The following is a 72,089-nucleotide window of genomic DNA, read 5'->3' as shown; positions in this document are numbered from 1 at the left end:
TTGGCCGAGTTGTAGAAGTGGATGCCAACTCGAATCTCAACACTGTTCGCATCCGCCAACTTGAAGAAGCTATGGATAGGACAAGGAGGACCAACGAGGCTCTGCAGCAACAGCTAGCTGCATCCCGAGCTGAAGTTAGGGAACTCCGAGCATGTCAAAGGACTCATGAACGACATCTTCAGGAAGTTGTGCGTCAACTAGCTGATCTTAGGGTTCGCCCAACGAGTGTCCGTCGCCCGTAGAAGATGTCTAACCATATCACTCTTTTGTTTAAAGACTAGCTTTTCCTTTCTATGCTCAATAGAGCACTTGTCTGTAAACATTCCTAACTTTGAAAGTACTCTAACTAGGCCTCTAAACTGCCAACATTATCCTTTTGGTTTGATGTAAGACCTACTGTTAGGTCACTTTTCCCGAACTTGTATTACATCATTTATACCAGTAACTGGCAGTTAATTACCCTATTGCTATGAATCTCTCTCTCTGATTGTTGGACTATGATGATTTAGTCCATGAAACACTCTTATCATGCTTGCAATAGACTCTTACTATTGTCATCATCACTATTAACTTTTAGTAAAAGATGCCTCCACGCAAGCGTCCAAACAGAGGCAGACCAGCAACTCAAACCCCTCCTCCACCACCTCCTCCTCCGCAGTTCGATCCAGTGCTGTTTCAAACGGTTGTGACTGCAGCTGTGACAGCAGCCATGGCTCAAATGAACTCTGGTGATGTGAGCGGTGGCCACTCTAGATTTGGTGAAGTCCATCAAAGAGTGCAGGGATGTACTTATAAGGACTTCATGAACTGCAAACCCACTTTCTTCGATGGGACCAGAGGAATTCTAGCATTGTCTCAGTGGTTCGAAAGAACAGAGGCTGTCTTTGAAATGTGATCATGTCCCGAGGAGAGCAAAATAAAATTCGCTACTGCCACCCTCACTAATAGGGCTCTGACATGGTGGAACAGCCACGTCAGTGCACTCTCTTTAGTAACAGCCAACGCCATGGGCTAGGACACATTGAAAGACCTCATGAGAAGGGAGTACTGCCCTAGGGGCGAAATTCAGAAACTTGAGGAGGAACTCTGGAACCTCAAGATGAAAGGGACCGACATAACAGCTTACACAACCAGGTTCTGCGACTTGGCGTCCATGTGTCCCAACATGATCCCTTCGGAGAGCAAGAAGATCGAGCGATACATTTGGGGTTTAACGCCCCCGTATCGAGGAAACGATCTAGCCTCACGCCCTACGACCTTTAACAACGCCAAGGAATTGGCCCAAAGTTTAAGCAATCATGAGGTTTCTTCCACTCTCGCAACAGCAACTACAACTGCCACTGCATCACCCAAATCAACTGACAAAAAGAGGAAGCATTGGGATAAGAAGAAGGGCAAGAAAACTCAAACCCCCTCCAAAGATTAAATTGTGTCTGTCCATGCTGCCACCACTCCTGCTACTTCTGCACCAGCAAAAGCTTATGTTGGGAACATGCCCAAGTGTCCCAAGTGCCCCTTCCACCACAACGGCCCCTGTCGTGAATTGCAATGCACCAACTGTGGCCGGAAGGGCCATACTGTCCCGTTTTGCAGAGCCCCACACAAACCTATCTCGCAAGTCCCCAGTTCGGGAGTGACCCAGACCTGTTATGGCTGCGGTGAAGCGGGCCATTTCAAGAAAAACTGTCCAAAGGCTGGGAATGCTGGAGGAACAGGAAGACTACTCGCTATTGGCCACAACGAAGCAGTAGCGGATCCCACAGTAGTCACGGGTACGTTTCTTCTCAACAACTCTTATGTTTGTGTCCTATTCGATAGTGGTGCAGAAAGAAGCCTCATAAACCAAAACTTTAAACACTTACTTAAACAATCCATGCAACCACTAAAAGAAACATTCGCCGTAGAAATGGCTAACGAGAAGACCGAAAGTTCTAACGAAATCTACATAGGTTGTACCCTCACATTAGACGATCATTCATTCCCAATCGACCTTATACCAGTCTCGATCAAGAGTTTCGATGTCATTGTTGGCATGGACTGGTTGAGTCTTCATCGTGCCGATATCCTATGCTTCAACAAATCCATTCGCCTAAATCCGCCGAATCATGAAACTCTGTTGATCTATGGAGACAAACCCGGTACGAGCCTTCGTATCATCTCAAGTATTCAAGCCCAGAAATACTTGCGTAAAGAATATCGCACCTTCCTTGCACACGTCGTTGACACTAGCCAGAAAGCGAGAGATCCAAAAGACATCCCCGTTGTATGCGACTTCCCTGACGTCTTCCCAGAGGACCTTCCAAGTTTACCTCCCAAACGTCAGGTTGAGTTCAGAATCGACCTAGTCCCAGAAGCTACCCCCGTAGCTAAGTCGCCCTATCGTTTAGCGCCTGCAGAGATGCAGGAACTGTCCGATCAACTTAACGAACTACTCAGCAAGGGCTTTATAAGACCAAGCTTCTCAACCTGGGGAGCTTCGGTCTTGTTCGTGAAGAAGAAGGACGGATCGTTCCGTATGTGCATCGATTATAGGGAACTCAACAAACTCACGGTCAAGAATCACTACCCTCTTCCTCGTATAGACGACCTATTTGATCAACTTCAAGGGTCGAGTTACTTTTCCAAGATTGATCTTAGGTCCGGGTACCACCAGTTACGGGTGCTTGAGGAGGATGTTCCGAAGACAGCCTTCCGAACTCGTTACGGACACTACGAGTTCGTAGTGATGCCCTTTGGACTGACTAACACGCCTGTAGTGTTCATGGACTTGATGAATAGGGTGTGTCGTCCATACTTAGATCATTTCGTTATCGTCTTTATCGATGATATACTCGTCTACTCCCGGAGCGAGGAAGAACACAGGAATCATCTACGACGAGTCCTAGAAACCCTGCGATCGGAGAAGTTATACGTGAAGTTCTCTAAGTGCGAATTTTGGATCCGAAGAGTTGAATTCTTAGAACACATGGTTAGTGAAGAAGGAATCCACGTGGATCCAACCAAGATTAAAGCTATTGAGAACTGGTCAGCACCGAAGACGCCTACAGAAATTCGTCAATTTCTAGGCCTCGCTGGCTACTACCGCAGATTCATTCAGAACTTCTCCTAGATTGCGAAACCTCTTACCACATTAACACAGAAAGGCGTAACATTCGATTGGGGAGAGAAGCAGGAGAAGGCATTCCAGACCCTGAAGCGAGCTCTATGCACCGCACCGGTATTATCCCTTCCCAAAGGGACATAAGATTTCGTGGTATACTGCGATGCATAGAACCAAGGGCTCGGATGTGTATTGATGCAATGAGGTAAGGTCATCGCCTATGCCTCAAGACAACTAAAGACACATGAGGTAAACTACACCACTCACGACCTCGAGTTGAGCGGTCGTATTCGCTCTAAAGATCTGGAGACACTACTTGTATGGGACGAAGAGCATGATATACACTGATCATAAAAGCCTCCAGCACATACTGAACCAGAAAGAGCTCAACATAAGACAGCGACGATGGGTCGAACTACTCAACGATTACGACTATGAAATCCGTTATCACCCGGGGAAAGCCAATGTAGTAGCAGACGCCCTAAGTAGAAAAGAGTATTCCGGCCAAAGAGTCAAGTCATTAACAATAACTATCCATTCGCACCTATCCGCACAGATTAAAGAGGCTCAGCTCGAAGCCATAAAGCCTGAGAATGTGGCGGGAGAATCCCTACGAGGAATGGATAAGAACTTGGAGGTCAAGGGTGACGGAGCCTATTATTTCATGGACCGAATCTGGACCCCGCGCCATGGAGGTTTCAGAAACTTGGTCATGAAGGAAGCACATAACACTCGATATTCCGTTCACCCAGGTTCAATTAAGATGTATCTGGATCTCAAAAAGCTATAATGGTGGCCTAACATGAAAGCAGAGATTGCTACCTTCATGAGTAAGTGCCTTACTTGCGCAAAGGTCAAGGTCGAATACCAGAAACCATCAGGTCTTCTCCAACAACCAGAGATACCAGAGTGGAAGTGGGAGCGGATCACCATGGATTTCATAACCAAGCTACCCAAGACAACGGGTGTGTTGGATACCATTTGGGTCATCGTTGACAGATTGACCAAGTCCGCGCACTTCCTACCCATCAAGGAAACAGACAAGATGGAGAAACTCACAAGAACATACATTAAGGAAATAGTACGGCTGCATGGCGTCCCCATATCTATTATCTCGGGTAGAGATAGTAGGTTTACTTAGAGATTTTGGCAATCACTACAAAAAGCATTAGGGACGAGGCTGGATATGAATACAACCTATCATCTACAGACTGACGGACAAAGTGAGAGGACGATCCAAACTTTAGAAGATATGTTGCGAGCCTGTGTGATTGACTTTGGTAAGTCGTGGGATACACACTTACCCCTTGTTGAGTTCTCCTACAACAATAGTTATCACACGAGCATCAAGGCAGCTCCATTTGAAACCCTCTACGGCCGGAAGTGCAGATCCCCTCTGTGCTGGGATGAGGTGGGTGACACTCAGTTAGCTAAAGGACGAGTTCCTGACAGCGCTCTCACGGGTCTGGAGATCATCAGAGAAACGACCGAGAAGATTGTACAAATTCGTGAACGATTAAAAGTCGCTAGGGATCGACAGAAAAGCTACGCAGACAAACGAAGAAAACCTTTGGAATTCCAGGTGGGAGACCGAGTCCTATTAAAAGTTTCACCCTGGAAGGGCACGATACACTTCGGAAAAGCATGGAAAGCTGAATCCAAGGTACATAGGTCCTTTTGAGATTCTCGCTAGAATCGGCCCTGTAGCTTATAAACTCAACCTACCCCACGAGCTAAGTAACATACACCCAACCTTCCATGTCTCAAACTTGAATAAATGCATGTCCGACGAGACTCTCGTCATTCCACTCGACGAGATCGAAGTCAACAAGAGCCTCAACTTCATGGAAGAGCCTGCGGATATTATGGACCGAGAAGTAAAACGAACGAAACAAAGCCGCATCCCAATTGTGAAGGTCCGATGGAACGCCAAACGAGGACCGGAGTTCACTTGGGAGCGTGAGGATCAAATGAAGCTTAAATATCCCCATCTCTTTGCTTAGTAGTACTGTAATAGCTTAACTGTTTAAATTCTAAATTTCGGGACGAAATTCCCTTAACGGGGGGATGATGTGACAACCCAAAGTTTATTCCGTTATATTAACCCGTTTCCGCTAACGGAATATGTCATTTTATAAAAGTTCCATTAATTTGGGGTCGTCAAATAAATAAATGTTTAGTTATTTATTTATATTTTTGTGGTTATTGTCGTAAAAAATAAATAAAAACTCGTAATTTACTCTTCCATTTAATTGGAAAAAGTTATTTTTATTACGACCATTTAACCCGGGTAAAAAGTTTAAACCTCGTTAAGCTTTAGTATCGGGCACACATATACCGAGTGCAACACCCAAGCCTTATATAAAGGAGGGTGAACACATCATGGAACTCTTTTACCACTCTAGACCCATCTCTTATTTTTTGATATATTTTTGGTGTCTATTGAAACTTTACAGAACACGCTTGTAACTAAATTCACGCTGTAAATGAAATGCTTGTTGTCTCTTGTTTTTACTATTATGCAATTGTTATGATACTGTACATGACGTCCTCCACCCCGGAATGTATTCTGCCGTTATCGGTTTTGGGGTGTGACAGAGTTTTGGTTATGAGAGGTTCAGTTCCTTGGACACCTCGTTAACCAAGAAGGGATTTTGGTCGATCTGGCCAAAATCAAGGCGGTTATGTAGTGGGAGGTTCCAAAATCTCCCTCGGATATCAGGAGCTTTTTGGGATTGGCAGGGTACTACCGGAGATTCATACATGATTTCTCCAAGATTTTAGTACCCCTTACTTGTCTGACGAGAAAGGGGGTAGATTTCCGGTGGGGCATCAGTAGCAAAGGGAATTTGAGACCTTCAGACAACAAATTTGCGAGACTCCAGTTTTGACTCTCTCGGAGGGAGTTGAGGATTTTGTAGTGTTCTGTGATGCATCCATCACAGGACTGAGAGCGGTTCTCATGCAAAGAGGACGGGTAATAGCCTATGCATCGCAACAGCTGACGCATGAGACAAGATACCCTACATATGATCTAGAGTTAGGAGCGGTATTGTTCACTCTCAAGATTTGGAAACACTACCTCTATGGGATCCGCTGTACCATTTACATGGACCACAAGAGCCTGAGACACATCATGCATAAGCCGAACCTGAACATGAGACAGTGCAGGTGGCTAAATGTAGTCAAGGACTACAATTATGAGATCCTTTACCACCTAGGTAAAGAGAATGTGGTTGCGGACGCTCTGAGCCGCAAGTCAGTTGGGTTTTCTACCCCAATGGCACGTATGAGGATATCGGTGGATTCGCCGCTTGTGAGCTTGATCAGGGAAGCTCAGGCAGAGGGTATACGTCAGGAGAACTGGAGATTTGAGAAGATTATGGGTGAGAACACCCGGTTTGTGCAGGATAGATGGAGATTATTGACCCGTTGCAGTCGGTTCTGGGTTCCAATGTCTGGTGGGGTCAGATAAATTATTCTGGAGGAGGCTCATAAGTCTCGCTTCTCTATTCACCCCGGGGGCTACCAAGATGTAATGAGACTTGCGATTGAGTTACTGGTGGCCATGCATGAAGTGAGAAATCGCTTGGTACGTGGAGAGGTGCCTGACCTGAAGGATGGTCAAGGCCAAGCACCAAAGGCCGCATGGCAAGCTATAGCCTCTCAAGGTTCCCATATGGAAATGGGAGCAGATAACGATGGATTTTATCACCAAACTGTTGATGACGGAGAAGGGCTTCGATGCTATTTGGATCATCGTGGATTGACTGACCAAGAGCGCTCACTTTCTAGCGATACGGGAGAGTTAATCGGCTGAGAAGTTGGCCGACTTGTATATCCACGAGATCGTTGCTTTTCATGGGGTGCCGATCTCTATTGTATCAGACCGCGACTTTTAGTTCACCTCCCATTTCTGGCAAAAGTTCCATGAGGAACTGGGCACTCGACTGCATTTCAGTACAACCTACCATCCACAAACAGATGGCCAGAGTGAGCAGACCATACAGACTCTCAAGGATATGCTGAGAGCTTGTGTCGTTGACTTCGGTGGGAGTTGGGACTCCTACCTACCTCTTGCAAAATTCTCCTACAACAACATCTTTCATTCCAATATTGGTGCCCCACCATATGAGTTGTTGTATGGACGGAGATGTCACACCCCAGTCGGGGTTAGATCGGTCACAGGGTGATGGGACGGACATAGGTAGTTCTGCAGACTACCGAGAGGATTCAGCAGATCGAACAGCGGCTGCAGACCGCACATAGTCGACAGAAGGGCTACACCGACCAGTGCCGATCTGAGATGGAGTTTCAGGTCGGTGACATAGTACTTATGAAGGTCTCACACTGGAAGGTTGTAATTCGCTTCATGAAGAGGGGGAAATTGGGTCCCCGATACATCGGGCCGTTCAGGATCATAGCCATGGTTGGCAAGGTGGCGTATAGACTAGAGCTACCAGAGGAGCTTAGTCAGATCCACAACACATTCCAAGTGCCATAGTTGCGAAAGTGCATATCAAATGAGGAGTCAGTGGTGTCATTGGATGACATACAGGTCGACGAGCGCCTGAATTACATAGTGAGCCAGTGGCCGTTCTGGAGAGGAAAGTGAAGGTTCTACGAAACAAGGAAGTACCTTTGGTAAAGGTACAATGGGAGCACCGGAGGGGATCATAGTGGACTTGGGAGCCGGAGGCTGAGATACGGGAGCATTACATGGAGTTGTTCACCGCAGAGGACTTTGAGGACGGAGTCTAGTTCAAGTGGGGGAGAATTGTAACCCCCGACTCTCAGGTATAAACTTTACAGCCTTATATTCATTTTGAAAGGTCTACTCGACGAGTTGGATGCCCTTACTCGTCGAGTAGGAACGAACTTGGTCGTGTGTATTAAGTGACCAACTCGACGAGTTGGAGCTGGAGGATGAAACCCTAATTTCCAGGGTTTTGCACCCTATTTTAAGGTTCATTAGCCTCCCTTACAGCCCCCCTTGAGCTCAGAAACCCTAAATCGTATTTACTCTCCATATTTGTATGTTATTAAGTTTTTAAGGTGGACTTTGGTGAGAAGTGTTGGGTTTTGAGCAATCTAACACTTCCTAAGTGTGCATGCAACCCTAATAAACCTTGGATCTATGTTTTCTTCTAAAATACATGCAAATAATAATTTCCAAGGTTTCTTCCTAACTAGCATAGTATAAGGATTATGAATCATAAAACTACTAGTAGAAATACATACCTTTTGATGATGGTTGATTGTTTGGAGTTTGAGAGCCTAGCACCAATAATGTGAATGCCTCAAATGGAATCACAAATCACCACAAACACTTGGAAAACTTTGAGAGAGTGTATACACACATAGAAAATCGGCCACACACACAAAACCACACTAGTGGATATTTCATGCAACATAAGCATGCTTATATAGTGTACATGGTTAGGGTGAAACCCTAATAACCCATGTCTTTTCCTTTCCAAGGATCCATGGGTTAAAAGCTCCATGGATCATCCATGGACTTTCATATTAGCTTAGCCCATTAACAAATGAGTATTAGCCCACACTATATAAAATATAATAGCCCATAATTTAACCAGTCTTCTTTTTAATCTCTAAATTAATTCATAATTAATTTAAGACTAAAACTAATTAAATAACATGACTTCATATTAATATATTATAACTTATAATATATTAATAAATCGTAAGTATACAATTCTCATAAAATTATCCATAAATCGTTTGGGTGAAGTGCAACCCAAATGGACCATGCCGGGCTGGGTCAAGTATGTAGCAAATAAGTTATGGACTTAGACACCTTATCCAACAGACTCCCACTTGGATAAGTCTAATAACTATATTTGCGTATGTTACTTCAGGAACCAACCAGCAATCGTAGCTCTCGAAAACTCTGTTGAACTATGAAGCGCCATTTTAGATAAGTGATCATATAATCCTCTGTTCTCATGATATCATCCGGACAAATACATGGAACAATGTCGTACTTATTGTCCAGCAGTTTGTTTCCCGATTTCCGATTTGTTTGACAAAGAACTTAATCGAACACATCAATTTAGTTCTGACCGGCCGGTACATAGGTCACAACAAAATCATCGAGGGGCCCAGATATCGCTTCTATTTCTAGAAGGAACAGATAAACTTCGACTCATATGCTTGTTCTACTACTTGTTGAATTGTACACAAAGGCACGTTTTATAACATCAAGTTACTGATGCGTTTACGTGCAATCAATGTACAACCAACTCATAGGTAACAACTCATATCTCTAGGTTTGAAGATTTATATGATATTACCATCTCACGATCACTCGAGATAAATTCCATGAAGTGATACTAGTGAGCGTGGGTTTATTCCAATACTCATAACTTATGAGCACTCATGAATGTTGTAGCAACCATTGCTATGACTAAACCCATTTAGCCATCTACAAACTCGATTCATGACAGTCTTGATTCATACCTACTTCCAACATATGAACGACTGTGGAGTGTTTAAATAACTTAGTAATTCGAAAGAATAACCTAGCTATTTTGGAAGTCAAAACATGCAAAGTGAAACACAATAATAATCGAATCCAATATGGTCTCAGAACCCTTTTGAATATAAATAGAACTACCTTTTATTTATCACCATATTGATCACACATTATTCATTGTATAATGTTTCAAACAATCAACTTAAGACTTGAATAAAAACAACAGTCGTCCCATGCTCCTAGCATGTACACTTTGTTTTTCTAAACAATAGTTATACCATACTCCAAGTATGCACACTATGTTTGTCTATGAACCTTACATTATGATGTAGATCAATTGAACATGATTCCATTGATACTCATTTCACAATCCCAAATCCTTGTTGTAAATGTAAGAATCCCCGATTCCTATCATTTACCAAAAAATCTGTTAGATTTTAAACTTTTATGCAATGTTCCTCTTGTAATGATTATTCACAAAGTCACCAAAACCTTGTCACCAGTCATTACAGAGTATTCCAAATAAGGTCAACTTCTATGGAACGGAAGTCTCATATTCAAAGTACATTGCTTTGAACATCCTTCTTGCATTAAGGTTTTCTAATCTTACATAGATTGAATAACTTCCACCTATGAAGACATTTCCATAGTCCCATTTTGACTATCACTTCCGAACAAGAGTTACTTCTTTTCAGAATATGTCAATATGGTCCTTTCCGGCAACTTACATCATACTTCCAACTGTCCCTGAGCAACCAATCTTTGGTGAACCTCAGATTTGTCCTCGATAATTGCTTAATCACTTTAGTCATATCCAGTTCTAGACTTTTCCCTTCTCAATGCCTTAATCATTTGAAAATTTTAGAAAGAATGAATATTATAGCACATGCAATCGATCCTATATCTGAAGCATATGGGACACGATTCATGATGTTTGACATAAAGACATGATACTAGACAAGTCTTTTGCTACAATATTTTTTATTTGCCATGTTTTCAAAATTTAACTATGAAGAGGGATGTCGTAATCATAATCAAATTTTGAAAACGCAATATATATATATATATATATATATATATATATATATATATATATATATATATATATATATATATATATATATATATATAGAATTTCTTCAAGTTGAACCATTCCAACATAAAATTCATATATATATTCTTGACTAAAGATGATTAAAATCTCAATCTAAGCTTTAGAATGAAAATGAAGTATAATTTCCTCTCCCTTAATTATAGCAAAACAACTTTTCAACACCTGCAACTTCATGAATTGAAACTTTGTTTTCTATAATTAACATTGCTAACTTGCAACACTAAACGTAATAATCATGCTCCCACTAACATGATGATTATCAGCATAACACTTATGCTCCCACTAGCTCTGACATATTTCCAGAAATTTGTTGGACTTCTGAAATTTAGATTCATACACCCTTTCTTAGATAGCTCACATGTGTGTCTAAACAATTTTCAGGACTATGAAAAGGGATGCCATAATCATAGTCTTAATTGTTTTAGACATTTGCCATTTCTCACAAGTCCATGTTAGTGTGCCGGTTAACCACACGCGCTCCACTAACGACTTTTTGAAAATGAAAATAACACAATTGATATCTACGTAAAATCTACTTAGTGAAAGCGTTTCCTCACCATCATTTTCATGAATCGGAGAGAAACCTTATGACACTTAGATTTTATAGTGTATGAGTTCCTATCCATGTGAATTTGTCAAAACCATAATCACAAGATAAGGTTAGTGACAAATTCAGCCTTACAAGGATTAAACTTGTTCAGTCTTAGTTTCTTGTCACCTTGGTAGCACAAGGCCCACCAATGCTTCCAAGTTGAACTCTGATAACTCACATGCAAATTCAACTTATTTGAAGTAGGTACAGAAATAAGAATTATGTCAACACGATAGGTTGCAAACCTTAAGTCGTGTGCTAGTGATAAATTACAGGTTTTACTCTTGATTAAATCTTGAAACTCTTTCAGGATCTTTAAGGCTCCCACTGTCCCCTTGACATATAAGTTTCCCCAGTCAAGAACCATTCCTTGACAAAACAAATATTCAAGGGACAATGTGGATTCTTATCAAGACTAACACTTCACACAATTGGTCTTAGTTGGTCTTTGTCTCATCCAAGACATCACAACTTACCAATCTCAAATGTACAAGGGTAGAAACATTCTACACTACATTTGATAAGTGTTTTAAACCTTACTTTATGTCACTCAATGTTACAATCTTGGAGTATGACTCTAAGAATTGTTTTGGAACGAAGTATGACTCATCTTCTCGATCTTAACCAATCCAACAATTCATGACCTCTCTTCTTAGCTATAACAATGCACTAAGACGTCCTTAGAGTATGAATTTGTGATATGGTTTCATAATCATTAAGATGATCATGAAATACGATACTAAAGTACTCTCCCATCCTTTCAGATTTGAGAAACTTTTATCTTTCTGCCTAATTTGATTCTTCTCATTTGTTTTGTCATACATTGTAACCTTTCCAATGTTACAGAATTATACTTAACCTTATAAGTATAATCATATTTACTAATCTTTAGTAAATCATGACAAATCAATCTTTGTGGTGGACCTTGACCAGGGCACACCCAGTGTACCTAATTCCTTAGTCCTTCAAATGACTCACATATACATGTGATCAAAGAATTAGTCTTAATTTTCAAAGATGAAAATTCTCATTCATCATACAATACAACTTGTATGATTCCAAGTTTCTATCCAATTGAAACTTGGGTGATGAAAAACTTTCTTCATTTGGTAAATTCAGACACTACCACAAATGAAAGAATCAAATCCACTTTCCAATATTGCTATTACTGGAAACATATAAGCAACAATTTTCCACAGATGCCATTGTAAGGATATTTTAAAATAAATAAAATTAAAACCCTTTTTTTCTTTTATTTTAAAACTTTGCGGAAAAACTTATCCTTACAATCCACATGAAAACCTTGTTGTTATCTATTCATAAGCAATATATTATAACTCTTAAGCAACAGCTCAAAATTCTGATTGCCGAACCATGCGATCGAAACCCACCTTTGCAATCAGAATCAACATATACTTACTTTAAGCTTCCTATCTTTTCTTTGATTCTTAAAAACATCAGCATGTGACCCATTCACATTATGTAATAAGAATCTCCAAATAGGAACTTAATAGAGTTAGACAGTGGACTTTACCCGAAGTAGAGTCAAACCTCTTGACTTGATCAACCTTATGACCTTTCAGGTGAATAGGGCGGTTTCGCAATCAGTGTCCCTTCCTTTGGCAACAAAACACATGGACCCTTTGGTAATGGCACATGAGACTATCGCAGACTTAGCCTTTCTCTTTACCATTTGGTCAACCGAGTTGACTATGGCCGATCCCTTTCCATTGGGAAGAGAAATCTTTTTCTAGATATCCAATGCTACCATTGTCAATGTCCATTTAAGACTTGGGAAGTTGTTCTTTTAATCAAATTTGCTTTACTGGTGTTCCAAATCATTGCTGATTCCACAACACCAAGAAAATAGATAACATCATTAAGGGTCATGTCATAGTCTGCCTCATAGTAGTCCCAAAGAGACTCACTATGTTACTAAGAAAGTGATTGAACATCCAACTTTCACGAGACTTTGACACCCAACTCTCCCGGCTTGTCAATATGTGACTTTATCTCCAAGATGTGAGCACACATAGACTATGCTTGCCAATAGGGATTGAATGACTTTAAACTTTTCAAGAACTTGTGGGTGAGGGAGAATAATTGGAGGAGGTGGAGGAAGTGAAGCATGATGTTGAGGGACACCATCTTCAAGAGATTTGGGAAGATCATAGTTGTTTGAACCAGACATCTATAATGGGAGAAAATCAAGTTAGTTGATTCAAAGTCCTTAATATAACACCCAATATGAAATATTAAGGCTAGGACCCAACACAATATTTTATAATTTGGAAGAGGGATGCCGTAATCCAAGCTATAAAATATTTGAAGGTAGGCGAATGACGATTCACCAATTTCCACCATGAAAAACGAAATAATTTATTAGGTTTTAATTGGATTTGAAATTCCTAGATCTTTTGAGATTCATTGAACTTTTCAATGATCTTGAGTGTGCCCTCTCAAATTTTGTGACTGGGATGCTGAGGATCACAAAACAAGGTGTGAATAACCATACCAATTCACTTGGTACCCTTAATATTATCACCTAATCAATGTGTCGGTTAACCACACACGCTCCATTGATCTATGACAAACATTAAGTCACCCTTCGTGATCCTTACTAGTCCAAGTTAGTGTGCCGGTTAACCACACACGCTCCACCAACGACTTGGTAAGGTAGAAAGTGTGAATTCCATGGGCTAGCACCAAATTCACATTTTTCCTAAAGTAACTAAGATTGGGAATTAAATAAAACATTTAGTTACTTTATAATAATCATTATACTTTTAATGGGAATTTAAAGTCATTGTCCTACCCGTTCGGCTAACGACCCTCCACCAGTCAAGCAAGCGGTGGGTGAGAGTGGACACCCATTAAGTTGCCATTTTATAGGCAACAACCTTATACCCACCTTATAGACCGGCTTCGTGAATGAGGCCTACTAACGGTAGAACGACTTATTCTTATACATATATATAATAATTAACCATTAATGTTATAAATAGTATAAGGGTTGAATTTTAACTATTAAAACTCTAAGGGTTGGAATTAAAGTTTATTAAAGTGTGTGAAACTTTACAAATTCCAAAACTTGAGGGCAAGTTTTGTAACTATCCAAAACTTTTCATTTCATAACTTATGAATTAAAGGTTCATAAAAATGAAGACTCTTCATTTTCATGTAACTTATGTGTTTAAATGTGTGTTAAAGAAAAGTGACCTTTGGATATCCATAACTTGAGTACAAATTATGGACTCCATTAAAACACATAAATGATCAAGAATTAATTCTAAACAATTCAGCAAATAATTCCTATCATCTTCTAAATTCATAAGAACATGAACATGATCATCAAAATTTCAAGAATTATATGAACACATAAAAAACATGGAATTTTGATATATGCTATTGTAAATGGATTAGAACAACCATTACACCAACTAAAACAAGTTTTAAAACACCAAAACAGTTTAGGGTAATGTTTCTAGTCCATTTCCAGCAGCAAAAGTCGAAATTCTTCATTCTGATCATTCTACTCGCCGAGTGCACGAACCTACTCGCCGAGTAGGATGAATTTTGCCTTGAACTCGGCGAGTCCCCCCATGGACTCGGCGAGTCCATCAGCCAGACAGCAACAATTTCAACTTTTTTCACTATTTTGCATCAAGTATTCAAGAAAACAAGCCTAGGCTCTGATACCACTGTTGGGTTTTGAGCAATCTAACACTTCCTAAGTGTGCATGCAACCCTAATAAACCTTGGATCTATGTTTTCTTCTAAAATACATGCAAATAATAATTTCCAAGGTTTCTTCCTAACTAGCATAGTATAAGGATTATGAATCATAAAACTACTAGTAGAAATACATACCTTTTGATGATGGTTGATTGTTTGGAGTTTGAGAGCCTAGCACCAATAATGTGAATGCCTCAAATGGAATCACAAATCACCACAAACACTTGGAAAACTTTGAGAGAGTGTATACACACATAGAAAATCGGCCACACACACAAAACCACACTAGTGGCTATTTCATGCAACATAAGCATGCTTATATAGTGTACATGGTTAGGGTGAAACCCTAATAACCCATGTCTTTTCCTTTCCAAGGATCCATGGGTTAAAAGCTCCATGGATCATCCATGGAATTTCATATTAGCTTATCCCATTAACAAATGAGTATTAGCCCACACTATATAAAATATAATAGCCCATAATTTAATCAGTCTTCTTTTTAATCTCTAAATTAATTCATAATTAATTTAAGACTAAAACTAATTAAATAACATGACTTCATATTAATATATTATAACTTATAATATATTAATAAATCGTAAGTATACAATTCTCATAAAATTATCCATAAATCGTTTGGGTGAAGTGCAACCCAAATGGACCATGCCGGGCCGGGTCAAGTATGTACCAAATAAGTTATGGACTTAGACACCTTATCCAACAAGAAGACCTTGAAGCCCAAGGAGCTTAGAGCAAGGAGAAATTGTGGATCCGAATTCTACTCCATCTTAGCATCACTTTGAAGGTAACAAATCGTTACCTTGGCTCTCCCTTAGCTAGATCTCTTCATGCACGGGTTTAGAACCCTTTCTAGTGTATTGTTGTAGTATTTCTGGAGTTGGGGAAAGATTTGAGGTTGTAACTTCAGATATGGACTCCTTTAGCCCCTTATTGTCACAAAGTTGTAGTCTTTGTAAAGCTGTGGCCTTCCCCTTGCCTTAAACTTCTTCTTTAGCCTAGTTTTGACTCTTAAGACCTTGCATGCACATAAAGTTTGCAACTTTATGTGGTAACTAGGCCCTAGGAGGCGAGATCTATCAATTAGATCTTTGGAGTAGCTTAAAATCATCTGGACAAGAAATGGACTGCATGAACTCGACGAGTCGGATAAGCCAAATCAACGAGTTGGGAAGGGTTTTCATGTTCTTTAGTTTCTACATGGACTCGGCGAGTTAGTAAGAGGACTCTACGAGTCAGTTAGGGTTTCACAACTTCTCGAGTTCTAGAAGGACTCGACGAGTCAATGAGCTGCACTCGACGAGTTGGGTTAACATGGATTGTTGACCTTGATCGTTAACTTTGACTATGACCAAGGCTTGACCAAGTTTGAATTATGGGGGACATTTTGGTTGATTTGGGAATTTATGGAAAAGGATTATCGGTGGGTGTATGTGTTGAACTTGGAGTTGCATTTGATGGATTTTGACTTTATCACTTCAAGCTACTTGTGAGGTGATTTGTCCTCACTATACTAACATGGTTGAAGGAACCAATGTTGTCCCTTTACAAATTTGTATTCGGGTTATTGCATGATATGCTTATTGATTTACATCGTGGTAGTTAGGATGGTAATATGCTTAGTGACCTGGTTAGGTCGGTATCCTTGTATATAGGATGATGCTATGTTAGTGACCAGTTAGGCCTGTATCCTAGTTACAGGATGTTGCTATGATTAGTGATATGTTAGATCGGTTTGACTGTTATATATGCTAGAGTATGATATTTATGTGCACATGTTTGTTTGATTGGGGGTTGGGTTGAGGCAGTCCTTCTTTATGTTGAAGGCCAACATACCTAGGGCGGTTCGGATAACCTGAAGGCCCTGCAAAGGGGTTCAGTCAATCCAAAGGCCCGAAGAGCGGTCTGGATAGGTTGTAGGCCCTGCGAGGTGGTCCAGACATGCCAAAGGCTCAGAGAGCGGTCCAGGTAGGCTGAAGGTCTACAAGGCGGTCAAGTCAGGCTGAAGACTTATTATGCATGTTGTTTGCTTATATGTTATTGATATGTTTCATGGCGTTGGTATTTTGGGGGTAACTCACTAAGCCTTCGAGCTTCCATTTATCGATTATTGTTTCAGGTACTTCTGATGATCACGGGAAGGCGAAGGCGTGATCGTACAACTCCTCATATTTCATTATTTTATGATTTGATTATGGGATACTCTAATATTATACTATTTTGAAAACAAGTTTTGTAATAATCACATGTTTTGAAATGTTTTAAAAAGTTTAAATTTGGCATGATTTTTATGGATGTTACAGGTTGAAGTTAAGCTTCCTTGCTTAAAAATGTAGGATTTTGAGGGGAAAAAATGAGATATATAAAAAGAGAGAGAGAAATTGCAAAAGTTGAAAGAATTTTGGAGCTATCAAAGTATAAAGATCAAAAGATCAAAAATTTTGAAGAATCAAAAATTGAAGATACCAAAAATCAAACAAGAAAGTGTTAAATTCAAAGAAGTTGAAAAGCAAATATCAAAGAATAGATGAATTCCAAGAGCTCCATTGTGGTATCAAAGTTGTAATTTCTTTCTAGATTACATGTATGCTTGGGAAGCTTAACCAAAAATACCTTCAGGTTAAGAAAGATTTCCGAGGATGGATTCAGAGGGTTGCAAGAAATGAGTGTCATATAAACTAAAGGGTGAATGTTCATAAGGATTGTGAGTATTGAGGGTTGGAAAGTTTTTTGGAATTATAGATACAAATACATACATTGCAGTCTTGGCATAATTGTTGGGTTTAAAATGGATTGTTTATTCAATATTGGTAAATTAAAAATCAGTTTTCTTGGGGAAAGGCGAAGGTTAAGTGTGAGGTATTTTGATATGTGTATATCTCTATATATTTTTATATATCATATCTTAATATTTTAACCTTAATTATTGCTATTTAGAACTAAAATGTATTTATAATGCTTAAATTTATATTTTACAGGTATAATTGTTACTAGAGTGGAAAGGAAGCAAGAAGACTGGAATTAGAGTTGGATTTCAAAAAGCGGAAAAGATGCTGAAGAGGCCCATTAAGCCCAGCGTAATGGTTGTACGCCCAACATACTCTGAAATTGTCGAGTACGCCTAGCGTAGTGAGTCGTACACCTAGCGTACTAGGCTAGGTGTCCGGATCCAAATCGCGGTTATTTTCTTAGTACTCTCCGCATAAAATGACTTACGCCTACCTTGCGTAAGTCGATTCCAAAACCTATAAGTTGCGATTTTCGGCCAAATTAAGGGGACAACTCGATTTTTATTGATCCTTGGTTGATAAGTAACCTTCCTTCTGCCGATTTGAGAGTCTAGAAGGCGGCCAGAAGCCGTTAAGCTGACAAGAGCGAAGATCTGAAGGATTGGGGAGCGGATTCATGCCAAAGATCATGTAGTTTGTTGTTCTTACCAAGACTAGCATTCCACTATGATTCCATTATGTGCTACTTTCTGATTTGGGTGTTAAAATGTTTTACTTTGTGTTTATGATTGAATGAATCTTTGAGTTTATGGTTTAATTGCTATTTGGATTGTTTATTTTTATTTAATTTATTTGTCAAGTTTGATTGAAAGATCAATATGTATTAAAGATTGTTACTTTATTCCTTATTGCTGAATTAATAGACTTGAGATGAGCATTTTGACTGTGTTAATTTGAATCATAGTTGTCAATGACCATTGATGATTATGACTAGAGCTGGACTAAAACCTAGGGTTAGGAAATAAAGTGATAAACTTTAATGTGTGTGCATGAGTAGATGACCATTCTATGCATGATTTAACTCCTATGACCATTAGGGTTAAATAAGATCAAATCTTGCTTAATACAAACTAAATATTGATTTGCATGATTGTTTGTTCGCTTGATCAATGAATTAATAGTTGTGTTGAAATCAAATGATTAGTAGTCATGACAATGATGCTAGTCATATTAGGAATCGATGAATAATGAATAAATATCCATTGTATCGCTAGTCATATTAGGAATCGATGAATAATGAATAAATATCCATTGTATCAAATGATTAGTAGCCATGACAATGATGCTAGTCATATTAGGAATCGATGAATAATGAATAAATATCCATTGAGATGTAATTTATCTAAATCAAAGTACTTAAAGAGATTTGTCTTCGGTCGGTTTATGGAGATTTGCAGTTTAATAGGATATTTGAGATTTAATTTAATAAAACCCTTATTGATTGCTTTTGTGTGATTTGTGTAACCTATAATCAAGAATTCGAAATTAATTCACCATCGTTCCCTTGCGCTCAACACCTGGTTCTACCACAACTATATTATTGCACGATTAGGTACACTGTCTAGTGTATTTATTAGTCTGGTTAAGATAAAATCTATTTTATAAATTTAGAACTTAAGTAATTAAAAAATATATAAAAACACACATCATGCTACATCTCATCTTTAATCTATTTCTCACTTATCTTTAATCCATTTCTCACTTGTATTATGTTATATTTAAGTGACTTGTCCTCTCGGGTAAACTTTTAATATTTCCGATACATATGTCCATGCTTTTATGAACTATATTATCATGGGATACATAGCTAAAAGTAGCAAATTATAACTCATCTTCCTTGCTTGGTCATATTCTGGTTTAGACAACATACTTTTATTTTCTTAGCTATAATGAAAATTATAACTCATCTTCCTTGCTTTCATGTTGCCCAACATTCATAATTAAAATCATACACCTCTAAGCCATCAATAATTATATTAAAAAGTAGCAAATTTCACAGTATGAATAAAATGTCGTTGCGAATACCCAGTTGACATATAAAAGAACGAGTTGACGTAGGTACAGAAAACGGGGTTATGACTCCGTCTTCATGTTATAAAAGACGAAACGGAGACCGTATGAGAACATCTCCTCATTCTCTTCATCAAAACCGCAGAGAGAGATAAATAGAGAGAGAGAGAGAGAGAGAGAGAGAGAGGGGGGGAGGGAGGGAGGGCCCTATCTTTCATCACAGGTTCTTTGCTTGATCTTCGTCACAATTCTTAACTATATTAACACGAAGACAACTCAAAACAGCAACAGATTCAAATATTACAATCCACTTCACCTGAGAATTGAAGTCCTGTTGTTGAATTTCTTGTAGAAGCTGAATTCCGCGGAAATATTTGACATTCAGATCAAAGGTATGCATCTGTTGATCCTTTTGGTAGTTTTCATCTCTTTCGATCTGTACTTCTGTATTTGATTCTTCGTTTTGTCCATTTTCACGGTAAGTTTTGCTTTTTCATCACTCTGTATATGATCCTGGTTTGATTAGTTACTCGACTATTTTAGACTAGTTGTCTAGTATTCTGCTTTCATTTGAATTGTTTAGTGTTAACAGTACGTCAGCTTAATTCATCAACAGATTCCAGCAATCCTGTTGTTTATGAATTTCGCTAGACTAAAGAGCTGAAAGAATTTGAATGTACTAGGAGAAATCTAAGAGATTTTCTCGGAGATTTTACTTTTTCGTTTTTGAGTTTTGATAAAGTGGTGGAATTCATTGCATCTAACAGAATTGCGTACACAATAGCGTGAATACACTTCTGAGTTTCAAGAGGAGAAGTCGCAAACACAGTGGCTTCATCTAACTGCGCTGCTTCTACTGGATCTGGCCAGCTAATTTGAATCCGTAAAGTCTGACTCTGGTTTCCCGCGATCTAAGCGAAGAACGGGATGTCAGTTATATAAAATTGCCACGACTAAATCGATCGGAATCTGAGAAGCAAAATCTCCAAATTAATCTTCCTTGAGACGCGGAGATGGAGTTTTCTCAACCCCGACCCTGTGGAGCCCAAGGTACCATCATATAACATCTCTCATACACAAACGTACAGCTCAAGTGGTTTTCTGTGGTTGCGCGTGGAGCGGCGCGTGTGTTTGTATTGAGAAAAATTAACACCAGCTTTGTGTAACGTTGATTTTGCAGGTGCTAAGCCCACGCATGACTTTCTTTCACTTTATTCACCTCCCCAGCAAGATCCTACCCCCAGCATTCCCGGTATATTTGCACCCTCTTCCATTCCAATTACTTTAATCAATCATCATCATCATAAAGATGAGTCAATTACATATGGATGTGAGTGAAACATCATATCAATTGAAATGCGATTGATATGTTTTACCTCATCGACACGATCACACAACCAAAATTTCATATTTCTGTGACTTGATTGATGTGCATACACTTTTTGATTTGCGTGCGAATCAATTATCAAGATAACATTTAATCGAATGACATGAAATCTGATTATCCAAACAAACCCACGAATTAGGTGGTACCCGTGAACCCGATACTGGGTCCGGGGACATAGACACAGTCACAAGGTTCTGGTAGGCCATTGATCATTTGGATTTTAGCCTCACTGACACAAATTTATAATGTCGCTGATATCGATTGGGATTTCTTGTCAAAACTATTAAATTATTTGATCTTAATTTTTATTCAGGTGGTTTCCTTAAGACTCACGACTTCTTTCAACCATTGGATCAACAAGTTGAGAAAGAAGGAAATAAGTTTGACCATATTCTTCCTGGGGGAATAGCGACATACAGCATTAGTCAAATATCATCGTCATCTTATTCATACATGAATATGAATCAAATTCAAAGCCAAAAGGTAGTTCCAAAGGCTGAAGGGGTTGAGATATCGGGTGCACAATGTCAATCAAGTAGTATCAATAATAACAATGATGAAAACTCAAACTGCAGTTCTTACACAGGGAGTGGTTTCACGTTTTGGGAAGAATCTAATGTAAACAAGGGTAAATCGGGAAAGATTGGAATGCCTTGGATGACGTCACATTCTAAAGCTGTTAACACTGGTGAAAAGCCCAACAGCCCACGCTCAAAGCACTCTGCTACAGAACAGCGTAGAAGGAGTAAAATCAATGACAGGCATGTTTCTCTAACCCTAATTTTCACTTCAGGATTTTTTTTTTTTTTTTTGGTGAGATTGATTTATAGAGTTTTGTAAAACTTGTGCAGATTTTCGATGTTGAGAGGAATCATCCCTCATGCTGATCAAAAGAGAGATAAGGCGTCATTTTTGTTAGAGGTATAGTAAAGGCAGGGGGGGTTTTGAAATGTAAGGGTAAAATGGTCAATTTTATTGAATACGTGATATATTTGTAGGTTATTGAATACATTCAGTTTCTACAAGAGAAGGTGAACAAGTATGAGGATTCATACCAAGGAAGGAACAACAAACCTCCATTGGTAAATTCATACTTCCACATTTTCTAAGATATAAAAATAGGATCAAACAAATCAATAAAAAGTATATTGGGATTTCTTGTATTTAACATTTTTCAATTTATTTGTTTTTTTTTTCTAAAAGAACAACATACCAACTGATGAACCACAACTTCCAAACGGCATAATAAGCGTTTCAACCATGTACTCTCAAGGGTGAGAATCTTTACCATTTTTTCTCATTTATTATGATATTTTTTTTATGGAGTGAAAATAAGTTTTGAATTTAATTTAAAAAAAAAAAAAAACAGAATATCTAGTGCTCTAACACAAGCGTTAAAGAGTTCGGGTGTAGATTTGTCAAAGGCCAACATCTCTGTGGAGCTTGATCTTGGAAAGAGATCAAGCACCAATCTGAAGGTACTGTTTAGGTTATGTGTTGTCTGGATAAATTAATTTTTTCTATAAATAATCGATTATACAAATGGAAAAATTATATATATATATATATATATATATATATATATATATATATATATATATATATATATATATATATATATATATATATAACGTGGTAGGACTTAATGAAAATATTTATGTTTCATGATAACAAAAGGAGAATGAGAGCCCTTCCATTGAGGAGAGTGGTGAAGGGTTGAAGAGGTTGAAGAGGAGGAGACAGTAAAAGTTGGTATAACAAATTCAATTATTTTGATCATTTGTTAAGGGGTCCTTTTTTAACATATTGAGGATCATTTATGCATTATTTTGTCTTCAAAGTATATTGTACATGTGCTTTTTCTTTCCTTTTTTTTAATTTTGTCTTGATAGAACTGTATTATTAAGATGATTGGGAGATGAAGAAAATAATAGACTTATAATTTTTAGTGGAAGTAGGGTCCAGAATTTGGATGGTTTTAACGTTTATATTCATAAAACTCTAATAACTTTATAGAAATAAAATTTGCGTTAAAAGAATTTGTACTTTTAATGTTGCTTAGTTTTGAATAGGTTGCATTAACCGAACCTAGTCTTCGAAATCCTTAACCGTTATAATCGAGCCTTCATAACCAATTACAAGGAAAAGCCATTTTTATGAAAAATAAAATTTAATTAAGATTAATAATTTAAAATACAAAAAATTTGATAACAAAGGAACCCCTATAAAAATGAGATATTTAACGTGTTGGGTTTCAAAAGTGTATAACCAGTCGAACCTAATTGGGCCAATGATCGGAGCCTAATAGGCTCCACGAGTCCACGTTAGGCTTGGACTCAAATCGATTAACAAGTATGTACGTTATTTTGGGTCCGACTTCTTGATAATCCATAAACATAAAAATGAGAGTAAATTACTGAAATGGTTCCTATGGTTTGGTCAAAATTACATGTTTGGTCCCTAACTTTTTTTTACACTCGGATCGTCCCTGTGGTTTGATTTTATTGCGTTTTTCATCTCTTACATACATAAAGTTACGGATCAAACGTGTAATTTTGACCAAACCATAGGGACGAAAAACATAATAAAATCCAACCACAGGGATGATCCGAATACAAAAAACAAAAAAAAAAGTTATAAGTTACTCTATAACAGAAAATGAAATAGATTCATTCAAAACCTCATTCTTTGACTTCAACAAACACCTTCCACAAGAAAAATTATGACAAAGTGAAGATTCCACCCACCACGGAAGCAATTTGCTAGGGAGAAAATGCAAAATTATAGCTTGATATATAAAAATTGGAAATTTCATTCATATTTTTATAAATTTTAAATATTACTTTTATATCCTTATAAAATTATAAACTACATATATGTCCTTATATTACCTTTCCCGACTTAAAAATTAGTATTGAACCAATTTAATTAGGATTTAATGTAAGATAATAAGGATAAAATAGCCTTGGAAATTCTGAGAATTGTGATTTCACTATCAAATCAAAGTATTGGGTGGTAATCCCTAATCTTTGATTGGATAAGACTCAGAAGAGAAAAGAACAGAGAATGAGTATATGAATTTTCGTAAGTACCAGAAAAAACTGACAAAATCGGTTAAATACCTTCTTTGTCTGAAAACTGTCAAAACTGTCATAAAACAGTTTGGCAACAGTCAACAAACTGTCATAAATTCGGGTTTTCTATAAGAATTAATATCAAGTCAAAAACGGATCAAATATTCTAAATTTGGATTTCTGATGCATTTTCAATACAACAATATAACCCAAATAAAAAAATTCCGCGCTGACCTGGCAGCTCGATCCCAGCCAGGGGCTCTGCCCCTTGGACCCCGCTCCCAGGGGCGCTGCCCCCGGACCCCCGTTTGTTCAGGGGTTTCGCCCCTAAATGACAGTCTATTTTTAATCTTGAATAAACTTAAACAAGTGTGCACTCCACACCTTCCTTACTTGTTTAATATTTATCAAGATCACTTTTGGTCAACAAAAGTAATCCCATTACACTTAAATCACATTAGTGAAACAAATCGCCAACATTTAACCATTGAAAAGCTTCAAAACATTTTTTCTACTCTTCAGAAGTAGTTTTTCTCCATTAATTAGATCATATTTTCACATATCATTTTTTACTTCAACTAATGGGTCGCCAAGATCTTCATATATGCAATCACTTTTTATGATTATCTTCTACATAATTTATGTCATGGATTAAGGAGCCAATGTACAAAAAGTGAAAAATATTTCCCCTCCCACAACTTAAGAAAGGCACGACCTATAAACATACACACTAAAAGATGACGAATTACATGTTCTAACGTCTTGCTAGCCTTTTAATATATTTTGCGGTTCAATAAAAAAAAGTAAAAGGCGAGGAAGGTTGCCCGTCATTGGTTCAATTCCAGTTCTTCCAACATATTCCAAATTTTACACATGCATATAACCCACACCCCTTGCCCTTTCTTTCGAAAAAAATCCCCCTTTCACTCGGATCATCATCACCATACACCAAATTAATCAAGCAATGTCATAGTTCAATTCCAATTCTTCAAACATATTCCAAATTTCCAAAACGTTCCCTTTTCTTTTATGATATTTATTAGCAATCAAAGTTTAGATCCCACCTAAAAAGCCACATTAAAAACCCTCGCTCAACTATACCAAAAGTGTAAGGTTTGTTGGTAATAAATTTTTCGAGGGTATGAAATTTTGAATTTTATAAGTTTTTTAATATTAAATTAATTTATTCCTTATATATATATATATATATATATATATATATATATATATATATATATATATATATATGTGTGTGTGTGTGTGTGTGTGTGTGTGTAATTTTAAACTTTGTAAAGATATAGAAGTAATATTCAAAATTTATAAGGATATAAATGAAATTCTCCTAAAATAGGGAAAGAAATTAAGATCGAACTAATAATCAATTTTTTTATGTAATTATGAAAACCCTGATGTGCTAAAGATAGTTTATAAGTAAACTCATTTAAAATACAAACTTAGTTTTATATTTATAAAATCTAACAAACCAAACTGAGTATCAACAACACAATGAACCTGATAAAATATTACATAGTTTGATAAGTAAGGGTGTTGAATATATGGAGAATAGAAGTGTACTAATACATCAGTATCATCTTAGTAATCAATCTTGAAGAAAACATATAAAAGGAAATAAGTGTCACTCAAATAGATAGCAAATAAACAAGCAAACAAACATAACAATCATGACTAACTACATAGATAACATAATCTGAAGGTACTCATATTTGTATTTAATCACTCATCATTCTAATGATGATTTCATTTAAAAAGATATTGATGTGTTGTTCACTGATTCTCATTGATTAGATCAGATGGTCAAGTCATTAATCATATGATACTAAGTTGTCTATCAACAATGATAGATCCCCTAGACGCAGTCCATTATTTTGTACCATGAAAAACTCAATGAATATGATCAGTCTCAGGGTTAGTGGAAACTGGTGTGTCCTATACATTACTAAACTGTTTTTTTTGTTTAAAAAAAAAAACACGTAATATAGATTTTGATTTGTTCGTTTTCGTTATTTTGTTTCATTTAAAATTTAAAAGTACTAATAACTATAAGTTACATTAAAGATTTATACATTATTAAACTGTTTTTTTTGTTTGTTTTCTTCATATTTACCAGACTTGAGAGATGTTTGTTTTCTCTATAGCCAGAAAAATTAGATGTATGTAGATATTATGAATGTAGAATTTAAATAACAAAAGGTTGTTAACTTATAAATAATTTGATATAGCATAATGATATAAATTCAATTATATTTTGTCATATTATCATTAATAACTTTATATAATAATGAAGTAAGTATGTTATTAGTTTAACAAAATAATTTAGATACGGAAATTAAACCGGAACAAATTTTTAAAATAAAAATCGAAGAAAAAAGTACAAGGAGCAAAACATCATAAAAATGCATTGTTTACCTTACATCTAGTTTATTTTTCAAGATTTTTAAGTTGTCATGTTTAAAAAATCAAAAAATAATTTATTTGTGTTTCAACGAGCTTATCAAGCTTTTTTTAATTCTTTTAAATATATCATTTATTAATTATAAAAAAATGTAATTTTTTTACATGCTTTTATATGTCATTTTATATATTTCATCAAATTTATTGGCTAATTTACAAAACATTATATTTTATCAAATAGTAGCTAACTTTTTACGGTGGCGGAACCAGGAATTTTCATATGGGGTACAAAAATTGTCAATATATATTATATGTAGTTATCCAATATCGAACATTAAAAAACATGTTATAATCTCTTTAGTTGGGGGTATAATTAAATCAAAAATGTTTATAAATAATATTTTTATATATATAAAATAACTTTTTACAGTATCCTCACCGTCTCATCTAGCTCCGCCACTGACTTTTTATTTATCAATTTATCTTTCAGATAACAACTATCTTTCTAAATAACAACTATCTTTCCAGTTAATCGGCATAGCTTTAATTTGCAAACTCAGCATATTCATTACGTCTTTGTCTAATTTAAGTTAATTGGTTAAAAAACATTAATAGTCGCTTCAAAAATTAAATACATTTGAAAATATATACATGTTTTCAAGTGTAATTGTATTTTTCATTTCTTTTAATATCAAAATTTTATTCGCAATGATGTCATTTTCCGTCTAAAAAGTCGGTTGAAAAGTCAACTTTTGAAATATTCTCACAGCTTTTATTGTTTTTAAACATTTTTGGAATATGCCATTGATTCTTTAAGGATTATTTAGAAATCAAACTTTTACTTCATTATTTTCAAAGATGTAATTCAAATTCAACATGATTTAATTATTCTAACACGAACTTTCAACAAGATGGGGAAAAAATATCCAAATATCATGTGGATATTATTGTGGAGGGAGAACCCTTCCAATCCATTCAACCCATGCAACATTAGATATTTATTAGTTTTATCTCTATTATTTATTTTTCTCTTTTTCAATCCATGACATATGGAAATAGCATCTTTCCTAACACATTTAACTCACTCAGATAAAAACGTACAAAACAACATAAGTTAGTCTTAAAGCACATGATACACACACAAAAAGAGAGAGAGAGAGAGAGAGAGAGAGAGAGAGAGAGAGACCGTTGAATGAAGCAAATGAGCGGTACCACTCTTGGATGGGGATTACAGGCAACCCAATCCAGCTCTTCCCTAGCCACTCCAACGAGCTTTAAGGACATATTATAAAAGGATGTTCACCTTATTTTCTCAATTATTTTAGCTGATTTCATAGGCGGATTTACTAGGGATTTTGGGGTGTCTCGGGATGCCCCTCAAAAAAAATTTAAGTAGTGTAAAAATTTTCGAAAAATTCATTTCATGTAGCGGTTATACTTTGGAGAAAAAAAGAAATTGGTCTACCCTAAAAAAAATTCAGGTTATTTCTAAATTGTCCAAAATACAAACTAACTCAAAATGGTGAAAAAATTCAGGTTATTACTACATGGTCCAAAAAATTGAAGACTCATTTGCGTAATAGAATAGATGATGATTTTATGAAGGATGTTTTGATTTGTAATGTATAAAAGGAAGTACTAAAGGATGGTAAAACCGATAATGTAATTACTTACTTTCGTAAAATGAAAAAGCGAAGATGTAAACTTTAAAACGTAACTTTGTTATGGAAGTTGAACTTTATGTCTAATGAAACAGTGTTTTTTTTATTGTATATTACACAATTTTTTTCGGGATACCCCTATACTTTGACCGTGGCTCCGTCACCGACTAATTTGATATTTTTTCAAAGAACTTTTTTAAATAATCATTTGTAGCTTCGTTGCTTAAAGGGTGAGTATACCATATTTTTCATATGTCATATCAATTCTACATCATTCTTTTTTCTTTTCCCATATTATCTTTTTTCTCTTTCCAAATTTCCCAATTGCATGGAAATGGTCTTTCCTTTTTTCACTCTTTTGATACAAGTAAAAAAAACAAAATATAAGATGAAAATAAAAAGAGTTGTGGGAAACTATGGGGAAGGGAAGCTGCACGCGAGTGGTACTACCGTACCACCCGCGGCAGTGTTCCTGTTGGTACCACGCTTCCTACAACCACCTTTTCGATAGCACTCCATTTAAATCGTATCCTCTTAGAGTTACAAAATCATTTATTTGCAGTCTCCTATTTAAAGTGTTATCTTTATTATAAATCGACAAGAATTTTGCAACTCACATATCAAGTTCTCTTTTAATATGTATTTCAAAACTTTGTCCATTCTCGGGATGTATAATTTATTCAAAAGATTGACACAAAAGAAATAAGTTCTTATCATTTTTATGTAATTTACATACCTATCACAATTTCAGAACAACATGCAATAATTTTGAAAATCCTATTTTTCTTGATTTTTTAAGCTTTTGAATGTTAATTTTGTGTGTAAATGTTCTATAGTATGTAATAATTAACTAGAAATGTTACATAGTAGTTATACACGCTAAAAACCTATTTTGAAACTCCATAGAAAAATTCGGAACTATTATGAACAGTTTTGAAAGTTTGCATTTTCTTTATTTTTTAAGGTTTTTAGTTTGAGTTTCGTGTATATATGTTATACTTAATAAACGGGTAAACATAGTATAGTGGTCCTGAGTTATTTATATACATTGAGAACAAATTTCAATGTTCCATGAACTCGCACAACAATTTCAAAACTTTGTATTTTCTCTAGGTTTTTGTTTTTGAGTTTTAGATTTGTGTATTGGTGCTTAATAATTTGCTAAAGTTGGTATATAGTGGTTTGGATTTATGTATACACACTGTCAATTTTAAAACTCTTGTCATTACTTAGAACAATTTCAAAACTCACATAAACAAATTCAGAACTGTTATATAGTATTGTAGTTTTGATTATATAAATTAGAAAAAATCTACATTTGTTTTCGAAATTCATGAAACAACTTTGAAACTTGGGTTTTTTCCCCCTTGGTTTTATTGTTTTTTGATTGTTGTATTCGTTAACAATTGTAAGTTGTTGCATCTCCATTGTCCTCTAACCAATATAACAATACTCAAGAAATGATGAATAAGTAGATATCCCTCAAGAATCTTTTTATAAATCCAATTCAATTATGTACAATTCGTTAGAAAGATCTAGGAACCGATAAAAAAAAAGTGTCTAATACTAATCTTTTGCTAGAGTTTCTATCAACCCAGGAAGTAGATATTTATAACTAAATCTTTGGATAGAGTGGTAGATGTTTAGGAAATATGTTTGAAATTTATGTTATATGTAATTTCTTTTTGATAATTAAATTTATGAGTTATTTAATGTCAATCAAACATATCGTATGATTGAATGTAAATATCAATCCCATTGATATAAATTAATTCATAATGATTATACTTAAAACAGATTAACATAATCTAAATGCCCCTACATAAGTTTGGTAATTGTGTTGGATTCTTGTTTGAGGGGTGGCCGGGTGGGCTTTTGTTTAATAATAATAGATATTATCATTATAATTATAAATTAATAATAACTAACAACAATAGTTCTTAATACCACATCACCAATTAAAATGCTAGATAATTCGTTTTTATTTTCTAATGCCACATGAGAAAAAGTGAAAAATAAACCTGCCTAACACACCTAGTGGGGATGATTTTTCTTTATTAAAATACAAAATTTTTATGGTTAAATAACAAAAGAAATTCTATAAGTAGTTACAACTTCATAAAAAAGATCTTTTAACAAATACTCATACACCAATAAAAGTCAAGTCAATTTGATTTTGTACACGCATCTCTATGTGGATGTTTTCCCCTTCTACCCCAGATAAAATAATGCCCACATCATTATTAAGAATGTGTCAACATATCATTAACAATTCTAAAGAACATACACAACAATTATTAAAGGTATTTTTAAAAGCTTAGAATAAAAGCCACTTTCTTGCATTATTCAAACATGTCACACGATGCAATTCACACCCCAATTGACATCTTTATTTATTCCAAAAAAAAAAATCTCTTGGTATATAATGCCTCCACCAGTTAATACACAAATCTACTAGTCAACAAATAAAAAAAATTATCCCACAAATTATACATACAAAAATGAATGAATTAAGCTAAAATAAATTTATATCTGAAATATTTTTCTTGTAAATGAACGAGTTGTAACCAATATAACCCCGGAATGCCAGGGTGATAACTATACATGAATCATAGTTATTGACAAAAATATTTAAAAAAAAAAAAAAGAGTAAGAGATTCATAAATCACCGCCTCTTAAATCAGGTTGTTGCAGGACCGGACTAGACTGTATTGAATAGGACAGGACAGAACAGGACAAGACTGGTACACATTAATGAAAATTGTTGGATGCATGAATCATTGGATTATATTGACAGGTTCATTTTGTGATGAGGGATGAAAGCATTCCTCTGGATTTGCATAAAAGTAATCTTCTTCTTTGGGTTTGTCTGGAATCACCAATCTTTTTGTGGGGTTACCCATGCGATTTGCATGAGCATCTTTCACAGCATTTGAGAATTCATCCCAGTTTAATAATTTACTTGTGTATTTGTCTATTAATTCAACAAGTAATCTTCTATCCAATAATATCGTCTTCTTGAAACCCAAATATCTGTAAAAGAAAAAACATTCAAGATTCTTGAATTTTGCTTTTGACTAATTTTTGGCTGAACCCATAAAGTTTCAAGAAAAAAAATTTTGAATTTTTATCAAATTTTATCAAATACCTCCGATGACCTTCAACGACTTTGGCCATATTTCCATCAAAAGTAGGGACAAAAATGTCACTTTCCAGTGATACAAGATAATCCAATGCTGCCATTTGAGACGAGTGGTTCTGAAAAAACCCAAGCTCATCTGCTCCCAAAAGAGTCTCTTTTCTCACCTGTCATTTGTAATATACATTAACCTAAAAAAAAAAAATAAAGAAAGAAAGAAAGAGAATCTTGAAATTGATTTTGTTATTTTATAATTTATATACTACAGTAAATTAATTACTAACCAGATTTGGATAGGTGGCTTTAAGACTAGCCATTCTTCTTTCTCCACCATATATTTCACCAGCAGCAATGTAAATCTGGATGTCATTATTTACCCCAAGTGCCCTTAATGCAAGAGCAGTTTCTTCAGGAGTTAAAGGGCATAACCCGTCTTTTCGTTTTAATTCAGAGTTTATAATCTTTTCTTTCCACCAAGGGTAAGCATACCTGCCAAAGAAAGTTATAAGAAAAAGATAACAGATGAGTGGTGATGGTCAAAGTCAAAAAGTCAAACCTCATTCGTGTCAACTCTTCCACTTCTTCATCATTGCATCCTTGAGTACAACCAGAAAATGCTAACATGTCCATTTCATATCTGAGGTGGAGGACTAAAAAAGGTCCTTTTTGTTTTAAAAGATTCACAACTCGTTTACCCAGTTCTTCAATTTGACTAGTGAATCTCAAAGCACTGAAATTTACTCGACATCTCAGCTTTTGAAGGTCAAAGGGTTGACCACTATTGGCAAGGCGAGCATCGGTTCTATTCAAATGCAAAACTTTGAATCTTTGAATCAAAGGAAGAATCTATACATATAAACACAACAAATTTTCTTGTAAACTTTGTGAATCGACATATATTATAATTTATAAATTTATAAATAAAATTATACCTGGTTGTGGTAGTATGAAATATCAGACCAACTAATGGGAGGCATGGTATGTATGAGTCCTAATTCCACTCTCTTTTTAAGCCTAATTGGAAGCTCTTTAAGTATCCGAACTTCATCTCTCAAAGATGTTATGAAATGATCAACATCAAAAATGTCCTCAAACTCACTGCCATTTATTTAGTAATAACAACAATAAGTCAACTAGTCAACTGTCAAGATTGTTTATGCAGAAAAGTGAGAGAATATGGCGTACCTTGGATCAGCCCAGAAAGAAGATTTGTCCAATTCAGGAACAATGAGAGTAACATTCAAGTATCTTGCAATTGCAACCATGTCACATATCTGCATATGAAGATATAATTGAAGTGATGATCAATTTATTTGTTTCTACAACAACCAATGATTATTCTTGTGGGATCAAGTCATACTGAAAGAACTCACAGCAGATCGCATTTGATTTAGTCCTCCATTACATGAAATCAGTAGGTAACCATTGTTCTTGTAAACCCCTACATACAAAAATGCACATTAGGACAAAGGCTAATTGGTTCGATTATCACTAAAACAACAACATAATCACCAAAAAAAATAACAGGTTAGAAGAATAAAGAACTCACTCTTGGGTGGAAGAACTCTAGCAGGAACCATGGGCAACAATTTGACATCTAAAGCAGAAGCAGAAAGAGTCTCACGAGAAGGCCAGCCTTTCAAAACCATAGGCCCCCATGTATCTCCTAATGCCGTCAACTGAACCAAACAAGTCCACAACAACACCGCTGTCGTGGCCCTGATCATCCACAGCTTCGTTTTAGAAGATTTTGCATATGAATTTCCTGTCAAACTCTTCAGTTTTTCTACTTTACTATCTCCTAATCCTTTCAATTTCATGGTTTCAAAACCATAAATCACCTGGAAACCCTAACACTCCATCACAATAATCTATATACCACACAGGAATTCGCTATATTGACGACTAAATAAATGAATAAATACGTATGAGATATGAGATATCGTTATCGAGATGCACAATCTCCTAAATAGAAGAGATGATTGATGATTTGATTCCACACTAAGCTACCAAAAGAGAAGCAACATTAACCACTAATTCAGTTTAATTAAATCTCAGAACAAAATGTACCAAGATTCATTTCCTCCAATAACATGCAACGAAACCGTAGCTTTTCAATAACACGTTCCCAAAAGCAAAGTGGATCTCGAAAAAAGTCATTTAAGCAATTTCAATTTTGACCAAAATTTCAACAGCTAGTCTGAACAGCAGCAGATTACAGCTAATCGAGATCGTTTTCGAGAAGAAACAGTGTTGATGGTCCTTATAGCTTGGAACCGGCAATTAACTATGGCAAGTGATGAGAAGGTCGCCGGAATGAGAGGGCGTCGGTTGCCGGCAAAGAATAACGAGAGAGAGAGAGAGAGAGAGAGAGAGAGAGAGAGATGTGCTTGTGATGTGTAGCTGCTTTTTACATACTCTTTCAACTTTATTCTCTTTGGAGTTTTATGGTTTTTTAACGGGCAAATTAATTATCTTCAACAGCTATATTTATCCTCAGAAATAACAATTTTTTTTAGAAACGTGACATAAATATAGAATACAAAATATTTTTTGTATAGCAACATTGTGTGTCATTACTACTCCTTTCAAATTTTCTTTGTTTTGAGGTGTAGGTTTTAATATGGGATAATAACTTGATAGGGTAAGATATTTTTTGAAATGTACATATTTAGTCCTTATTCTTTTTTCCTTGTAAAATAAACCTTTATACTTTATTAATATGTATACATTAGGTCCTTTTCACCGGATTCTACAGATTTTGCTGACGTGGAAGGGTTTATTTTACAAAAAAAAAAAGAATAAGGACTAAATGTGTATATTTCAAAAAGTATCTTACTCTATCAAGTCATTTTCCCTTTCTTTTATTTTGTTGAAATGAAATACCCAGGTGGCATCCACATATCCACAACGAGATTTTTCCAACTTTTATTCATCATGAAAAAAAGGGAGAACCCTGATCTCCGGCGACTCCTTTGTGTGTTCCTACACATCACTGGTAGCAAAGAGGAATGATGGCAAAAACAACAAGGTCGAAGGGGGAGACAGGAGGAAGTAGAGACGGTAGTTGGCTTCGAGGAGCTGCTTGGTAACCCCCTCGTCGATTCTTTCTTCTTTTTCTAGCAACATATATCTCAAAGATGGAGGCAAAGAGAGATAAATCGGAGAAACACAATAGGTAAAGGGTGTTTGGCTGTTGTTGTTCGACCGGAAGGAAGGGAGACGAGAAAGAGAAGGGTCGCCGCCCTTTTCTTGTTGTTGGAGGATCACCCACCTCCGGTGACTAAGCTAATTAATTGCTATTTAGTGTCACTTGTGCTTCCACATCAGCAAAACCTATAGAATCCAGTGAAAATGACCTAATGTACATATTAATAAAGTATAAAGGTTTAGTTTACAAAAAAAAAAAAGAATAAGGACTAAATGTGTACATTTCAAAAAGTATCTTACCATATCAAGTCATTTTCCTTAAAAGAAAATTCGTATATGACCGGTATAGCCGGTCACAAGGACTGCATTGTTACAAAAAATAAAGTATAAGGGTTTATTTTACAAGAAAAAAAAAATAAGGACTAAATGTATACATTTCAAAAAATATCTTACCTTATCAAGTCATTCTCCCTTTTAATATTTTGCATTCCGATTTTTTGTTTTTCCAAGATTTTAGTTTTGTTTAGATTTAGGAATGATTTTAAATGTTTTTATTTTAATTCAAGATATGAGTTTTTATTTGATTTTAAGGCTTTCTAATTCTAGCTTCTACCACTTAGATTTTCTTATAGTCGATTTATTTTTTTAGTTTTTAGATTTTGTATTGTGGTGGTGCTAAGTAGTGGTGTGTTGCTAACGGCCGAAAAATGGTAATAGTTGTTGAACACTACTGACATATTCAAAAAGACATTTAATATTTTTATTACGAAATTTAATAGTATTTGAACAAAATTAAACAAAATTTATTTAATGCAAATTATAGAAAATGATAAATAAAATAAGAAAATGAATTGCTAATAGTAGAAAGTTATAATAATTATTGAAGTTACATGTTAATGATTATATTTTATTAAAAACGATTCTAAATGGTGATAAAATTACAAAGTTTCCAAATTTTGCAATGGGAAAACTGCAATAAAGTCCTTATATATTGGGCTCATAATCGATTTAGTCCTTATATATATTTTTTATTCAATTAAGTCCCAAATACCGGTAATCGTATTCAATTTAACCCTTTGACATGGTCAATAGGTCATCCAACTTTCAAAAATTACATTTTTGGCTCAAATTTCAAATTTTATTACAAAGTTGGTCCAAAATTTACACTTTTGGCCCAGATTTTAAATTTTTTTACAAATTTGGTCCAAAATATACCCTTTTTGCCCAAATTTTAAAATTTTATTATGAATTCATCCTAACTTTAGTTTTTTTTACAACTTTTTTCTCAAAAAATTGTTTCTAATATGTTTTTTCTTTATAAACTCATATTTATACAAGAAAAAACATATTTTCACATAAAAATCTTATTTTTTTTCTATATAAAAACTTTTTTTGTATATAAAATATCTAGTTATAAAAATAAGTTTGGATTATTTGTGTGATATCTCTTAAAAAATCAATTAAGAAATTAAAAGTAACCCTAAATTATAAAAACAAGTTTGGATTATTTGTTCTTTAATCACATTTATATGAAAGTTTAAACTAGTTACATTATATATGAAAGTTTAATATATATAATATAATAATATTATATTTTATTCGTAAGAATTTTTTTAGGAAAAAAGTTAAAATCATAACTTTGATATATTTTTTATAACTTTTTAATAAATATATTATCTAAATAAAACATATCCATTCATGACACGTGTCCGATCTAGGTTGTGATTTTTTATTGCCAATCAACCTCTTCTTACTTGGATTATTTATAATCTTGTATTTCCTTTCTTTTTTAATGCATGTTATATGGAATATCGGTTGCAATTTGTTATCGATAAATATGTTTTTAGGGGAGTGAGAAATGACCAAAAATACAATAGCAACATAAATATATAAAATATTATAACTATCAATAACACAATAGAATACTTTAACTAAAGTTCTAGAGAATTTACACATGAGTTTGGTTAAAAAAATTCATTATGAAGCTCAACTCAAGCATTTTTCAGGTCTTTGAGTAATTTTTTTTAACCAAACTCATGTATAAATTCTTTAGAACTTTAGTTAAAGTATTATATTGTGTTATTGATAGTTATAATATTTTATATATTTATGTTTCTATTGTATTTTTGGTCATTTCTCACTCCCCTAAAAACATGTTTATCGATAATAAATTGCAACCAATATTTCATATAACATACATTAAATAATAAAGGAAATACAAGATTATAAATAATCCAAATAAGAAAAGGTTGATTAGCAATAAAAAATCAAAACCTAGATCAGACACGTGCCATAAATGGATATGTTTTATTTAGATAATATATTTATTAAAAAGTTATAAAAAAATATATCAAAGTTACGATTTTAACTTTTTTCTTAAAAAAATTCTTACGAATAAAATATAATATTATTATATTATATACATTTTAAACTTTCATATACAATGTAACTAGTTTAAACTTTCAAATATATGTGATTAAAGAACAAATAATCCAAACATGTTTTTATAATTTAGGGTTACTTTTAGTTTCTTAATTGATTTTTTAAGAGATATCACACAAATAGTCCAAACCTATTTTTATAACTAGATATTTTATATACAAAAAACCTTTTAAAAAAAGTTTTTATGTAGAAAAAATAAGATTTTTATGTGAAAGTATCTTTTTTTTGTATAAATATGAGTTTATAAAGAAAAAACATATTAGAAACAAATTTTTGAGAAAAAAAAAGCTGTAAAAAAAACTAAAGTTAAGATGAGTTCATAATAAAATTCTAAAATTTGGGCAAAAAGGGTAAATTTTGGACCAAATTTGTAAAAAAAAAAATTAAAATCTGGGCCAAAAGTGTAAATTTTGGACCAAATTTGTAATAAATTTTGAAATTTGGGCCAAAAATATAATTTTTGAAAGTTGGATGACCTGTTGACCGGGTCAAAGGGTTAAATTGAATACGATTACCGGTATTTGGGACTTAATTGAATAAAAAATACATAATGACTAAATCGATTATGAGGCCAATATGTAGGGACTTTATTGCAGTTTTCCCTTTTACAATAACGATTGTATGATATATGTTGTACCTTATTAAATAGGATCAAATTGAAAAATTAAAAATTTAATCATAATTTTAAAAAATATATAAAAGTTAAGTAACAACATTACTTCATATAAAATGTAATATTTTAAATATGATAAACTACCTTGTTATCTTAAGCATAAATATTTGAAAGTGTATTAGTTTGAGTTCAAAATAAAATATTACCTAAAAATAAAGATAAATCATCCTCTATTCTTTTATTACTCATCCACCTTCATATATTAAATGATAACATGTGATATAGTTAATATTATTTAACATGGGTAGAATGATGAATAGAAAGAAAATATAGGAGAGTATTTAATTTTCCAACCCTCAGACTGGTTGACATTTTGATTTTTGGATGAGCCGGAGGGAAACACGCATGTGTGGACCTTACAAGGTATCCTCACTCGTGGGCTTGAGGGCTGGGGGTTTCGCAGTGGGGCAGACTGCTTTAAAAGCAGCTATAGGGAAAGTCACCAAACATGAGAAATCGTGCATGGAAAATCAACACGTGTTCATACTATTTGCATTTGATACGTTTGGTTTCCTCGCGCGTCGGATGCGGTAGAACTTTTTAATAGAGTACAATGGATCATCCATAGTAATGTTATATCCCCTAGATCTTTGGATGTAGTTTTTAAAAGAATTAGTTTTACCATACAAAAATACTTAGCAACGTAGCTTGTTGGCCGTTTGTCATCTCACTCATTGTACGATGATAATTAAATGAGCAATGAATGTATGCCAATTGGTTTACTGATATCGCTTTTGGATGTCGAGAAAAAAAATCAAATAAAGGTTTGTCAAACGAGAGTCCAAGCTTTCAACATGTATTATTATGATATTTTATGGTTAAACATTTTTCAAGATAGTTTACGATGAAAATAGGATCATTATTATTTTTTCATGCTAGTGGTTTAATGAGTTTACGATAATTATGGTGTTTTATGATGATTACATATTTAGATGGTAAATTTTTATCATGCGAAGTTGCATGCTAAATAACCTTAAAAAGCTATGTTAATCATGTATATGTTTGGGTTAAGTAGGGTCGGTCCATAAACATACCATGCCCGGGGCAAGTAGACTAATTAATGCCCCTATTTTGTATTGTGACATTTACAAATTACATATGCAAAATAAAAGAGGACAACTAGTAGTAGTAAAGATGCTACCAATCCACTAGACAACACAACCCCAAGACTAGCAAAAATAAATGAATAAAAGGTACAAAAAATAAGCGTAAAGAACCCAAAACCAAAAAGATTACTCCAAGAGCAATGACCAACTTAAATGTTGAAAGCTTTTTTTTTGAACCGGCAAATACATATATATCTAATCTACTTCTAAACTAACATCTAATTCCACCTATGTCCACGACGGGACTTGAACCCTCGACCTCAAAAAGGGAGGGCACCACCTGATACCGCTCAATGACAATAACTGGTTCTAGTAAAGATGCAATATTGCAACCAATCCACTAGACAACACAACCCCATGACTACCTAGGAAGTTCGAGAAGAAGACCCAATATTAATACCATGTCAATATCAAGATTGCTGACATAAAATCTAAGATTAATAAGATTAATACTAAATTACTAATACTAATGAACTCTGAAGCAGCCCAAAAAAAAAAGTAGAAATGTACTAAGGTAGTGTTTGTTTTTTGTCCGCAGATCTGCGTGACCTCTTCTATCTGCGCCGTGCAGACCACGCACAGACATTAGCCTTCACAGACTGTTTGTTTTTTTAAAGACTGCAGACCTAAAAATGTCTATGCGCCCTCTTCTTGGTGCAGACGTGGACCAGAGTCTTCTAACATCTTCAGACATCTTCTAGCATAAAAAACATATATATCTTTATTTTTTTCAAGTTTTTTTTTTTAAATTTATATTTTTTCCAACTTTATTAATGATGAACAATTTGAAAAAAAAATTACAAAACTTAAAAAAACGTTCGGCGATACAAACATTATATTTTTGACAAATTTATAAATAAAAATTTATTATAATAATAGTCGTTGAAGTTGTTTATATAAATATGACAAAAAAAAATCATAATATATTCTTATATTTTTTTGCCAAATTTTGTAAAACGTTATTTAATACAATATCGTCAATTTCTCGAGAAAATATTTATGGTACTTTTTTAATGGATTTAATTGAAAAAATCAAAGTTTATTTGCATCCATTTATGTATCAAATTTTTTGATCGCTAATTATAATGTTTACTTATAACTTTGCAACCAAAGTTGTTGGTTTTTATCAAATATATACGTTAATTTATATCATTTTTATTTTTATTTTTATACAATAATACATAAAAGTTGATCTAGATTCGTTGATTATTTATAACAAAGTCATAAAAATATTAAAAAATCACTTAGAAGTTTAAAAAAATCAGTTTATTTAGGTTTCAGTTTATTTTAATAGCCCGCAGATGTTAAAAAAACAAACAATCTTCTTTTTTCAGACTGCAGACGTTTGGTTCACCTCTTCTACTGAAAAGGTCTACAGATGTGGTCCGCAGACTGCAGACATTTTGCCTCAGAAAAAACAAACAACACCTAAGATAAGCACACCAAATATTAATACTAAGTCAATATCAAGATTGCTAATAAAAAACTCAAAAACCAACATGATTGTTTTGAGAATATTATGGTGTGTTTAGTTGCGGAAAAATGACCGTTTAGTTCGTCTATTTTTCTAAATTTTTCGAGGAAAATAAAAAATTTCCGTTTTCTAAAATTACAAAGAAGTTTGAAATTTTTGGAAAACCGATAATCATTGTTTTCCATTTTTTTCTAATTCCAAAATTTTTCTAAAATAAAAAAACACACACCCACTCCCACCTCATCCACCTATACCTACATGATTGTTTTGCTAATAAAAAACTCAAAAACCAACATGATTGTTTTGAGAATATTATGGTGTGTTTAGTTGCGGAAAAATGACCGTTTAGTTCGTCTATTTTTCTAAATTTTTCGAGGAAAATAAAAAATTTCCGTTTTCTAAAATTACAAAGAAGTTTGAAATTTTTGGAAAACCGATAATCATTGTTTTCCATTTTTTTCTAATTCCAAAATTTTTCTAAAATAAAAAAACACACACCCACTCCCACCTCATCCACCTATACCTACCCCCGTCTTAACATCCCCAACCCACCACACCCCTACTTACCCACACCCTCTCCTAGGGTTGTTCATTATTCGGATAAAACCGAATTATCCAATTGGACAATTTGGATTGGACTATTTGGTTCGGATATTCGGATTTTTGGATTGGTTTTCAATAAAACCGAATTACTATTTTGGATTTCGGATTGGTTTTGGTTTATAAAATAAGAACCGAATAGTCCAAAAAAACCGAATAAATATTTATTATTTATCTACTTATAATATATATCTATAGTTATTTATTAATTTTGTAACTTATTTTTTCAAATAAGTTCAAAACATTTCACCCGATAAAAAAAACATTATATGCATTTTCTCTCAAAAGTTTTCTACCTTTAAAATATTTACCTATAATATATCTTCTAATTAGTTGTTTATAAATTTCAAATGACAACTAAATAATTTGTTTTTGCTGCTTGTGAAATATTTTAATTATATGTCGTTTTAAAATGTTTCGGTTTTTGAAAACCGAATTATAAAAACCGATCCAACCGAATTGTAATTGGATCGGATCGGATCGGATTTGAATTTTGGTTTGGACTATTCGGATCCATATTTTGAAAACCGAAATCAATTTGGATTCACTTGATTGGATCGGATCAAACCGATCCATCCAAACGAACACCCCTACCCTCTCCCAAGCAAAGGCGGTCCTAGCTAGGTGCTCGGTGTGGCACATAATAGAAAAAAAATCGTTTTTTTTTTTTTTAATTTTTACCTGTTGTGCCACTACGTAAAAAAATTCGTGCAACTACTAAAAACATTTTGTGCAACTACGTAAAAAAAGTGTCACTCTCTTGGAAATTACCAAACGAAAAAAAAATATAATAATAATGAGCTCAATGTTTTAATAATTATTGTCTAATAGCCAAATTGCCCAAAGCCCCAAATAAAACATTAATTGGATAAATTAGCCCAATTTTAATTGCTTGTAAATAAATGGTCCAATCCTAATTAACTTAATTAATTTTATTATCGGTACAAGAAAGGAAAAAAAATACGACTACAGTCTACAGATCGATACTTCGGCTCCTGTGTTCGGCACTTCACACGTTCTGACGTTCCTGACTTCCTTCGATAGTTTGATCGATCAACAATTGGCTAACCATTCGTCCATTCGTTCGTGACTTACACATTCGACAAAATCGACTTCCTTCGATTGCTACTTTCTTGATTACCAAAATCGACTTCAAAGCCCTAGAATGAAGCAAATAAGTTTTACCAATTCATTTAGGTATTTGAAATTGATATGTTTTTTTTTAAGTTATTAATTGGCTGGGGTGAAATTGATTTGTTTATTGAAGTTATATTGTTTGCTTAGGTTATATTGTTGTGTTTTTATTGAATTTATTGTTTGATTATGTGAAATTGCTATGTTTTATTGAATTTATTGTTTGATTAGGTGACAACAACTTGTTTTATTCAAGTTATTGTTTGATTAGGTGTAATTGTTATGTTTTTCTAGGTTAAACTAAGTGGATTTTTTTACCAAAAGACAAAGACATAATCCTAATGAAAGTGGTAAAGAATGTGGTGAAGAATGTTCCCAAATTCCAATCACCAATCAATCCCTTCCGTTTCTAATTCTAATGCAACTCCACAAACACCAATCACCAATCAATCAATCTCTTTGGTTTCTAATGCACCCCCACAAACACCATGCTCTAACCAAACTAATGATAATGTTGACTTAAAAGATCTTCCAAAGGACCCGGCGGATAGGAGGGAGGGTCATTGGCAAACCATCAACAAACTCGAAATCTTAGCATATTTTAAATCATATGAGTTCGTGTTTTACTTACATATGATGTATGACATTTTATGCCTCACGGGTACATTGTCAAAAAAACTTCAAAGAAAAGATCTAGACATTTTTAGAAGCGGTTTCGATGGTTAGAGGGACAATGGAGGCAGTGCAAGCTTTTAGAAACACAGGGTTTGCTAGCATTTTGCCAAAAGTATCATCTTTTTGTCAAATACACAAAATTGATACTTTAGATTTGGAAGAGTTGTATATTGGTGCGAGAAACCGTAAGACTACAAAGACTAATATGTTTCATTTTGAGGTTGAAATCTTCAACACAGTAGTAGATATGCAACTTATAGAATATCGGGATCGATTTAGTGAAACAAGCACGCAGTTACTAAAATACATGGGTGCTTTGAACCCTTGTGATTCATTTGCACAATTTGACAAATCAAAGTTGTTGAAGTTGGGTAAGTTATACAAGTATGACTTTGATGATTCGAATATGATAGACCATGAAGGACAACTTGAGATATTTTATCACTCTTGCATCAAAGATGATCGCTTCATTAGTTTGAAAGGAATTTCCAACCTTTCTCGTTTGATGGTTAGTACGGGGAAGCATCGGTCTTATCCTTTGGTTTATAAGCTTTTAAAGTTGGCTTTCATATTACCCGTAGCGACCGCAAGTGTAGAAAGATATTTTTCAAAGATGAAGCTCTTGAAGACCGACTTGCTAACAAAATTGGTGATGACTTTTTGAATGACGCATTGCTTTGTAATGTCGAGACCGAAGCACTTGAGAAAGTCAAGAATGAAAAAAGTAATGGAGCAGTTTCAAAAGATGTACGCACGAAAAGGACAAATTTAAATTGTAATAGATCGTTGTTATATTATGTTTAACCAGAAAAAAAATTTGTATTAGACGTTTTATATTATGTTTGACCGGATTTTTTTTTATTTTATATTATGTTTGACCAGAAAAAAAAATTATGCAACCCCTACTACTAATTCCTGCATCCGCCCTTGCTCCCAACCCACCCTCACCCCCACAAACACACACACACACCAACCCCCACAAACAAACACACACACCACCCCCCACAAAATACACACACACACACCCCCACAAACACCCACCCACCAACCCCCACAAACATGCACATACACATACACACACCAACCCCCACAAATACACACACACACCCACAAACACTCACCCACACCCCCACACACACCAACCCCCACAAACACACACCAATCCTACAAACACACACAAAGACACACACCAGCCCCCACAAACATACACATACACACACACCCCAACCCCTAAACACACCAACCCCCACAATCACCGACCTACCATCACCATCACCGACACCACCACTACCCCATCACCACCACCACCACCACTACCATTGCCATAATTGTCATCGCCACCGCCACCGTCTGTCATCACCACCACCACTTGAGATATTTTATCACTCTTGCATCAAAGATGATCGCTTCACTAGTTTGAAGGGAATTTCCAACCTTTCTCGTTTGATGGTTAGTACGGGGAAGAATCGGTCTTATCCTTTGGTTTATAAGCTTTTAAAGTTGGCTTTCATATTACCGTAGCGACCGCAAATGTAGAAAGATATTTTTCAAAGATGAAGCTCTTGAAGACCGACTTGCTAACAAAATTGGTGATGACTTTTTGAATGACGCATTGCTTTGTAATGTCGAGACCGAAGCACTTGCGAAAGTCGAGAATGAAAAAGTAATGGAGCGGTTTCAAAAGATGTAAGCACGAAAAGGACAAATTTAAATATTAATAGATCGTTGTTATATTATTTTTAACCAGAAATTTTTTTTTTGTATTAGACGTTTTATATTATGTTTGATCGGAATTTTTTTTTATATTTTATATTATGTTTGACCGGAAAAAAAATTATGCAACCCCTACTACTAATTCCTGCCTCCGCCCCTCCTCCCAACCCACCCTCACCCCCACAAACACACACACACCACCACCCCCCCCCCCCCCACAAAATACACACCCACCCACTAACCCCCACAAACATGCACATACACATACACACACCAACCCCCATAAATACACACACACCCACAAACACCCACCCACACCCCCACACACACCAACCCCCACAAACACACACAAAGACACACACCTTAGTATCCGATAATAAAAAAAACCAGTAATATATATCATGTACAAACATGTAGTTACATCTTTTTCTTTAGACTCTTAACAAAATATTAATAACAACTAGCTGGGGTACCCCGCTCCGCGAGGTTCGGTTAAGACCAGGGTTTAAGTTAATGACTGCCCAGTGAAGACCATTTATTAAATATTGTGTTTCTGCAACATGAACACTAAGTTTTCCTCAATATAAAGTATAAACTGAATTCATGGAATCATCTATATGATTTACTAACTATAAAATATGAGAATTAAAAGTATATAATTAGAATTTTCAAGCATAAGTGCTTTGTAGTGAAGGTCAACTTTGGAAATTTTGAGGGCATGGAAATCAACCCCGTGCATATCTTCGGGCGTTTGTGTAAAAAATGGACCAAAGAGACAGATTTGAGTTGTTTCCATCCTTATGAGGTTTTAAATGATCTAAAAGGTTCCAAATAAATATTGAAAAACTTGGTTCGCATACATTGTATTTCCTAATTTCTTCTTATTAGGACATTAAAATTGACATTGATATAATGGGATGAATTTTAGAAAGTATAATGTTGTAACAAACATCTCAACAAAAGCAACTTGCTATTTTTTTACATTTATCAGTCAATTATACTTTAATTTTTTGTTGTTTTGAATACATGAAGAATGGTAGGAACATATATACCACATATTCCCAGCCATGCTTCTCAACAAATGCTTTGGCTGCCTCCTCACTTTCAAAACTGAGTCCTGCTTCACCAACATTAGCATACGAGTCTGCAATCGATGTCCACCCCATTAATGGATTCTCCCACCTAAATTGATGCATCCAATGGTCAATATGGCAATATTCTCCCAAAACTCAAAAATAGAGTTTTGGACTTAATTAAAGTCATATATCATGAATTATAAGTGAATTATGCATATTCTTAAATACATACTTCTGTGTCGATAAAAAATTGATTTCCCACTTTTCGACTTTCCCAGAGCCTTGTTGAGATGCAGTGGGTTTTGTAACTTCATTGGTTTCTACTTGAACTGTCGACTGGTTTTGTAGTGTTCCATGCTTATTTTTTTTCTGTTGTTATCGATTGCTTCAACATAATTTAACGAATTCTTTTTAATAAAGTTTTTGAAATCAATGGATATAATAGTAAAACAATATCCATGTTTCTCATATGACTTTCAAAGAATATGAAAGACAGATGACCAAAGATGGATAATGAAATTTATATTTTACAAACCTAATGATTAAGAATTCTTAAATAAAAGATATGCAGAAACTAAAGATCATATGTTCTTAAAAATTACAGCACCCTCAGTTTAATACTTTTACTGTGTTTATGTTTTTTTGTATCTTTATTCGGTACCATCAAATTCAATATTTGTCTGTTTTTTTAACTGTTTCTGTTCTATTTTTTGCAGGTTTTAGATATAGTTTCCTTTAGGTACTCACTACATATTAGTTGAATCTTGTATGTTCTGTTTGAAGCTGATGCTTTTAAATATTTTTTGAGTTATATGATGCTTATGTCCATGCACATGGTCCCTGTATGTGGTACCAGGTTGCTTTAGAAAAGTAAAAAAAAGTATCTATTTTTAATCAATGTTATGTTAATTTAGCAATCATGATAGATGGTTGTACATAGTTACCTCATCTAGCATGAAGTTTTTGTTCACATATGAGGAGAATTGAATTTACCTTCACGCACTCCTGAAAGAAATTACACGGTTTATTATTGTGTTACTGGAAGAAAAGAAAAAGGTAAATCTCACCAAAAGTAAAACACCAATAACTAACTAACCTTGATTAACTTTGCAGATATACCAACTATCCAATAACTGAAATAGCAAAAGCAAAAAGATAGCAAAACATCATGCAATTAAAAACTATCTGTCAACTTAGATGAGAAAATTATATTTTTATACCAATCATGTGTTTTTCGTGACCAGTAATTATCTCCGGTGGTCAGCACTACCGCCATTGACAATTGCAATCCTTTTTTGTTTCTGTGACCAAACAACAACACACGTTAGTCCTTTGAACCAAATACCCCAAAACAGTAAAATTGAAAGTAATCTACATGTTACGATGCAATAAGTACAACTCAGTAAGCTTTTAAAAGTAATAAGAAGTCAAACTTTCCTCGTCTTTTTCCACCATCTTTCTTTTACGTTAAAATAAAAAGCTAATATGCCCTTTTAACTCTTTCATTGTTCCATGTTAAAAAAATACCCCTTAAAACTTTTATTGCACCAAATCTTTAAAACAACAAAGACTCCTTTTCCCATGCCAATCATGGACTCGAAGCTTCACACTGTCTTGAAAATATCTATCACAATTAAGTGTAACCAAAAAAGACCATAATACCCTTTATTATCATTTTCTGTCCAAAGAAGAGACATGGCAAACCAATTCTTCATTTCCTTATGACTGCACTAATTTCGATCATTCATACTACGAACTGCCAAGAAAAGACCTGTCACGTTTGACACATGTATAGTTACATGAACCAACGATGTTTCTATTGAAATTGAGAAGAAATCAGAAAGCAAAGAGAAAGCTACGTCATTTGATTGCAGGGATTTAAAACATCTAATCTCATCTAGATTTAGTATCCAATTCACAAAGGTTAAAAGTGGTAAATATATGAAACCTGAAAACCCCGTCTAATATGGGACAACCTCCATGGGATTACCTGAGGATTGCTCTTGAACAAAGAAAATAGACAACATGTATGTAGACGAAAAAAATGGACTTAGATCAATAAAGTCACCTGGGAAGTTGAGTCCCTTTTGGCAAGTGTTTTGCCTCCTTTGCAGGTTTTTCCATCGCCCTACTTCCCATTACTAGAATCATCACTGGTTTGCAAATCAATATGGAAAGTTCAAAGACCGACACAAAATCTGGAATATTAGAAAAATACAGAAAAGATTGATAAATTTCTACTTCCATAAGCTTTTTTGTTCCATTTGGATGCATTTCAAGACCATATACTTCGTTTTCTTCCCCATATTCATCTAACTACAGTTGAAAATACACAAAAAAAATAGAAACCTAAGCCAATAGTCAACATATCTTTTTAATTCGGTTAGAGCTTCTAAAATCATTACATACAAGAACAGTAAAATATGGGGAAAAAATGATAAAAACAGACATTTTAGCACCTGATTTGAGATCCACATAATCTTCTATCATCCTTAGTGCCCTTCCAATACCCTTTTACACCTTCTTGATGTCCTATTCAAACAACTCCTACAAACAAATTAAAAAAACTAACATTAAATGAAAGTGAGATAAGTTGATAAAAAATAAATGGAATTTACAAGGCAAATGACACATGTGGCTTCATCTCCTATTTGATCTAAAGAACAATAAATGGATTCTTGTTATGTTGTACGTATTTTGCTTAAATCTATAATTAAAATATCTAAAATGGATGGCTGAAATGTCTTTAGAGCTTGCTTAGAGTCTTCTGAATGCTAATTTTCTAACATGTAAAAGTTATGAATGTGTTTAAAAATTCTAAGAAAACAAATTTAGAATAACTTCATAAAACTTCCTAAAAGCAAAATTTATTCCATTTCAGATCTTATTCCATTTCCAAGGATTTTTCGGTCATTTAGTCCTCCCGAAGCTGTTTTGTTAAAACGACTTACAACCCCTTTGAATTTGACCAATAAAGCAATAGATACACTGGCATTAGCATGTACATCAAGAATTTCCACAATATCAAATTTGAATTTAGTATGGTTTTCTAGGTCTGAACACCATTATCTCAGAACCAGATTGAGGGTTTACTTGAATGACAATCGGAATCGTTTTCCTCAACTTCTTCAGTGTCAATTGGTATCACAGGATCGATGAACTCAGGGTAGACGCTGGCACCGTCCCCATCGCCTGCCAACCACTTCTCTTCTGTTCTGGTGACCACACAACAACATAGAAATGTCATCGAAAAAACAAAGAACCCTACATTAGATTCAAACTTCTGAATAGAAAAAAAAAAGACAACATGTCCTGAAAGTCGAAAAGCAAAAAAACAAAAAGCAAATCACCTTTCTATGTTTGTTTGAATTTAGATAAACATATGAAATTTAAGCCAACCATTCCCCTTCTGTTGTTCCAATGGGGACCAAATTGACCTGATTGTCCTTGCAAATACAGATAGCAAATATCATCACAATCGGGAAGATATTAGGTGAGAGAATCGGAATGGGTAGAAAGATAGAACAATCGGGATCTCGGGAAACTTACCGTGTAACACCCAAAGTTTTGAAGACCAAGAAAGGAAAGAAAACCCTAAGTTTAGGGGTCGACTCGGCGAGTCCAAGGAGGGACTCGGCGAGTCCGAGCGGGATCTGGGTCGGGGAGTAAGTGACCGACTCGGCGAGTCGGCCAAGGAGACTCGGCGAGTCTGGTCTGTACGAGGAAAACCCTAATTCCGGGAGTTGTATCCTATATAAAGGGTGTTATGTCCCTCCCTCAGCCTCCATATCATCCTAGAGAACCTGTAAACCTTAGATTTCGTGGGAGCTTCCATCATTTGAGAGAAATAGCTTTGGAGGAAGGAAATTTTGGAAAAGAACTTGAAGATCAAGAAGGTTGCTTCAAAGGAGAGGTGTAGATCCGAGATCTGCTTCAGTTTGTGTTCATCTTGGAGGTATTAAGCTGCCATTTTCCCTTCTTTGCATCTAGATCTATTTTTGTTATGAGATTTGGGAGTTTTATGGTTGTTTGAGACCCAATTCGAGTTAGGGGCTTAGATATGTTGTTTCCACTTCAGATCTAGTGTTGGGATGGTCCAATATGTCATAAAGCATCAGGAGATGAGTAGTTGGTGAAGCCCTTTTATCCCTAAAGCAAACCCTAGTATGTTTTGAGCCTAGATCTCTTTAGTTATACGTAAAGTTTGCAACTTTACGTGGGGATTGAGCTTTGGAAGTATGGATCTATGGTTTGGAGTCCCTGCATGACTCAAAAGTCCTCTGCATGTTTGGAGATCTGAATGGACTCGGCGAGTCCTTTGAGTGGACTCGGCGAGTAGCATGAAGATGAGGAGGAACTCGACGAGTGGGATGAACAGCTCGTTGAGTCAGATGAAGTTGGGCAGGAACTCGGCGAGTTGGATGAACAACTCGGCGAGTCTATTGAAGGTTGTCTTGGACTCGACGAGTCTGTTCTTGGACTCGGCGAGTCAGGTCGCGAAACCCCAAACCCTTCGATTTGAGACTCGAATCAGTGAGTCGAATGGAGACTCGGTGAGTTGGACAGGTCAGGACTCGGTAATCGGTAGACTCGGCGAGTCATGGACTGACTCGGCGAGTCGAGTCGCGAATAGAAGGACTCTGAACATATGAACTCGGCGAGTCAATAGGGTGACTCGGCGAGTAGGGTTGACCTGGGAGGTTGACTTTGACCAGGACTCTGACTTTGACCAGAGTTGACTTGGTTGTCTTTCGGGGGTCAGTTAGACTCAGTGTTGCATTGATATTGGTAGCTCGGGGAGTGAGTGGAGCAGGAGTTCAGAGAGTTGCCGGGCAGTAGCTAGTGGGTTCATCAGCCAGTTCAGTCAGTGCAGGTGAGTTTCCCTTTGTATGAATGGGTCTACGGCCACAATGTCGGCCCATGTAGTTATGAGTAGAAGACCCGGGGGTTAGCCCTAGGCACAGTATGCTAGTATGATATTCGGGACGAGGTCCAATGATAGAGGGCGGGTGCCCAAGGAATGGTTTATATGATAGTTTACACTTGTTGTCTGTGTGATACTTGTATGTGCCTGGTAGGGAGGTGAGTGTGGGCGAGGTCCCGTATCTCACCAATAGCAGAGTGTGGATGATGTTCCACATCTCAATAGCAGTAGAGCAGGGGCGAGGCCCAAGTTAGGGAAGGAGTGAGGGTGGGCTGGGCCCGTATCTCACTATCAGCAGGAGTATGGACGGGGTTCCATGACTCATCAAAATGAAAAGACAGTTTTGTAAAAGAGGGTTTTGGGAAAGAAAACAGTTTTAGAAAAGCAAAAATAATTCAGAAAGAAAAGAGAAAAAGAGTGTGGTGCATGCAATCAACCGAGCTCACGTAAGTACCCCAAAATACCCATATAAGTTTATGTTATGATTATCAATTGATAGAACAACATGCTAGATTAGGACTAAGGATCTAGGGATGATGCCTTATATGCCTATTATATGTGTTTTGAGCTGCACGATAGGTGCTGATTAGACAGTAGTAGGACGGCCTGTTTAGGTTATGCCTGAGTTTATGAGTCTGTGTGGGTCTATGAGTTTGTGTTGCATGCTAGTTCAGTTTCTTGCTATGTGGATATGATTGCTTGAGTATGTTATGGTTAGATTTTCCCTTGTCTGAATGCTGCTTGCTTTGTGCATTATGGGATTCTGAGTGATGGGAGTTAGCCATTAGGTGGATATGACACGTCACATGTGATCAGGGTTGAATAATCTCAGAGTGCTGGATTTGGTCCTATTGTGCAGCTCTTGTTTGAGTCCAACCGTTGTAGGGACGAGTCTTTTACTTGAAGGATTATCTGAGCCTCGTCGCATGTGATGGTATCCAGGTGATGGCTAATTGGCATCACAAGGAGACCTTCAGCAGCTGAGGACTGGTTTGAGTTGAGTCAGAGGTTTCCCTAGGGTAAGCCTAGGATGAGATAGTGATGGGAGCAGTATTAGTGGATAAGGGACCCTGGTGTAGTCAAAGCAATTCCTGAGGAAAGTACGGATAGATGTGGAAGGTAGTATGGGCCCGTACTACTAAAAGCAGAGGATCCGTACTCGATTCGGGAAAGGCCGAGACAAGACCGGGAACCTGGTAGGGTGTGTTTGGTCTCGCATCAGTGATGAGTATTCTGATAGTGGTTGTGGTATATTTTCAGCATGGTGACGTTGCGAGAGAGACCAGTGGGCGGATCAGGCGCCGGAGAGGGATCAGGCTCGGGTTCAGGGGCCGAGCAGCTCGAGGAGCAAATGAGGGAGTTGATATCCGCCGAGGTTACGCACAGTATTTTGAATCAGACTCCTGTGATCTTTGGCACAGTCAAGGAGGGTATATTGGAGATTTTGGATGAGAGGCTGGGAGCCTTCCGTACTGAGATGATGGCTTTGATAGGAGCGCGTACCTTGACATTTCGAGAGTTCAGGGCTTGCGGGGCACCAGATTATCATGGGGCTAGGGACCCCATCGCTAGCAGCAGATGGTTGGCTGATGTTGCCAACGCATTCCGTACGAGTCGGTGCCTTGAGGGGGACAAGGTCAGACTCGCTTCCTGTCTTCTGAAGGACAGAGCGAGGGATTGGTGGGTGGAGATTGGTCATGCTTTGGGGGATGATGCCGCGTTGCACGCGATGACTTGGAGCGATTTCTCGGCCAGGTTCAGGGCGGAGTTTTCGCCGATTATTGAGGTGCAGCAGTTGGCACGGGAGTTTCAGGATTTGACGCAGAAACTCTGAGATGTGGCGGAGATCACCGCCAAGTTCAGGGAGAGGGCCCTTCTTGTTCCGCAGTATGTCGCGGATGAGGAGATGAAGAAGGCCCGATATCACGAGATGCTGAGGGCTGACATCAGGGAGTTCATGAGCAGGTCCGGTTGTAAGATGTTGGAAGATATGATTTCTCGGGCCAGGGAGAGGGAAATTGATTTGGAGCAGATCCGGAAGAGGAAGCCGGATGAGGTTCAGGTAGCCGCGATTTCGGGCAAAAGGCCCAAAGGATCGGATTCGAGATCGAGGGATTATCAGGACCGCAGCCGGTGCGGGAAGTGTGGCAGGGCGCACGGGGGCACGTGCAGGAGTGGTAGCAGTGGTGAGTCTGGCTGTTTCAAGTGCGGTCGGACTGGTCATTTCAGCAGGGATTGTACTGTTACCACCCCACAGGGATCAGACCTGTTATGTTTTCACTGCAACCAGCGGGGCCACAAGAAGGCCCAGTGCCCCAGTTTGTTTTCAGCAGGACGGGTGATGGCACCTGCCCCTGCAACCTTGAGGATCACAGACGGCCGTCAAGGCCGTGCAGAGGCGTCTGCGGTAGGAGGCAGAGCTCTTCAGATGACTACCTTGGAGTAGGCCTGGCAATTGGGTTGGGTTCGGGTTGGCGGGTCACGGGTTGGTGGGTTGGCGGGTTGGAATTCAGAAACTCAACCCAACCCATATAATATATGGGTTGGCGGGTCACGGGTTGACGGGTTGGAAACATCAACCCAACCCAACCCACATAACCCGTATAAGTATATGGGTTGGCGGGTTCACGTGTTAGTGGGTCGAACCCAACCCGTATAACCCTTTTAATAAGCAACACATTTTAAGATGAAATTGAAAAATCCAAATAAAATGAAGTCTAAAAGTCATAAACATTAAACATAAAGTCATAAACATTAAACATAAAGTCATAAACATCCAAAATAAACATTAAACATAAAGTCATAAACATCCAAATAAAACTCTAAAAATCAAAACATTCATGAAAAGTGCAATTGTTCAAACATATCCAAAAACAAATGTGATATTCATTCATGCTACAATTCTCATTTCTTCCTCTAACACCAACTTCTTCAAGATAACCTTCAAATAGAAACAATATGAACAATCAAATTTATGATCTTTTGAAAGCTACATAAATATTTGTACTAAAAAGAACTCACCAAATGACACCTTAAAGTATGTTCGAATTTGTAACCTCCGTATTGTCTTCATTGATGTTCAAATTCATTACATTTTGAGTTAGGTTGTCAATAGCCACATTCAAACCAACTACATAAGGTAAAGAAAAAAATTAATACAAATTTTTAGATAATACGATAAAACCAAAAATTATGAAATATTACCTTTTTCTCCAAACAACCAATCCCGACTACAAACCAAAGCTTCAACCACATCGGGCTTCAAGGAACTTCGATATTCATTCAAAATTCTTCCACCAAGACTAAAAGCCGATTCAGATGCTACTGTTGAAACGGGAACACAAAGTATATCCATAGCTAATTTAGCTAATTCAGGATACCTATATTGTTGGGCTTTCCAAAACTCAAGCATGTTAATGGAAGAAGTTCTTTTAGCTCTTGGCTCAAGAAGGTATACATGCAATTGACTTGTGGTGTTGGAACCCGGATCATCATTATCATATTTGTCAAACTCCTATAATAAAAAATAATATATATAAAAAACGAATTAGCAATTTAGTATATTTAAAAACTAAACAAATATAAAAACAAATTTACTAGTAATTAGAAAATATGATTTACCTCAAGAATGTTGTTTTGACTAGACTCTCCCCCAACATTGCTTTGTCTAACGTTGTCGTTGCTCCCTTGATGTGATGTCGAGTCGGATGTTGTTGAATTTTTTGAAGCTTGCACATATTCATCATAAAGTTCATAAAGGGCACTCTCAATAGCCTTAAATTGTGATGAACCTTCTCCATAGAGTTTTTTATAACAAAAGTCAATAAACGACAACTTATATCTAGGATCAAACACCACGGCTATAGCTAACAGAACATTAAAATCAGCCCAATATTTGTTGAACTTATTCCACATTTGGGTAGCTATTTTTTTCATATACTCATCGGGACTATTCTTCTCTTCAACCAACTTCAAATGTATACCAAATATTTGAGGGAAATACAAATTTGAAGTAGGATAAAGTGATCCTGAAAACTGAAGAGTTGCATCATAAAACACTTTCAGAAAGCTACACATTTTCTCAACTCTTTCCCATTCATCAGAGGATGGGCAATCTTGAAAGTTAGAATCACTCAAACTAAGATGCGAAAAGGCTAGTCGATAATAAAGTGCACAAGAAAGCATCATATAAGTAGAATTCCACCTAGTAGGAACATCTTGCATCAAAGCCTTTCTAGTGTCCAAAAGATTTTATGAGCAACATTGAGAAAACCTTGTTTTTCTTGCTGAAGATCCTTTGACATACTTCACACATTCTCTAACTTTTTCCACAGCCACATCGATTTGTTTCAACCCATCTTGAACAATCAAATTGAGAATATGGGCACAACATCTCAGATGAAACAACTTACCATCATATACTAAAGAATTCATCAAACGAAATTGATTCTTAAGCAATCCAACACATACATCATTAGAGGAAGCATTATCCAAAGTGATAGAAAACAACTTCCTTTCAATTCCCCAAGTTTTGATCAAGCCACTAAGCTTTTCAGCAATAGCAACACCAGTATGTGGAGGAGGGAATTCAGAAAAATTTAAAATCCTTTTTTGTAAGACCCACTTGCTATCAACATAATGGGCAGTCAAACTCAAATAACCATCTGTAACAATTGATGTCCAAGCATCAGAAGTTAAGCATATTCTACTTGGGCATTTAAGCAACTCGCCACGAAGTCTAACACAATGACTTGCATGTAGCTTTTTAATGTCTGCCTTTGCTGTGTTCCTACAAATATGACTGGAATTTGGTTCCAAATATTTGCAAATATTTCTAATTCCTTCATACTCAACAAAGGAGAATGTCTGCCTTTGCTGTGTTCCTACAAATATGACTGCAATGTGCGAACTTCATATCCTTCGTTTCAATCATTCGTGATCGTGAATGTGTATAATGGAAAAGAGAGGCGTTTTTTTTATTAGGGCACGCAGTAGCTGTAGTTGGCTGCACATATGGACTCAAGGAGTGAAAATGGGTCTGTGGATCATGAGCTACAACACAAGCCCACGAATACCAAACTAATTTTAATTTTTTATGTATATGATAAATAGAAAATAAAAGTATAATATTAGATTGCTAAAAATTAAAATAAATAGATAATTAAATAAATTAGGCGGGTTGTCGGGTTGACCCGCGAACCCAAACACGTAACCTAACCCAACCCATTAAATAAACGGGTTGGCGGGTTGGCGGGTTTGCGGGTTGATGGGTCAGAAATCTCAACCCTAACCCGCTTATTTTCGTGTCGAGTTCGTGTCGGGTTACGGGTTGGGTCGAGAGTTGCCACCCCTACCTTGGAGGCGCGATCAGCACCGGACGTTGCAGGTATGCGATTTCTGTTTTCAGTTCTTTTATTTATGCATGATTATATTGTTATGGTTCTGCATCATTATCGGTATGAGTATTTTATTTTTGAGCGGTTGATTGTGATCGAGTTATATGTCATCTGCATACCTTGGATATCCGAATGGTAGTGAGGGGATGTGCCCTATTGGAGAAGGTTGCATAGGATGCAGTAACTGTAGCATGCTTGGGAGGGACTTGGTATGTCTCGCTAGATCGGAGTTGTATAGTGTTAGAAATTTATTGGTTAGATCCCTAGCTATGGTAAGCTTGGGTTCCTCAGCAGATCGATTATGGAATGGTAGCAAGGATTTATTTTGAGTATTGAGCAACAAGGGGTAAGCAGGATCGAAGTGGGGGAGAATCCTCCGAGTGTGCAAAGGTAGGAGCACACAGATCCAGAATGAGTGTGCGACCTCCGAGAAGGAAAAGAAGTAGTTCAACATTTGATAGATTGAGGATTTCAAGGTTGGGAGTTTGAGAAACTCCCTATCAGCTAGTGCGTGTGATGGTAATGGTTAGTACGTGGTTGGGAATTCAGGTTGTGGATCGCCCGTAGGACTCGAGGGAGTCGGAATGAGGATCTTGAGAGCTAATGGCACATGGGTGCCTTTGTATCAGCAGTCAGTGGGAGGAAGTGTTGTAAGACTACGGGGTAGCCGTAGCATTCACTAGCAGTCAGCAATGGATGGTGATGTAAGACTATGGGTAAGCTGTAGCATTCCTTAGTAGCTTCGTTAGCGGAGTTGGGGCGAGGCCCTTATCTCCTAGTGATCAGATAGGGATCAGGAATGGGTAGTGGGTGTGAATGATAGGGAGTTTGCCTGTATAGCCCTAGAGAGGTAAGACCTTGGGAGAGGCCGCTCTAGGATATAGTTGGGTGAGACCCGTGGGCGAGGCCCGTATGAGATTAGCAGTGTAGATGAGACCTGGGAGCAGGGTTGCTCAGTAGTATGGTTGGGTGAGACCCGTGGGCGAGGCCCGTGAGTTTTAGCAGCGCAGGTGGGACCTGGTAAGGACCTTAGTGTCAAGATAGGGGATCGGGGATCCCAAGGAAATTGTAGTGCCTGTAGGGCAGGATAGATTGAGCAGTTTTAGGTGGTCGAAGTTTCTTCGAAAGTCGTTGGGAGCGACTAGTGGTGGTGTTGGGTCAGCTACCGGTGGGAGCCGGTAATCCAGACATTGATAGGTTGGTAGGGACCAGGGTGGTCTCAGTTCATCCGGAAGGCAGACAAGGAATAGCAGAATTTTCAGTCAGTAGTATTGCGGGTAAGCAGTGTATGGTGGAATTCAGTTAGTTGAATTGAGGGGTGCTCGGCACCAAGTTTTGGCAGAGAGGAGTGTCAGTGGTTACTGACGGTGATGACCCGTACTGGAAATACCGAGGGTGATGGATTGGTGAAGATAGGATCTTCACAGTGAAAGAGGAGATAGTTGGTTATGGAGCATCGCCTTGGGAAGGCAAGGGAATCGCGTAACGAAAGAAGGGGTGAACCCCTATAGGTTCGGTGCAGTACTCGGTGAGTACCAGAAGGATTGTCGGTTGAGTAAGTTGTGTTCCAGGATGTTCAGGGTCAGGGCGACCCGAGGCTATTATCCGCAAGGATTGATGATAGTCAGAATGACCGAGCGGAAGGCCAGCGAAGGTAGGCATCTAGTGTTGGATTAATTGGTGGGATATTGGAGGCAGATCGCAGGCGGTGGGCCATCACAAACTTCGAGGGCGAAGTTTAGTTTAAGTGGGGGAGAGTTGTAACGCCCAAAGTTTTGAAGACCAAGAAAGGAAAGAAAACCCTAAGTTTAGGGGTCGACTCGGCGAGTCCAAGGAGGGACTCGGCGAGTCCGAGCGGGATTTGGGTCGGGGAGTAAGTGACCGACTCGGTGAGTCGGCCAAGGAGACTCGGCAAGTCTGGTCTGTACGAGGAAAACCCTAATTGCGGGAGTTGTATCCTATATAAAGGGTGTTATGTCCCTCCCTCAGCCTCCATATCATCCTAGAGAACCTGTAAACCTTAGATTTCGTGGGAGCTTCCATCATTTGAGAGAAATAGCTTTGGAGGAAGGAACTTTTGGAAAAGAACTTGAAGATCAAGAAGGTTGCTTCAAAGGAGAGGTGTAGATCTGAGATCTACTTCAGTTTGTGTTCATCTTGGAGGTATTAAGCTGCCATTTTCCCTTCTTTGCATCTAGATCTATTTTTGTTATGAGATTTGGGGGTTTTATGGTTGTTTGAGACCCAATTCGAGTTAGGGGCTTAGATATGTTGTTGCCACTTCAGATCTAGTGTTGGGATGGTCCAATATGTCATAAAGCATCAGGAGATGAGTAGTTGGTGAAGCCCTTTTATCCCTAAAGCAAACCCTAGTATGTTTTGAGCCTAGATCTCTTTAGTTATACGTAAAGTTTGCAACTTTACGTGGGGATTGAGCTTTGGAATTATGGATCTATGGTTTGGAGTCCCTGCATGACTCAAAAGTCCTCTGCATGTTTGGAGATCTGAATGGACTCGGCGAGTCCTTTGAGTAGACTCGGCGAGTAGCATGAAAATGAGGAGGAACTCGACGAGTGGGATGAACAGCTCGTTGAGTCAGATGAAGTTGGGCAGGAACTCGGCGAGTTGGATGAACAACTCGGCGAGTCTATTGAAGGTTGTCTTGGACTCGGCGAGTCTGTTCTTGGACTCGGCGAGTCAGGTCGCGAAACCCCAAACCCTTCGATTTGAGACTCGAATCAGTGAGTCGAATGGAGACTCGGTGAGTTGGACAGGTCAGGACTCGGTAATCGGTAGACTCGGCGAGTCATGGACTGACTCGGCGAGTCGAGTCGCGAATAGAAGGACTCTGAACATATGAACTCGGCGAGTCAATAGGGTGACTCGGCGAGTAGGGTTGACCTGGGAGGTTGACTTTGACCAGGACTCTGACTTTGACCAGAGTTGACTTGGTTGTCTTTCGGGGGTCGGTTAGACTCAGTGTTGCATTGATATTGGTAGCTCGGGGAGTGAGTGGAGCAGGAGTTCAGAGAGTTGTCGGGCAGTAGCTAGTGGGTTCATCAGCCAGTTCAGTCAGTGCAGGTGAGTTTCCCTTTGTATGAATGGGTCTACGGCCACAATGTCGGCCCATGTAGTTATGAGTAGAAGACCCGGGGGTTAGCCCTAGGCACAGTATGCTAGTATGATATTCGGGACGAGGTCCAATGATAGAGGGCGGGTGCCCAAGGAATGGTTTATATGATAGTTTACACTTGTTGTCTGTGTGATACTTGTATGTGCCTGGTAGGGAGGTGAGTGTGGGCGAGGTCTCGTATCTCACCAATAGCAGAGTGTGGATGGTGTTCCACATCTCAGTAGCAGTAGAGCAGGGGCGATGCCCAAGTTAGGGAAAGAGTGAGGGTGGGTTGGGCCCGTATCTCACTATCAGCAGGAGTATGGACGGGGTTCCATGACTCATCAGTAGCAGGAAAAGGGCGGGGCCCAGAGATAGGCGAGGCCTTAGGACAGGAACCGTTAGTATGTGCTATGCTTATGTGATGTGATGTGATATGTTTATGTGCTCTTATATGCTAATGGGCGAGGCCCTGTGACAGGCGAGGCCTAAGTGAAACAGATCTGTATCCGAGCGGGGCTCGAAGCCAGGCGGGGCCTGGAGCAGCGGGGCCGTTGTAGTGGGCGAGGCCCGAGGTAGGGGGCGAGGCCCAGGATAGCGGGCGTGGCCCAGTATGTGCAGTATGTGGTTATGCTTGGTATGTGGTAGGGTGGGGAACTCACTAAGCTTCGTGCTTACGGTTTTCAGTTTTGGTTTCAGGTACTTCCGGTAGCGGAAGGAAGAGCTCGGGGTGATCGCATGGCACACACCATTGTTTAGACAGCCTGGGAATGTTTACTCTGATAACGAACATGTACTTTGGAAACTAATACTCTGTTTATGTTTTGAAATGATGAATTTGCTTAAAGTAATGTTTTATTAAAAGAAATTTTTAGTCTTAAATTTTGGGACGTTACATACCGTGTTCCTCTTCGTTCTGCGCAATCGACTCGCTTTAGAATAGGAACTGCAAAGTAAAGTAGAAGACGGAGACAAATCGATACCCTAACAAAACAAATAAACACAGCGGGCCAAATCAAACAACGCCATCAACAAAGAAGAAGTAGAAGAGGGAAAAAGGAGACAAACCATAAATCGATATACCTGAACTGTGTTACTAAAGATTGGAAGCGTAACCACCGCCCGAGTTCGAGTCCGCTTCTGCAATCCTCAGTCTCTTCGTTCATCTCTCAATTCCCGGCAGTTTGTCCAGGAAACTTCGTACGCTTATCTCCACTGTGTCGGAACCGTGTGACCACCTTCTATCAAACTTCGCTTCAGTAGCTGGTGGATTGTGCTTTTAGGGTTGAACGGTTTTATTCTGTAGAAGATGAATGGTAAAAAAAATGGTCAAACTGAGATTAAACGGGATGAATGGGAGGGTGCGACGGGTTTTGTGGAGATGATATTTGAAGAAATTCTAGAGTTTTAGGAGGTTCCGATCAGATTATTCTCAAATTTGATCGGTACTGAATATCTACGATACTATACGAACATAAATAATGCAGTTCAGATAAGAGATAAAGATGGAAGTGAAACCAGGCACGATGAACAACACATGGACACAAAATAGAATATTTTCCACAAAATACCCCTATACCAAAATTCTATAATCAAGGGACCATTTTTGCCAAACTGTTCACCAGTTCACTATTCATGTTGGAGGCCAAGTTTAATATATATATATATATATATATATATATATATATATATATATATATATATATATATATATATATGGTACATGTAGTTACATCTTTTTCTTTAGATACTCTTAACAAAATATTAATAACAATATGATAACAAAATTTATGATCTTATTGAATGACATATGCTTAAATAACTAATTTAACAAGTAAAAAAGGAAAATGAAATCTTACTAATGACGACAAGACATGAAGATCCCTTTCCCATGTTTGAAAAATATATTCTTGAAGTTGAAATATTGATAGAACATATGAACAACTTTGGAAAATGTAGTAGACAGCCTAAAAGAAAGTTATGTGGTTAAGCAACCTTCATTTCCTTTAAATCGGTATAATCATAAAACAAATCATTTGACCAAAAAAGTCTAAGCATATATCTAACGTTGGAAGGGAGTGAAGTATATCAATGATCCAAACAAATATCCAAAACTGATAAAAGAGTAAGAATTGGCAAATATAAATGGTCTACAACAAAATATAATCTTCAATAAAATCATCCAATAAGTGTGTAACAGGATAAAATGATTAGAGTAATACATAAATTTTGTTTCACAATCAAGTTTTATGAACTTCAACTATATTTGTGTAAAGTTCTGTTAGTGGTTATTGTTGTTAGAGCTTTAAATAATAGAATCAGAGAAATTGAGAGTGAAGGAGTTCGACTATTGATCTGTGAGACCAGAGAGGATCGGTGATAACATGTTGTAGACCAATTGGATTATGGATGATCGTGTTGCAAAATCGAAATTAAATCTTCGTATTTTCCATCATGACTCCTCATTTTCCGGCTAATCCCCCCCCCCCCCCCCCCCTTTTTTTTTCTTTTTTTTCTTTTTCGTTTTCCTTCTTTACCGTTAGAGCTGACAATTCTCAACACGACCCGCGACACGATACGAAATAAATGAGTTTGGGTTGAGTTTTTCAACCCGCCAACCCGTTTATTAAACGGATCATATATGAGTTTCTCAAAAAATAAACGGATTGACCCGCCAACCCGTTTATATTCTTAATAAAAAAATATTTTATTTTTAAATGTATTTATGTATCAAGTATTAATATTTAATAAGTATTATATAATATATACCATTGATTCATAGATCATTTGATTGTTTTGACATTTTGACTCGTAGTGGATAGCCTACAATCGTAAGTCGTAACCTGTAATGCTAAGTCTGTAACATGTTTTTATTAATGTTATTAATTTTCATTTGGATATTTAAGACTTAAATGTCTAAAATTCGGATACGATTGCATAAACTATCAAGAATTTATTCATGTTTAATTGTCAATTTTATATATGAAATCTGACCCATGAACCTAAATCTGACCCACGAACCCGTCAACCTGTGAACTCGTATAAATAAATGGGTTGGCGGGTCATATATGGGTTTATGTTCCAAATCCACCAACCCGTGACCTATATATTTAAATGGGTCGTGTTTGGGTTGGCATATTTTGACCCGCCAACCCGAACACGACACGATTGTCAGACCTATTTGCTATTCCACTAATTCATTCAGTTCCTAATTTCTTAGCATTTAAGACCTAAAGTGATACTGATTTACCGATTCAAACCATAAGCTATACAAACAATGGGCCTAAACTGATGCCCCTTAGATTTTTGATGCCCTGGTCGCCTTATGTCTAGGCCGACCCTGAGTTCTGTTGTCCGATTCAGAAGACTACTTTTTTTTTACAAAGACTATCAAGAATTATCAAGGTGTCTTTACTCTAGGTTAGCGCATGTGACACGTTGGTAAATGATAATTAAATGCAATGTGTTTATTTGAGAATTTAAATTTATAAAGAGTTTATCATGAATCAACTCATTTGTATCTCACCAACTTTGACGTGTGTCTGAAGTGATGTCTTTAGAGACTCTTGAGAGTTTGGATATTTCACGACTTAGTCTGCCTTTTGGTTATGTGATAATTATGTTTTGACATACGAGCTACATCCTATAAGGTTTTGAAATATTAATTGTTTTGAAAATATTTTGGTGTCTGACCTGTAAAATAACATTACAGTAGAAGTAATTAAATATCTGACCAATAAACTAACATCGTCTTTGTGTACCATGTGTGAGCAAGTGCTTAAATTCCTATTCTTTTTTGCATAAAATATTTGAAGAAATTGAAAGCGTCCGTTATATGAACATCAATGAAGGTTATGAAAAACACAAAAAAGAAAAATACAAAAAATACAAAAAAAAAAAAAGACCCAACTTGATAACAACATAACATCCTAAACAAAACAAATCATCAGGAATACAAATCTGTCTTTGGCTTCATTCACCCAACCCTCTTTCCTTCTGCAACAATAATGTTTTCAAGTCAATTTGGATTTTTAAAAATTAGTAGGTCAATCATTCAAAATCAAAAGTCCATTTTCAATCCGAAATGGATTTATAAATTTTGGCAATAATGATGATAATCTACTATCAAATTAGTGGTGTGTTTGGACTGTGGTTTGTGGATTCCTGCGGGATTGGAATTTGAGATTCCATTCCATGGTGTGTTTGGTTGCCAATTGGATGGCATCTTTTTCCTTGTTTGATGGATTTCAACAATGAATTCAATTTCATTCTTTCTTTTTTTATTGAAAGACCAAAATACAATTATTACATATGCATTGAAACAAATAATATAAAATTCTAATTATAAGTGAAAGGGAAATCTTTGATAATGTCCCAATATTTCAGGTCGGTTTAATCCTAACATTTATTTTTTGAACAGAAAAGCCCCAATTATCTAACTTTATATGATACTTTGTCATTTTCTGTTGAAAATAAATTAAGGACTATTTCATTAATTTGGGCAAAATATTCAGAACTTTTTTGTTCAAGAAATAAAAGATGAGAATAAACCGTAAACAGACCCAATATATTGGGACTTTATTGGAGATTTCCCTAAGTGAAAATTCAAACTTCATTCGAGTTTTATTAGTGAATTTCCTTCCATTTCAAACAAACCAAACCAAACCAAACCAAACCAAATGTGTGACAGGTTACAATTCTTTCAGAATCCAATTCCCTTAGTAGGTGTTTGGTTAGCATAATGTTTTTGGAAGGAATGGAATCGGTCAAAAGAAGAATGGAATTCCACACACTACGGAATGGAATTTGAAGGAATATGATTAAAACAAATTCTGTCTATTTGGCAACCAAACACACCATGGAATGGAATACGTATAAAAGAATGGAACTGGATTCCTTCAACCCAACCTTAGGAATTTGAAGGAATCACATGAAAAGACTTCCATCCATTTGGCAACCAAACACGCCATGGAACAGAATCTCCAACATCATTCTCATTGAGAATCCATGAATTCCAAAAAATAAGCATTTTACAAACTAACCCCCCTAACTTTAATTTACTTGGCAACATTATGCTAGAATCTAATAATATTAAGAAAAAAAAAGATGAAAAGCGGAACCCTTTACATCATCCTTACCAGATCATAGTTTGTCAAAATCATCATCGTCTAACCCATCATCATTTTTGTCGTCTGAAAATACAAAAAATAAGGCATCAGCAAATAAAAAGAAGAATAAAAATGGTTAAGACAACATACCTTGCCCATCATCACTATCACCAAGATCACCCAAGAGAAAGACATCCAAGTCCTGGTCAGCTGTCTTTGAGGTTGCGGTTTTAGTCTTCTGTTTTTCTGCTTCTTCTGTTTTAGAAGAAACACTTTCAGTTGCAGCATCATCCTCCTTCACCTTTTCACCACACTTTTTCTTCTCCTCTTCTTCTATGTGTCGCTTTTCATAACTTTACTCATATCATATCAAAATTCAAAACTCAGATAACAACCATTTTATTACACAGTACAAGTTGTACTAAAGTAGAGTGGAAAGTAACTTACGGAGTTAAATGGGTATTTACTAGCAGAAAATATATCCTCCAGAATTTCCGTTCTTTCATCACCCGTGGACACAAATCATACCTCAACTTTGAAATTTCCTGCAATGCCAATAAATAATCAATAATTTAAATAAATAAACAAAGTCACAATTTGTTACTTTTTGAAAACTCCTTTTCACGAGGTCGGTGTTCTCTATTTTCAGTTATTCTACTGCACACCAGAAGAACACTAAGGTGCTGTTTGTTTTTCCGAAGAGAAAATGCTTGAAGTCTGCGGACCACCTCTGCAATCCTCTGTAGCAGAAGAGGTGCAACAAACGGCTGCAACATTTAATAAAAAGTGTGTTTGTTTTTTAATGTCTGCAGACTGCTGCAGTAAGTTAAAACTAAGGCGTGAAGAGGTTTGAAGCAGTTGGTTTAGTGTTGCGCCACGCAGCAGTTTTTAAGTCAGAAGTCTTCTGAAAAACAAACAGCTGCGAAGGGCCAAGTGCTGCGCGACGCAGCAATAAGTTGTCTGAAGTGGTTTTTTTTTAAAAACAAACAGCACCTAAATGATCTATTTCATGCGAGTTCTAAACAAAATGTCATACTTTAGCCATTTTTCTTACACCTAATTGCAAGATTCTAAAAGCAAACTTTTTAAACTTGTTTTGGCAATATTACTATTAAGACAATGACACGCAGATCACATAAAGTTGATTGCTATCTTGTTTCAAAATAATGGAGTGAATAGGTGGACATGGAAACGAACAATCTATGCCTTACGATAACAAAATATGATAAAATAAGCAACAGGGGTATCTGGTAGGGAATTTCAGTATGTAAAAGGTTTTAAAAAAAAAAAATGATGTTATTCTCTGCTATCAAAAGGATTTAGGAAGTTACCTTTACAGATGAGAGAACAAGTTTAGCATGTATTTCTTGCCACTTTGTAAGATCCTGCCGAACATTTGAGATCGTAGGAATATCAGATATTTGTGAGTCATCTGCACATCATAAACATAAACTACTCCAATTATAACCATCAAACAAATTAGAACTTTGAACAGGTTTTGAAATATACATAAGCATGAAAAATATCATAAATCCGTAACATGTCTATATAAGCACACTTCTGCTAATTTGTATAATTCAGTTCCAAATTTCTACAACATTTGCTACCTACCATTTGACAAGATCAACAACTTTGGTGCATTTTTATACTCGAGAGGTAGAGGCATATAGGAATGAAATCACTATAATTAGCTAAACCAACACATATTCCACTACTATTTTTAGGTGCACCATGTTCTTGTCAGTTCTGACATATTATCTAAGGCGTACCAGTTTGATCCCTGTAAATTCAATGAAACCAAATGTTGGAACATCCAACCTCTTCTAGACTGAACAACTGGATCACATATATGTCTGTAACACACTTCTTCATCTGAGGAATTCTGTAACTCCCAACAACATAGAAATACGTGCAGACATGGCAACATTATTAATGGCTTTATTAACTAGAGTTGATTTGCTGTGATTCCTATAGTTGCATAATATCTACACTGGGACAGTTTTGTGGATTACCCACGTCTTCTGGAAGGTATACCACATCATAAATTTCGTACTTCTCAGTACACCAGAGCTGAACTTCACCATTTGATACTGTTAAAAGAAATATATCACAACTGAAAGACATTACTAATTTTGACAACACCATTACAACTCGCCATACAGTGTATATACTATTAATCGTGATGCATCCCTACGAGGCACTAAAAAGGCTCAAAAACCCTAGAGGGGAAACAATGCACACCGTGATAGAATCGGAAGTCATGAAGGTTCTCAAATCATGTACTAAGCATTCTCCAAAACCTATAACTAACTTCATTCTTATATGTATTTCATACAATACGCATGCTTTTAACTAATAACTGATGCAGGCGTACCTTATTAACTGCTTTACTTACCTTCTAGCGGGAAGTCTCGAAACGTATTTATAGTGATTTCCTTCACAAACTCTCGCAGCTCTTCCGTAATTCCAAACTTCTCGAGATCCGCAGGGGAAGTGCCCCCAGGCTGCGCTGTCGCAGAAGAATCGACAACGAGTTGCGAGATCGCGGCAGAAGTGGAAGGAATCTGAGACTTGATCTGATCTGCACGTTTCAACGCTTCGACCTTAACGAAATCAACCTTCTTCGATGCCTCAGCAGCGATCTCCTTAGACCGTTTCGACGCCTCCAGGACGATGTCAGAGAGCTTCGATGATCCAATGGTGAATTCCTGTGATCGCTTCGCGGCTTCTTTTGTTAACTCTTGTGATCGTTTCGCGGCTTCTTTGGTTAACTCCTGTGATCTCTTGGCAGCGTCTTCAGCGAAGGTGCGAGCCTTTTGCCAGAAATCCATGGCGAATGCGTGAATCGTAAGAGGTTTGCTGGTTGTTTTGATGCGATTGAATATGGTGAAGATGAAGGAGGAACAGGGGAGTGAGAAAGGAAGAATCGAGTGTAGTGGTATGCACGTTATGAAGTATGGTGCCGTACGAATTAAGCTGTCACGTAGCAAAAAGTCAAAATTTTGACTGCGTTGAGAACCGTTGATTGATATAGAGTAAATTACACTCTTGGTCCATGTGGTTTGCTCAGAATAACAGTTTAGGTCCTAGTATCAGAATAATAAAACCATTGGTCCCTATAGAGATCTTTTCGTATCATTAGTAGTCCTCCCATCTAACAGCCTTAACAGTGGTCCTCCCATCTAACAACCTTAACAGAGGGCTGTTAAATATTTAACAAGGATGAAAATACCCTTCTTCCACCACCCACATACCACCATTATCCCTACCACCACGATTAAAAATACCCTTCTTCCATCACCACTCACCCACCACCACCATCACCTACATGTCACCACTATCCCTACCATCACTTATAGACACTATGTAACACTCGGAATCAAAAAGACCAAGAAAGGAAAGGAAAACCCTAAGTCAAAGGGGTCAACTCGTCGAGTCCATAGGTGAACTCGACGAGTTGGAGCGGGTTCCTTGTCGGGATTTAAGTGACCGACTTGGCGAGTCGGAGGGACTGACTCGGCGAGTCAAGTCTGGGTTGGAAAACCCTAATTTCCGAGCTTGGTGCCCTATTTAAGCATCATTTCAGGCCTTCACCCCAGCCTCCATCGCTCCCTTTACATTCCCTCGAAACCCTAAGCCTCCATTGTATTACTCTCAAGCTTTCCTTGCCATTTGGGTGCTTAGAAGCAAAAAAGAAGAAAGGAACCTTGGGTGATTCAAGAAGTGGCAGTGGGTTCTGAGTTGGTGTGCTATTTCAGATCATTGGAAGGTATGGAGCTCATACCTTGGCAGTTATTCATTTAGATTCCCTTTCCTAGTTAGATTTTATCATTTTGGGCCATTTCCAAGGCCAATTTGTGTATTGTGCCTTTGTGAGCAAAGAGAACTTCGGATCTAGGGTTGTCTTGGCCCAGAAACCCATAAAGTATCAGTCTTTGGTGTGTTGGTGAAGCATGCTTGCCTCAAACCCTAGCCCTAGAGTGTTTTAAGCCTATAGCTCCTTGGTTTCACGTAAAGTTTGCAACTTTACGTGAAGGATGTGCCTTAGAAGAGTGGATCTACAGTTTAGAGCCCTTGCATGGCTCGAAAAGCCACTGTATGGATTAAGACCTGAAGCTACTCGGCGAGTCACATGGGTGGACTCGGCGAGTTGTAAGAAGATAGGCAGGAACTCGATGAGTTGGAAGTACAACTCGGCGAGTCTGTTGAAGATTGTCGTGGACTCGGCGAGTCTGTTCTTGGACTCAACGAGTTGGATCTCAGAACCTCAACCTTTCCTAGTTAAGACTTAGATCGGTGAGTTGAGTGGTGACTCAGTGAGTTGGACAGGATGGGACTCGGAGATTGTTGAACTTGACGAGTCGACGGGGTGACTCGGCGAGTTGAGGCGTATTGTGAGAGTTTCTGAGTATAAGGACTCGACGAGTCAACGGGTTGACTCGACGAGTAGAGTCAATCAGGAAGGTTTACTTTGACCAGGACTTTGACCTTGTCAAGAGTGGACTTAGTTGGCTTCTAGGTTCAGTTTGGATTTAAGTGATATATATATATATATATATATATATATATATATATATATATATATATATATATATATATATATATATATATATTGATATTGGTAGCTCGGGGAGCTAGTGAAGCAGCGGTTCAGAGAATTGTCGGACGGCAGCCAGAGGGTTACCAGCAAAGTTCAGTAGTGCATGTGAGTTTCCCTTTGTGTGAATGGGTCTACGGCCACAATGTCGGCCCATGTAGTTATGAGTAGGAAGACACGGGGGTTAGCCCTGGGCACTGTTTGTTATTATGATATTCAGGACCAAGGTCCAATGTCGGGCGGGTCCCAAGCAGTGGTTTGCATGATAGAGTATACTTGTTGTCTGTGTGATGCATGTATCTGACTGGTAGGGAGGTGAGTGTGGGCGAGGTCCCGTATCTCACCAGTAGCAGAGTATGGACGGTGTTCCATATCTCATTAGTAGCAGAGCAGGGGCGAGGCCCGAGATAGGTATGGAGTGAGTGTGGGCGGGGGCTTGTATATCACTTACAGTAGGAGCTTGGACGGGGTTCCATGACTCACTAGTAACAGGATAGGGGCGAGGCCCAAGACAGGCGAGGCCTTAGGACAAGAATACAGTAGGGTATGTTTAGTTGTGTGTTATATGCTATTTTGTATTATGTGGTTAGCGGGCGGGGCCCAGAGATAGGCGGGGCCTAAAAGAAACAGATATGTATCTGAGCGGGGCTCGAAGCCAGGCAGGGCCTGGAGCGGCGGGGCCGTTTTAGCGGGCAAGGCCCGAGGTAGAGGGCGAGGCCCGAAATAGCGGGTGTGGCCCAATATGTGCTATGTGTTTGTGCAGGGTATGTGGTAGGTTGGGGAACTCACTAAGCTTCGTGTTTACGGTTTTCAGTTTTGGTTTCAGGTACTTCCGGTAGCGGAGGGAAGAGCTTGGAGTGATCGCATGGCACACACCATTAATTAGACAGCCTGGGATGTTTTACTCTGATAATGAGAATATGTTTTGAATTAATACTCTGAATGTATGTTATGAATTATGACATGGCTTTTATAAATATGGTTTTAGTAATGTTTAAAGAAAATTTTCAGTCGTGATTTTTGGGACGTTACAAGTTTGTATCAGAGCCTTGGTTTGAGGGATTCAAACATACTCTCGGGTGTGTCTGAACTCAAACTAAGGAATTGGTATAGAAATTTTCAAAATGAAAAGCCAATTTTGTAAAAGAGTTTTGAGAAATGAAACAGTTTTAGAAAAGGAAAAGAACTTTGATAAGAGAAAAGGGTGTGGTGCATGCAATCAGCCAAGCTCAAGTAAGTACCCCAAAATACCCATACAAGTTTATGTTATGATTATCAGTTAGTAGAACAGCATGCTAGATTAGGACTAAGGTTCTAGGGAGGATGCCTTATGTGCCTGTTATATATGTTTTTGAGTTGCATGATGGTACTGGTTAGACAATAGTAGAGTAGCCAGTTTAGGTTATGTCGTAGTATATGAGATTATGCTGCATGCTAGTACAGATTCTTGATATGAGATTATGATTGCTTGAGTATGTTATGGTTAGATTTTCCTTTGTCTGAATGTTGCTTGCTTTGTGCATTGTGGGATTCTGAGTGATGGGAGTTAGCCATTAGGTGAATACGTCACGTCACATGTGATCAGGGTTGAATAATCTCAGAGTGCTGGATTTGGCCCTATTGCGCAGCTCTCGTTTGAGTCTAACTGTAACACCCAGAATCAGAAAGATCAAGAAAGGAAAGGAAAACCCTAAGTCAAGGGGTCAACTCATCGAGTCCATAGGTGGACTCGACGAGTCGAAGCGGGATCCGGGTCGGAGAGTAAGTGACCTACTCGACGAGTCGGAGAGTGGACTCGGCGAGTCCGGTCTGGATTGGGAAACTCTAAATTCGGGACTTGGTGCCCTATTTAAACGTCTCATTCTCTTCCCTAGGGTTCCTTTACAGTCTCTCTCACCCAGAATACCGAACCCTAGCCACCATATCCATTTTGAGCAAGATCTACCCTTGGTGAAGTGATTTGAAGCTTGGAAGAGAAGGAGGTTCATAGTGGTGCAAGAGGAAGCCTTGGATACCTAGTTGGTGTGACTTTTCAGATCCTTTGAGGTAATAAGCTGACCCTATTGCATTTAGATCTATCTTATGGTTGAGATTTGGGCATTTTGAGTATAGAGGAGATATATTTCGAGTTTGGAGTAGATCTGAGGTTGCTACCTCAGATCTAGGCTATTAAGGAACCAGAAAGCCATAAAGTTTATGCCAATAAGTTGTTGGTGAAGCCCCTTGGTCTCAAACCCTAGCTCTCGAGTGTTTTAAGCCCATATCTCTTTGGTTTCGCGTAAAGTTTGCAACTTTACGTGAGGAATAGACTTGGGAAGAGTGGATCTATTAGATGGAGCCCCTGCATGACTCAAAAAGCCACTGTATGGATTAAGAACTGAAGTGACTCGGCGAGTCACATGGGTGAACTCGGCGAGTTGGATGAAGATGGGCATGGACTCGACGAGTTGGAAGAACAACTCGACGAGTCTGTTCTTGGACTCGGCGAGTCAGGTCGCGAAGCACTAACCCCTTCTGGTTAAGGCTTAGATCAGTGAGTTGAGTGGATACACAATGAGTTGGGCAGGATGGGACTCAGAGATCATTGAACTCGACGAGTCTTGGGGTGACTCGGCAAGTTGATTCGTATGATGGGAGTTTCTGATTTCATAGACTCGACGAGTCTTGGGGTGACTCGACGAGTAGAGTCAGTCAGGAAGGTTGACTTTGACCAGGACTTTGACTTTGTCAAGAGTGGACTTAGTCGGCTTCTAGTGTTCTATTTCGATCTAAGTGTTATGTATATTGATATTGGTAGCTCAGGGAGCTAGTGGAGTAGCGGTTCAAAGCATTGTCGAACAACAGTCAGAGGGTTATCAGCAAGAGTTTCGCAGTGCAGGTGAGTTTCCCTTTGTGTGAATGGGTTTAAGGCCATAATGCCAGCCCATGTAGATATGAGTAGGAAGACCCAAGGGTTAGCCCTAGGCACTGTATGCCAGTATGATATTTAGGACCAAGGTCCATTGATAGCGGGCGGGAGCCCAAGGAATGTTTTGCATGATAGAGTATACTTGTTGTCTGCGTGATACTTGTATGTGCCTGGTAGGGAGGTGAGTGTGGGCGAGGTCCCGTATCTCACCAATAGCAAAGTGTGGACGGTGTTCCACATCTCATTAGCAGCAGAACAGGGGGGAGACCCAAGTTAAGGAAAGAGTGAGTGTGGGTTGGGCCCGTATCTCACTATCAGTAGGAGCGTGGACGGGGTTCCATGACTCATCTGTAGCAGGACAAGGGTGAGGCCCAAGATAGGCGAGGCCTTAGGACAGGATCCATTAGTATATGTTTATCTTATGTGTTGCGATATGTTTATGTGCTATTATATGTTAGCGGGCGAGGCCCAGTG

General features: G+C 37.1%; 5 protein-coding genes and 1 long non-coding RNA gene across 7 annotated transcripts; 2 read left to right on the top strand and 4 right to left on the bottom strand.

Moving 5' to 3' along the window:
* Positions 1–20,040: 20,040 nt before the first annotated feature.
* LOC145052486 (transcription factor BIM1-like) lies at positions 20,041–23,195 on the top strand. 2 transcript variants are annotated; one of them, XM_079000313.1, is made up of 9 exons: positions 20,041–20,246; positions 20,639–20,904; positions 21,035–21,106; positions 21,555–22,002; positions 22,093–22,162; positions 22,240–22,323; positions 22,445–22,515; positions 22,611–22,719; positions 22,919–23,195. In XM_079000313.1, the coding sequence occupies exons 2-9, from the start codon at positions 20,868–20,870 to the stop codon at positions 22,985–22,987; spliced, it is 960 nt and encodes a 319-aa protein (XP_078856439.1). In that variant the 5' UTR covers positions 20,041–20,246; positions 20,639–20,867; the 3' UTR covers positions 22,988–23,195. The 2 variants fall into 2 exon arrangements, with proteins under 2 accessions (XP_078856439.1, XP_078856438.1); XM_079000312.1 differs by having other exon boundaries at positions 20,622–20,904.
* Positions 23,196–30,890: 7,695 nt separating this feature from the next.
* On the bottom strand, positions 30,891–33,943 carry LOC145052485 (rhamnogalacturonan I rhamnosyltransferase 1-like). The gene is made up of 8 exons (XM_079000311.1): positions 33,077–33,943; positions 32,901–32,968; positions 32,713–32,801; positions 32,460–32,625; positions 32,084–32,373; positions 31,812–32,016; positions 31,537–31,694; positions 30,891–31,421 (listed from the first exon to the last, which is right to left on the bottom strand). The coding sequence occupies exons 1-8, from the start codon at positions 33,345–33,347 to the stop codon at positions 31,166–31,168; spliced, it is 1,503 nt and encodes a 500-aa protein (XP_078856437.1). The 5' UTR covers positions 33,348–33,943; the 3' UTR covers positions 30,891–31,165.
* Positions 33,944–42,839: 8,896 nt separating this feature from the next.
* Positions 42,840–43,445, top strand: LOC145049524 (uncharacterized). The gene has a single exon (XM_078997913.1). The coding sequence runs from the start codon at positions 42,840–42,842 to the stop codon at positions 43,443–43,445; it is 606 nt and encodes a 201-aa protein (XP_078854039.1).
* A 3,226-nt stretch (positions 43,446–46,671) lies between these two features.
* LOC145049994 (uncharacterized) lies at positions 46,672–48,109 on the bottom strand. Its single transcript, XR_013683357.1, has 3 exons — positions 48,020–48,109; positions 47,639–47,886; positions 46,672–47,341 (listed from the first exon to the last, which is right to left on the bottom strand). It is a non-coding gene; the product is annotated as an uncharacterized LOC145049994 (long non-coding RNA).
* A 5,275-nt stretch (positions 48,110–53,384) lies between these two features.
* Positions 53,385–60,168, bottom strand: LOC145049523 (zinc finger BED domain-containing protein RICESLEEPER 2-like). The gene is made up of 7 exons (XM_078997912.1): positions 60,086–60,168; positions 59,903–59,986; positions 54,801–55,283; positions 54,116–54,728; positions 53,699–54,008; positions 53,551–53,624; positions 53,385–53,435 (listed from the first exon to the last, which is right to left on the bottom strand). Exons 1-7 carry the CDS (start codon positions 60,166–60,168, stop codon positions 53,385–53,387), a joined length of 1,698 nt encoding a protein of 565 aa, XP_078854038.1.
* A 2,642-nt stretch (positions 60,169–62,810) lies between these two features.
* On the bottom strand, positions 62,811–67,040 carry LOC145052484 (uncharacterized). Its single transcript, XM_079000310.1, has 6 exons — positions 66,506–67,040; positions 65,442–65,542; positions 64,558–64,655; positions 64,261–64,463; positions 64,141–64,194; positions 62,811–62,998 (listed from the first exon to the last, which is right to left on the bottom strand). Exons 1-5 carry the CDS (start codon positions 66,939–66,941, stop codon positions 64,145–64,147), a joined length of 888 nt encoding a protein of 295 aa, XP_078856436.1. The 5' UTR covers positions 66,942–67,040; the 3' UTR covers positions 62,811–62,998; positions 64,141–64,144.
* Positions 67,041–72,089: the final 5,049 nt, after the last annotated feature.

The sequence above is a fragment of the Lactuca serriola genome, chromosome 5 (genome assembly GCF_051521515.1).
Source record: "Lactuca serriola cultivar US96UC23 chromosome 5, Lser_US96UC23_V15, whole genome shotgun sequence".
In the NCBI taxonomy this organism is placed as follows: Eukaryota; Viridiplantae; Streptophyta; class Magnoliopsida; order Asterales; family Asteraceae; genus Lactuca; species Lactuca serriola.
Note: the sequence above shows the minus strand (reverse complement) of the source record. Positions and strands in the feature narration are given on the sequence as shown.

Bases quoted from the DNA above. Each gene is read 5' to 3' on its own strand.
- LOC145052486 (XM_079000313.1), top strand. From the start codon at position 20,868: ATGGAGTTTTCTCAACCCCGACCCTGTGGAGCCCAAG. The intron at 22,003-22,092 runs GCATGTTTCTCT...AAACTTGTGCAG, and splicing joins AGGAGTAAAATCAATGACAG to ATTTTCGATGTTGAGAGGAA. The intron at 22,516-22,610 runs GTGAGAATCTTT...AAAAAAAAACAG, and splicing joins TCAACCATGTACTCTCAAGG to AATATCTAGTGCTCTAACAC.
- LOC145049524 (XM_078997913.1), top strand. From the start codon at position 42,840: ATGGAGGCAGTGCAAGCTTTTAGAAACACAGGGTTTGCTAGCATTTTG.
- LOC145049523 (XM_078997912.1), bottom strand. From the start codon at position 60,168: ATGAACGAAGAGACTGAGGATTGCAGAAGCGGACTCGAACTCGGGCGG. The intron at 54,729-54,800 runs GTATGTCAAAGG...TTTGGACACTAG, and splicing joins AAAGTTAGAGAATGTGTGAA to AAAGGCTTTGATGCAAGATG. The intron at 53,436-53,550 runs GTTACAAATTCG...TTCTATTTGAAG, and splicing joins TCAATGAAGACAATACGGAG to GTTATCTTGAAGAAGTTGGT.
- LOC145052485 (XM_079000311.1), bottom strand. From the start codon at position 33,347: ATGAAATTGAAAGGATTAGGAGATAGTAAAGTAGAAAAACTGAAGAGT. The intron at 32,969-33,076 runs GTGAGTTCTTTA...TTTTGTATGTAG, and splicing joins TAGAGTTCTTCCACCCAAGA to GGGTTTACAAGAACAATGGT. The intron at 32,626-32,712 runs GTACGCCATATT...AATAAATGGCAG, and splicing joins TCTTTCTGGGCTGATCCAAG to TGAGTTTGAGGACATTTTTG.
- LOC145052484 (XM_079000310.1), bottom strand. From the start codon at position 66,941: ATGGATTTCTGGCAAAAGGCTCGCACCTTCGCTGAAGACGCTGCCAAG. The intron at 64,464-64,557 runs GTAAGTTACTTT...ATATGAGTAAAG, and splicing joins GTAAATACCCATTTAACTCC to TTATGAAAAGCGACACATAG. The intron at 64,195-64,260 runs GTATGTTGTCTT...TTGTATTTTCAG, and splicing joins TGATAGTGATGATGGGCAAG to ACGACAAAAATGATGATGGG.